The sequence below is a fragment of the Stegostoma tigrinum genome, unplaced genomic scaffold (assembly GCF_030684315.1).
Source record: "Stegostoma tigrinum isolate sSteTig4 unplaced genomic scaffold, sSteTig4.hap1 scaffold_53, whole genome shotgun sequence".
Lineage (NCBI taxonomy): Eukaryota > Metazoa > Chordata > Chondrichthyes > Orectolobiformes > Stegostomatidae > Stegostoma > Stegostoma tigrinum.
In genome coordinates this window covers 459,555-531,643 of record NW_026728461.1, presented here as the reverse complement: position 1 = coordinate 531,643, position 72,089 = coordinate 459,555, and the positions used below count along the sequence as shown (strand labels likewise).

The window sequence follows — 72,089 nt, the reverse complement described above, 5'->3', positions numbered from 1 at the left end:
CCTCCACACTTACTTCTTCAACCAGGAACCTAACCCTCCCTCCACTGACCCCTTCACACGCTTCCAACACAAGTCCTCCTCCTGGACACCACCCCCAGGCCTCCTACCCTCCCTCGACCTCTTCATCTCCAACTGCCGTCGAGACATTAACCGCCTCAAACTCTCCACCCCTCTCACCCACTCCAACCTCTCCCCCGCAGAACGGGCAGCCCTCCGCTCCCTCCGCTCCAACCCCAACCTCACCATCAAACCCGCAGACAAGGGTGGCACAGTGGTAGTATGGCGCACTGACCTCTACATGGCCGAGGCCAGACGCCAACTCTCTGACACCACCTCCTACCGCCCCCTTCATCATGACCCCACACCCGAGCACTAAACCATCATCTCCAACACCATTCACGACCTCATCACCTCAGGGGACCTCCCACCCACCGCCTCCAACCTCATTGTTCCCCAACCCCGCATGGCCCATTTCTATCTCCTTCCCAAAATCCACAAACCTGCCTGCCCTGGTCGACCCATCGTCTCAGCCTGTTCCTGCCCCATTGAACCCATCTCCACCTATCCGGATTCCATTTTCTCCCCATTGGTCCAGGACCTCCCTACCGATGTCCGTGACACCACCCACGCCCTCCACCTCCTCCAGAACTTCCAATTCCCTGGCCCCCAACACCTCATTTTCACTATGGACGTCCAGTCCCTATACACTTGTATTCCACATGCAGATGGCCTCAAGGCCCTCTGCTTCTTCCTGGCCTGCAGGCACGACCAGTCTCCCTCCACCGACAACCTCATCAACCAAGCCAAACTCGTCCTCACCCTCAACAACTTCTCTTTCGATACCTCCCACTTCATACAGACAAAGGTGGTGGCCATGGGCACCCGCATGGGTCCCAGGTATGCCTGCCTCTTTGTAGGTTATGTGGAACAGTCCTTCGTCCGCACCTACACAGATTTTAAACCGCACCTCTTCCTCCGTTACATTGATGACTGTAACGGCGTTACCTCTTGCTCCCCAGAGGAGCTCGAACAGTTCATCCACTTCACCTACACCTTCCACCCCAACCTTCAGTTCACCTGGGCCATCTCCATCAAATCCCTCACCTTCCTGGACCTCTCAGTCTCCATCTCAGCTTATAACTGATGTCCATTTCAAGCCCATCGACTCCCACAGCTACCTAGAATACACCTCATCCCACCCGCCCTCCTGCAAAAATTCCATCCCCTATTCCCAGTTCCTTCGCCTCCGCCGCATCTGGTCCCATGATGAGGCATTCCACTCCCGCACATCCCAGATGTCCAAGTTCTTCAAGGACCGCAACTTTCTCCGCACTGTGGTCGAGAACGCCCTTGACCGCATCTCCCGCATTTCCTGCAACACATCCCTCACACCCCGCCCCCACCACAACCGCCCACAGAGGATCCCCCTCGTTTTGACACACGTCCCCATCAACCTCCGGATACAACGCATCATCCTCTGACACTTCCACCATCTACAATCCGACCCCACCACCCAAGCCATTTTTCCATCCCCACCCTTGTCTGCTTTCTGGAGAGATCACTCTCTCCGTGAATCTCTTGTGCGCTCCAAACTGCCCTCCAACCCCACCACACCCAGCACCTTCCCCTGCAACCGCAGGAAATGCTACACTTGCCCCCACACCTCCTCCCTCACCCCTATCCCAGGCCCCAAGCTGACTTTCCATGTTATGCAGAGGTTCACTTGCACATCTGCCAATGTGGTATACTGCATCCATTGTACCCGGTGTGGCGTCCTCCACATTGGGGAAACAAAGCGGAGGCTTGGGGACCGCTTTGCAGAACAACCCTGCTCGGTTCGCAATAAACAACTGCGCCTCCCAGTCGCGAACCATTTCCACTCCCCCTCCCATTCTTTAGATGACACGTCCATCATGGGCCTCCTGCAGTGCCACAATGATGCCACCCAAAGGTTGCAGGAACAGCAACTCATATTCCACTTGGGAACCCTGCAGCCCAATGGCATCAATGTGGACTTCACAAGCTTCAAAATCTCCCCTTCCCCCACCGCATCCCAAAACCAGCCCAGTTCGTCCCCTCCCCACACTGCACCACACAACCAGCCCAGTTCGTCCACTCCCCCCACTGCATCACACAACCAGCCCAGCTCTTTCCCTCCCCCGACTGCATCCCAAAACCAGACCAACCTCTCTCTGCCTCCCTAACCTGTTCTTCCTCTCACCCATCCCTTCCTCCCACCCCAAGCTGTACCTCCTTTTCCTACCTACTAACCTTATCCCACCTCCTTGACCTGTCTGTCTTCCCTGGACTGACATATCCCTTCCCTTCCTCCCCACCTGTACTCTCCTCTCCACCTATCTTCTTTTCTCCATCTTCGGTCCTCCTCCCCCTCTCTCCCTATTTATTTCTAAACCCTCTACCCATCCCCATCTCTGATGAAGGGTCTGGGCCAGAAACGTCAGCTTTTGTGCTCCTGAGATGCTGCTTGTCCTGCTGTGTTCATCCAGCTCCACACTTTATTATCTTGGATTCTCCAGCATCTGCAGTTCCCATTATCTCAGAGACTGTCAGACCTGCCCCACACAGAGACACACAGAAACACACACATATACACAGATACTTACACAAATAAGGGGAGCCTATCAGAATTTCTCTGGCTCTGTGGTTTGTCAATATTTAATTCATTCCATCTGGTGTGCGCCAGGATTTCTGTTATTCTGTGGACAGCATTTCATTCTTTGAGCCACTCCATGAGAGTACATCAGTATTTGCTCTCTCCAGTGAGTGTGACAGTGTTTCAGTTGTTCCATGGGGACTGTGCCTCTGTGAGATTTTCAATGCTTGATTATTGAAGATGTAGGGACAAGTTGGGAGACGAGTAAATATTACAGGTTAGTTTCAGTATCTGAGCTGTCTGAAGGAGGAGGTGTAGGAGGGAGACTCCGTGCTCCCTTCCTGGGAGCTGGTGGAGACGATGTGTTGTGAGCCCACCCTCCTGCCCACCGAGACCGTGGGGATTCCACTTGTACCGGCTCGATATAAAAGGGAGATGGCATCAGGGGCACCGTTTCTAAGCTGTGCCGGGTGGGAATGGAACTGACAGTGGGTTTAAAGTGCGAATTACCCTTCACTGAACATTGCTCCTTACTTGGTCGGTGGGACGTGTATATTTTGGAATCTCCACACGGGTCGTCCTGGTTCTCTCCGGCTCATTCCAGGCCCCTCCCCATGCGGCGGAGGAAGGTGGGTGAGGGAACTGATGTAGGGAACACCACCGCCCTGCTTGGCCCTTTCTGTCCTATTCCAGGCTGTTCCTCCTGGAATGAGGGAAAGGGAGGGAGGGAATGAAGGTGAATGTGCATGGCCCTGCTGTTAGTGATGGTGTAGGTGAGGGGGAAGTGGTGAGGTGTCCGGATTGAATCAGTCGACAGTGTTGGATCCATGCAGTGTTTTCAGTGTCGGGGAGTATGTCTACATGTCAGCATTCTAATGTTGTGAACACATCCTTCCATGACACAGTCTCTCAATCTCCCCCTTTATGTGTATTTTCACAACCCATCCCATTTGTGTGTATTTTAACTGATTCCCCCCCCCCCATCTCTCTCTAACATTGATTGTCACACCCATGGCACCCCATGCCATTCCACATTGGAGATATGGAGCTGTAAATGGATGGGAGCTCCACATCCTGTCACTTCCAGCATGGGCTGCAAGTTTCCCCAGGCTGGGCAGCGACTTAACACAGCGTTGCCGAGCACTGCACTGGGGTGGTCTGTACAAATCTACACACTGGGAGGGTAACTGCTCCGGGTTCACAGATCAGTTCAGTGGTGTTCACTTCACAGCCCCCCGTGCTGGAGAGATACCTGGTCTGGGTTTATCGATCAATGCACTGGTGTGGTCTGCACAGCTCCCCGTGCTGGACTGATATGTATTTGACTGGTGTGGCCTGCACAGTGTCCCACTCTGGACAGATTGCCGGGTTGTATTGAGCAGGACACTAGCCTGGTCTGCACAGTGCTCCATGCTGAACAGATGTTTCATCTGGGTTTGTGGTGTCTGGGCTGGTTCTGTGAGGTGGATTGAGAATGTGAGATAACTGACCACTTCAGCTGATCTGGCAATGCCTTTAATTTGTGTTTGCCAGTTGTGTTGCGTTTGGGGAGAGATTTCCACCGCGAGGCTGAGTGGGTCTCACCAAAACTGATGGACTGAAGGGCCTTTGTGATGTGGATCTTCATGACTCCATCACATTCTGTTACCGACATTCCCCGGAACATTCTGTTACCGACATTCCCCGGAACATTCTGTATCCGACATTATTTGTGAATAGTTGGATGCCAGTTAATTGAACAAAAGACAAGATCCCGAGGGAAAAAATCCCATTCCAGAGAGAAGGAGACAGTGTTTCAAATTCCCCTCAGGTAGTTAAAGGGGTGAATACATTTTCCCTGCGTTCATGTTTCTTCACAACCGAAAATTCACCACAATGTGGACGAAAAGACTGAAATTTCCATCCTCCGTTTGTCTTCAGGGAACTGGGAGAGAATCCTTCAGGAGAGCAATGTCATCACCCTCTACATCAGGAACTGTAAGGAAATGACCTGTGCCTGCTCTCGAGCGATTGAGTCTGTGGGAATGTTCTGGAAGCCATCTGTCCTTATGAATGTGTGTTTGTGTCTTTCAGGAGGGAGAGTTTCTTGTATTTTATGTCAGTTTTTTTTGTAAAATAAAACAAATTGAGACATTACTACGGGTTAATTCAGCTTTTTTTTCCAGTAAATCAGCGATACATTTGAAAATGTCACAGGAGCCTCAATCAAACTGGTAACTTTGCCTCCAGACTGATGTATAATTTGTTTGTTTTCCTTCCTCACAGTTAACGTAGTGACGATCTATGTCCTGCTTTATAAAGATTGTGGATTGTCTCCATGTGTCAGACGTTACCTGGGGGCCATGGCAGTGGCAGATCTACTGGTCATTATCCTCGACCTGATATTGAGACAAATTCCCATTGTTTATCGGCATCAGTTTTATTTCCTGTTGTACATCCCTTTGTGTAATATCCATGCCGCCCTGCTCTTTGCAGCCACTGACTGTTCTGTCTGGTTCACCGTCACTTTCACCTTTGATCGATTTGTGGCCATTTGTTGCCAGAAGCTGAAAAGTAAATATTGCAGTGAGAAAACGGCGGCTGTGGTTCTGGGAACAGTGACTGTGCTGAGCTGTTTAAAGAACATTTTCTGGTATTTTATGCTCTCAGCTCGCTATTGGCTGCAGAACTTCCCCTGGTTTTGTGATGTAACAATCAATGCCCGTGACTCTCGTGCCTGGGTCACAATCGAGTTCCTCCACCACATTCTAACCCCGACTCTCCCATTTCCCCTGATTCTGCTGCTCAATGTTTTCACCGTCAGATACATTTTAGTGACCAGCAGAGCCCGCAGGAGACTCCGGGCTCACACCAATGGGGACGGTCAGTGTGACACAGAAATGCAAAATCGAAAAAAATCCATCATTTTACTGTTTGTGATCTCAGCCAATTTCATCCTGTTATGGTCAACACTAATGGTGTATTCTATATGGAACCGGATGTGGTGGTTTGGGTATGAATCTGTGTATCTAGATCCCTTTGTGCAGGAATTGGGCTTCATGCTGCAGCTCCTCAGTTGCTGCACAAACACCGCGATTTATGCCGTGACCCAGACTAAGTTCAGGCAGCAGCTGAAGAATGTGCTGAAATATCCCTTTACCCGAATTCATCAATCAATCAAATTCACTCATTAATCAATCCATCCAGGATTTTCTCATTTCAGTTCAATGTTTCAGCAATGAAGCAGCCTGTCGCTATGGTAACAGATCGAAGGTAGTGCTGGTTTATCCAACCTTATCCCACAGGGGGTTACAGGGAAACACGTCAATGTTTCTCTCAACTCACAGGCCAAAGAGAAAAGGCACCATTCCACTGACTGCATCCATAACTTCAATATGTAATTAACGTTCATTAAAAAGTGCCAAGCAGCACAGCAAACTATATTGTTGTTTGTCTCTGTGTTGAGAGAAACAGGCTCCCACCCTGTCCGTCCAACCTTGTCTACCTCCCTGACCCTCCCTTTCCCTCTCCCTGTTCCTTCATCCCTTTCCCTCCTTCCCTGTTCTTTGCTCCCTCCCTGCCCCTCCCCCTCCTTGTCCTTCCCTGTCTCTCACTCCCTGCCACTTCCCCTCCCTGTCCCTCCACACCCCTCGCTCCTTCCCTGTCCCTCGCTCCATGTCTCTCGCTCCTTCCCTGTCCCTCACTCCCTCCCCATCCTTCACTCCCTCCTCATCCCCGATCCCGTTGCGAGCTGTCTCCCCATGCTTCTCTCCTGTCCCTCTGTCCTTTGCTCCCGTCCCTTGCTCCAGTCCCTCCGTCACTCCCTCCCTGCCACTCGCTCCCTCTCTCACTCCCGTTATGTCACTCACTCCCTCCCAAGCTCACATCCCGTCCCTCGCTCCATCACTCCCTCTCTTTCTGTCCCTCACTCCTTTGCTCCCTTCCTTCCTGCCCTTTGCTCACTTGCTGACCCTCCCTCACCATCCCTCGCTCCGTCACTCATACCCTCCCCATCGCTTGCTTCCTCCCTCCCCATCTCTCGGTCCCTCCCTCCCGGTCCCTTGCTCCCTTGCTCTGACCCTCTCTCTTTTGCTCCATCCCTCTCTCCCTTGCTCAATTGCTTCCTCGCTCCCTTTCCATTCTCATTCCCTGTTTGCATCCCCATCCATAGCTCCCTCACTCCCTCCCCATACCTCACTCCCTCACCATCCTTAACTCCCTCGCTCCCACTCTGTACCTCACTCTCTCCACATCCCTCGCTCCCTTGCTCATTCCCTCCCTGTCCCTCGCTCCCTTGCTGTCCCTTCTCGCTTCCTCCCCATCCCTCGCTCAATCCCTCGATCAGTCACAGCTCCCCACTTGCTCCCTCCTTGCTCCCCCCTCTACCTCCTTGCTCCCTCCCTCACTCCCTCCCCATCCCTCGCTACCTCTCTGTCCCTCACTAACTCCCACCCTGACCCTCATTCCCTTTCTCTCACTCCGTCCCTTGCTCCCTCCCTACCCCCGTCCCATGCTCTCTTCCTACCCATGCCTCACTCCCTCGCTCACTGTCCCTTGCTCGCTTCTTTCCTCCCAGTCCCTCCGTGCTTCCCACCCTCCACCTGCGTCCCTCGCTCCCTACGCCCCTCCCTCTCTCCCTCCCCCGTCCCAGTCCTTCCCTCCCTCGATCCCTCACCGTCACTCCCTCACTCGTCCCTCACTCCCAGCCTCCCACACATCCCTCACTCCCCATCCATCGCTCCCGCCCTTCAGTCCCTGAACATTTGTCCCTTGCTCCCAGGCCCTTCTATCCCGTCCCTGGCTCCCTCCCTCCCTATGCCTCACTCTCTCCCTGTCCCTGACTGCCTCGCTCATTCCCTTCCCATCCCTCTCTCCCTTGTATCCCTTCTCCCTCCCTCCCTCTGCCTCTCAGTCACTCGCTTCATCCGACATTCACTCGCTTCCTCTCTGTCCCTCGCTCCCTGCCCGTCCCTCACTCCTTCCCCAACCCTCACTCCATCCCTCGCTCCCTCTCTGTCCCTCGCTCCCTCCCTTGCTTCATCCCCATCACTCGCTCCCTCCCTCCACGTTCTCCACTCCTTCCCACCCAATTCCTTGCTTCCTCCCTGTCCCTCCCTCGCTCACTCGCTCCCTCGCTGTCCCTCATTCCTGTTTCCTCGGTCCCTGTCACTCGTCTCCTTGTTTCACATCTCTCCATCTCTGTCTCTTGTTCCCTCACTCCCAGCCCGCCCTCACTCCCTCCCTATCCCTCGCTCGGTCCCTAAATCGGTCCGTTCCTCCCTCTTTGCTCCTTCCTTGCTCCCCGCTTGCTACCTCCTCGCTCCCTCCCTCACTCTGGCCCCGTCCCTAGTTCCTTCCTCGCTTCTGCCTTGCTTCCTCCCTCGCTCCGTTCTCACTCTTTCCCTCACTTGCTCATTCTCCCTCGCTCCCTCCCTCTGCCTCACCCCTCCCTTGCTCCTTCTCTGTTCCTCACTCCCTCCCCGTCCCAAGCTCCTTCCTCACTTCTGCCTTGCTTCCTCCCTCGCTCCATTCTCACTCTCTCCCTTTCCCTCTCTCCCTCCCCATGCCTCACTCCCTCCGTCGCTCCTTCTCTGTTCCTCGCTCCCTCCTTTTCTCCCACCCCGTCACTCGCTCCTTCCCTACCTGTCCATCCCTCCCTCACTCCCCCCTCCCCATCCCTCCCTCACTCCATTCCCCATTCCTTTCTCCCTACCTCCCCATGACACACCCACATCTCTTTCTCCCTCCGTCCCCATCCCGCGCTCCCTCGCTCGCTCCCTCCCTGTCCCTCATTCCCTCCTCGCCCAATGCTCAGTCCATCTATCGGCCCATCGCTCCCTGCTTGGCCCCTCCTTTCTCCCCTCTCCCTCCGTCCTCACTCCCTCCCTGCCCATCCCTCGGTCCTTCCTCGCTCCCTCCACATTCCTTCCATCCCCGTCCTTCAGTCCCACCCTCCCCGTCCCTTCCTCACTCCTTCCCCTCTCCCTCACTCACTGATCTTTCCCGTCCTTTCCTCCCAACCCCCTCCCTGTTCCTCCCTCACTCCCTCCACATCCTGTGCTCCCCACTCCCGTCCCTCCCCCCGTCTCTCCCTCCCCTTCTCCCTTCCCGTCCTCACTTGATCCCTTCCAGTAACTTCCTCATCCCTTGCTCACAGACACCCCGTTCTTCGCTCCCACCCTCGCTTCCCCATGTCCCCGTACCTCCCCTCCCTCACTCCCTCCCTAACCAGGTCCTTTGCTCCCTTCATCCCCATCCCTCACTGCCTCGCTGCCCGTCTCTCCCTCACTCCCACCCCGACCACTACCCTCCCTCTCACCCCCCTCCATCCCTCTCACCCTGTCCCCTCCCTCGCTCCCTCCCCATTCCTCCCTCGCTCCCACCCCGCTTCCTTGCTCCCTATTCACATCCCTTGCTCCCCTCCTCTCCATCCCTCACTCGATCACTCCCTATCCCTCGCTCCCCGTCTCTCCCTCCCCATCCTTCACTCCCTCCCTTGATCCCTCTCCATCCCTCACTCCCAACATTACCATGTCCCTTGCTTCCTGCCTCCTCACCGTCCCTCATTCCCTCCCCCTCCCCATCCCTTGCTCCCTCCCCATCAATGCCTTGTCCTTTGCTCCCTGACTCCAAATCCTTTGCTCCCTCCCTACCCACATCCCTCACTCCCCGTCCCTCGATTCCTGGCTCCCCGTCTCTCACTCCCCAGCTCTCACTCACTCCCTTGACCCCTCTCTGTCACTCACTCCCACCCTTACCATGCCTCTTGCTCCCTCCCTCCTCCCTGTCCCTCCCCATCACTCCCACATCCCTGTCCCTCCCTCCATCACTCCCTCCCCATCGGTCCCTCCCTCATCCCTCAAACTCTGCCTCCCCGTCCCTTGCTCCCACACTCTCTCCCTCCTCCACGTTCCTCACTCCCTCCATCCCTGTCCCTCACATCCTCCCTCACTCGCTCCCTCCCCCGGTCCCTCGGTGTCTCGCACCCGTCCTTGGATCTTCTCCCTCAGTCCCTCAATCCTGGTCCCTCACTCACTCGATCCTGGTCCCCCACTCCCTCGATCCCCGTCACTCCCTCCCCCACTCGTCATCCCTCCCCTGCTACCCTCACTCCTTCCCTCCCCGTCCTTTTGCTCCCTTTGCGTCCCTCGGTCCCACTCTCCAAATCCCTCACTCCGTTGCTCCCTCCCTTCCTGCCCATTGCTCACTCCCTGTCACATTCTCCCTCCATCCCTCCCCATCCCTCACTCCCTCCCTTCCCCGTCCCTTGCTCCCTTCTTCCCCACGCCTCGCTCCCTGTCCACTGGTCCCTGTCCTTTTCTCCCTCACTTGTTCCCTCCTTCCCAGTGATGCCCCCTCACTCCCGCTCTCCCCCTCACTCCTTCACCACTCCCTCCCCCTCACCTTCCTTCTCTTGCTCCTTCCTCTCCTGCCCCTGCCTCGCTCCCTGCCCATCCCTCCCTCACTCCCTCCCCATCACTCCCTCACTGATCTAAATATTGTATTTGCTTATGAGTCATTGGCATTACTGTAGGCCCAGATTTATTGTCCATCGCTAACCGCCCTGGAGAGGATGGAGCTAGCTATGGTCCATGTATTGTTGATAGATCCACAGTGCTATTGAGGGAGACTTCCAGGAATGTGACCAAGCAACACAGAAGGAACATAATATATTCCCAGGCCAAAGTCAGATGACACATAACACCAGGTTCAAGTCCAACAGGTTTATTTGAAATCATAACCTTTCGGGGTGTTCCAACTTTGACAGATCAAGCGCCACTTTATGACTTTATTACACATCATGAGAAAGTGACAAAGTTGGGTGCAGCGTTCAGAAAGCTTGTGATTTCAAATAAACCTGTTGATCTATAATCTGGTGTCATCTGACTCCTGACTTTGTCCACCCCAATCCCACACCAGGATCTCCACGTTATATTTCCAGGTCAGCACAGTATGTGGCCTAGAGGGGATCGAGCAGGTGGTAGCGTTCCCATGTGGCTGCTGCCCCTGTCCTTCTGGATGTTGAAGACTGCAGATTCAGAAGGTGCTGTTGGAGGGGCCCTACTGAGTCACTGCAGTGCATCTTGTAGACGGCTGCTGCCACTTTGCATCAGTGGTGATCTCCTTCTAAAGCGTACTCCAACTGCCCTTACACTCCTCTCAGGATTCACCCGATCCCTGTGTAAATCTCGACCCCCGGTGGGGTTTCTCAGTTCCCTGATCAGTCAATGAGCACTCACAATCGGTCTGGCTGTTTAAGACTTTACGCTTTATTTCATCATACGGCCGGGTACAGATCATCCGTAAAACGCAGAAGTTGAGGACTTCCGTATTCCCCGGAGGAGCTGCAACCCACAGGCTAATACAAAGACATTTCTATACTTTTCTTAAAGCAGGGTACATGGTGTGATCGCACAGTGTATTCAAACAATCAATACATGATATTGCTTCATTGACAGTTACATAATCCTATAACATTAACTGGTAAACAACTTACATCACAACACATAGGTTACTTTTTATCTCACCACATAGTGCCACAACATTTGCAACTGAAGGGCAGCTAGAATGGTTAGTACTGCGTTATCTTATCATTCCAGCATTATTTATGTTGCTCTCGCAGAACTCACAGTTCCTAGGCGAAAAGAGCAGCTCCAGCAGAATTTACAGTTCCCAGGCTAGAAGCCGTTTTGTTACTAACTTACACCAGAAGCATCTTGTGCCTGTGTCCAAATCTCATGTTCTCAGGAGTACAGGGATGTCGTTTGGGTGTAAATCAAGAGGGCTGTTTTGTGTTTGATTGGATTAAACCTGATGTGAGGCTTTTGAAATAAAAAAAATTGTCACAGGAAAATATCCACCAAGTGAAATATTTGTTTTTGACAATAAAGTGGGAAGCTGGATGAACACAGCAGGCCAAGCAGCATCTCAGGAGCACAAAAGCTGAAGTTTCGGGCACAGGCCCTTCATCGGTCTAGGCCCGAAACGTCAGATTTTGTGCTCCTGAGATGCTGCTTGGCCTGCTGTGTTCATCCAGCTTCACACTTTATTATCTGGGATTCTCCAGCATCTGCGGTTCCCATTATCATTCGTTTTTGACAGTTACTTCTGGATCAAACAAGTGGAAGGAAGGTAGTCAGGTTGGGAAATGAAATCAAAGTGGGAATAAAAGACATGTCCTGGAGACATCATAAAAACGTGATAAAGTCTCAGACAAGACTCCTTCCGAAAAAAACATCTTCCCACTGCCAGCACGAACCCCTCTTCATCCTTTCCTGAAAAATACATGCATGTTATGTGCAGTAATTGAAAATGAAAATTAACATTTTATCAACCCGCCCCATGTAATCATTGTTGGTGAAATATAATTTCTAACCCAGACCCTTCTCTCACTTCACCCTGGTGCATTCTGTGTGATTACAGCAGAGGCAGGGACAGGATGTTCATACCCCTGCTCCCACTGCTCTGGGTCTTAGTGCTGTACGGCTACGAAATACTGTTTTATCTTTACCAATGTAGAAGAAACCTAAACTTGAGCCTGAGGGTTCACTTCCAGTCAGGAACACATCATTGATTTACACTAATCTCTGATTTGAAGCACATTTCCGGCATTCACCGTTGTACTTCCCCTGACTCTAAACCAAGTTGGAAACGAGATTCTGTTCCGTGTCAAGGAGCTGTGAGCCATGGAAGACAGTAGCTGGGACACATTTCTTACACACAGCAGGATTAACCCACACTGTGGCTTGGCTGTCAATGAAGAGAGATGTGAAAGAGTAAAGTGCCATCTGACCCCCTCAGTCTGACCCTGAGGGATTTGCCCCGACTGAAGCTCTGTTGCTGTGCACGATTCCCCTACCTCCCACCCTGAGATTGTCCTTTCTGAGCTCCAGGTGCTGTTCAGCCCTCAGGACAAATACAACAAACTACAGCGATGTGCTTGAAGCAAAGCTGACTTATTTTACATTTCTCTCGGATACTAAACTCTAGTTCAATTTTAGGGTTATAGCCGTCATCAGAAACAAACTGCAAATGTCAGAACAAAAGTAACAGAAAATTACAGTGCTGAGCAAGGCCTTTTTTAATTCATTTGTGTGATGTGCATATTGTTGGCTGGCCAGCAGCATTCACCCTTGGCTCATCATGTGTGTGTTGGCTGGAATAGAACGAGCCAGGCTTTACAGCTTTCTGGTCTCATCATTGAGATCAACAATTTCAGACTGTGAACTCTGCCCCAATTTGTTTACATTTCTTGTTTCAATTTGTGTCTGGGTCCACTGCACACCTGGCTCCAGGCACATCTTTTGTTTATTTGTTTCTTTTCCAGTCCTAACTCCATTCCCTGCAGCCTTGAGGGACTAATAACATTTCTGCAATTGGATCTCTTCTGCCTTCCCCCCGTGACATGTGCCTTTTGCCCTTGTCTCACCCCTACCTTGCTCTGAATCTGTTACATTTCTGGTCCCAGGCATCTGTCAACCCCACCCCTGGGTCAGAGTTTTGAATTCTCTTCCTCCAGAGTGATTTCTAAAATCGTTGTGGCTGCAGTTTTCCCCAGATTTTAATTTTGGAAACAAAAAGCATGAATTTTCTATAGACTTGAGGTTTTTTTGAGCCTTAATCCACATTTTTTCTTGAGAGCTAAGCTGTGATTCTCCCACAGCCCAAAAATGCAAGTTAGGTGGATTGGCCGCACTAAATTGTCCCCGAGTGTGCAGCTTACGTGGTTGGGTTAGCTGCGGTAAATGTGGGGTTGTGGGGAGTAGGGTGGGATAGAGAGCTAGTGCAGACTGGATGCATTGAATGGCCTCTTTCTGCACTGTCGGGATCCTGTGATCTGAACCATTAGTGATCATGGTCACTTTTTCCTCATGACAGCCCACACACCCCCATGTTCATTCAGCTCAAGCTTTCATACTGCCTTTGTGTTTTGAGAAGCTCTGTTGTTGGAATGGGAGCTTTCTTTGATGTGGACTCTCCTCATACTTCCGCCCAATTCCCAGTTCCCTGCATTAATTCCAGCTCTCGTTTACCTCAATGGGGTTGTTGAAGAGCTCAAAAGGCGCATGGACTGAAATTGAGAAATTAAACTGTCAGAATGAAAGAGGAAGTGGAAATAATAAGCAGGTTTGGTAGATCCCAGGGGAGTGAGGAAGGGTCACAGATGCTTCCAGACCTGCTGAACTATTCCAGCAACTTTGTTTTTGTTCCAGGGGAATGAGACTCCAGGATCCTCCTCTTGTGACTGTTCACACAGTATTTTTTAAATTAATGTGTGGGATGTGGGTGTCCCTGGCTGCCCAGCATTTCCTGCCCATCAGTAGTTGCCCTTGGGAAGGTGGTGGTGAGCTGCCTTCCTGAATGACTGCAGTCCTCCTGATGTGTGGTGACCCACAATGCTATTAGGGAGGGAATTCCAGGATTTTGACCCAGCGACAGTGAAGGAACGGTGATATATTTCCAAGCCAGGATGGTGAGTGAATTGGAGGGGAACGTGGATGTGGTGATCTTCCCATATATCTGCTGCCCTTGTTCTTCCAGATGGAAGTGGTTATGTGTTTGGAAGGTGCTGCCTGAGGATCTTTGGTGAATTTCTGCAGGAGAGACAGCATTCTCTGATGAGAGTCAAACCCGGGCAGGCAAAGATGGGGCACTGAATAGTAACAGACTGAGTTCAAACACAGGAGATTTGTTCAGCCAGTTATAGCACATAGTGTAACAGTCAGGGATGTGAAGTGAAGAGTGGGGGGAAATATTGCCACAAGCTGCAAATGGAAAACTTTTATCGAAACAGGAGTAGGCCATTCGGCCCCTCAAGCCTGTTCTGTCATTCAATTAGATCATTGCCTGATCTGTGCCTTAACTTTCAATTTCCAAAACCGACCAAACCTATCAATGAGGCTCCTCTGAAACAGACAAAGAGGATATTGAAAAAAAACATTTACAAAAAAACTGCAAATGCAGGAAATCAGAAACAAAAACAGAAATTGCTGGAAAAATACAGCAGGCCCGGCAGCATCTATGAAAGAAATCCGAGTTACCCTTTCAGGTCCAGTGACCCTTTGAGTGACCAGATACAGTTGACCATTCCCTCCTTCCTGTAACACTCTCCGGAACAGATGATGGAGTGAGGGCCATGAGGTTGTCAATAACAACTGAGAAAACAGCAGGGCATGCTGAATCAGAGAGAAAAACAACATTTTAGTCTTTCACTTTTAAATCAATTGCACCAATTTATTCACTTTTGTTCCAGAAACGGGACAAGAGACCAGAAAATCAACTCAATGCCATCGGGTCTGGGAGCCATTGTTATTCTGACCTCCATGTGAATCCGCCCTATAACCATTAGTTTGATTCTGAACCATCCCCTGGGCAGTTAGAACGGATGATAAAAGCTTGCTGAGCTTCTGATGCCATGATCCCATGAACAAGCAAAATAAATATTCAATTACTGAAGTTACTTGTGAACCCACTGGTGTTTCTTCAAGCTATATGTCTGAGTGAATTTTCTCTCATATACCGAGTAGGTGAATGACCTCTCCCCAGTGTGTATTTGCTGATGTACAATGAGGGCTGATGATGCCCTGCACCCAGCCCCACAGTGACAGCACCTGTGAGCACGTTGGCAGTACAAAAGTCTACTTGAGCTTTTATTGCACTTCCGACAATCTGCACATTTCAAGGGTCTCTGTTCAGAGTTAACCTGTTGGGGTTTCAACAGGCTGGATGACCAGGAGAACTCCTTCCCACACTCGGAGCAGGTGAATGGTCTCTCCCCAGCGTGGACCCATTGGTGTGTCAGCAGGTGGGATGGCTGAATGAATTCCTTGCCACTCCCACAGCAGGGAAACAGCCCCTTTCCAGTGTGAAACCGCTGTGAATGCCTTCTCACACATCCAGCAAGTCAACAGTTTCTTCCGGATATGATTGCGCCGATGTGTTTGCAGCTTGGATGGGGAATTGTAACTCCTCTCACAGTCCCTATGGATCCACAGTTGGATGAAGGAAAATCCAAGGCATTCTATATTTATGTGAGGAACAAGAGCATGGTCAGAGTAATGGTGGTGCCTACCAGGGATAGTAGGAGAAACTTGCGCTCAGAGTCAGATATGGTAGGGGAGGGCCTTGATGAATACTTTGCTTCAGTATTCACCAGTGAGAGGGGCCATAACATTTGTGAGGATAGCATGAAAAAGACAGATACGGTCAAACAGGTTGATGTTCGGAAGGAGGATGAAGCAAGGGAAAGAATGCTTTGCCTTTGGTGATGACTTTTGCGTCCTCACTGCCTGCTGGAGTAATACCAAATGATTGGAGGGTGGCAAATGTTATTCCCTTGTTCAAGAAAGGCAATAGGGATAATCCTGTGAATTACAGAAGAGTGAGTCATTCTGTGGTGGGCAAATTAGTGGAGAGGATTCTGACAGACAGTATTTATGATTATTTGGACATGCACAATTTGATTAAAAATAGTCAGTTTGGCTTTTTGAGGGGCGGGTCATGCCTCAGAAGCCTGACTGAATTCTTTGAGGATGTGGCAAATGACATTGATGAAGATCAAGCAATGGAAGTGGTGCATATGGATTTTAGAGAAGCATTTGATTTAGTTCCCCAAGGTAGGTTCATTTAGAAAGCTAGGAGACATGGGATTCATGGAAATTTGGTTGTCTGGATACAGAATGGAAGCCGGAGGGTTGTAATAGATGGAAATTATTCAGCCTGAAGCTCGACGATCAGTGGTGTTCTGAAAGAATCTGTTCTGGGAACCCCACTGTTTGTGGTCTTTATAAATGACTTGGATGAGGAAGTGGAAAGATGGGTTAGTCAGTTTGATGATGACACGAAGTTTGGTGGCATGGTGGGTAGTGTGGAGGGCTGTTGGAGTTTGCAATGGGTGATTGACAAGATGAAAAGCTGGGCAAAGAAGTGGCAGATGGAATTCACCCTGGAAAAGTGTGAAGTCATTCATTTTGAAAGGTTGACTTTAAATACAGAATTTAGGGTTAACCTAATGTTCTTGCTAATGTAGAGAAACAGAGGGATCTTGGGGTCCGCATCGATAGACCCGTCAAAGTTGCTACCCAAATTAATAGTGCTGTTGAGAAGGTGTACGTTGTGTTGGCTTTCATTGGCAAGGAAATTGAGTTTAAAAGCCACAAGGATATACTGCAGTTGCTTAAAACACTCGTGAGACCACACTTGGAATATTGTGTTCAGTTCTGATCGCCTCATTATAGGAAGGATGCGAAAGCTTCCGTGTGGGTGCAGAGGAGATTTACCAGTATGCTGCCTGAACTGGAGGGCAGGTCTTATGAGGAAAGGTTGAGGGAGCTTGGGCTTTTCTCTTTGGAGAAAAGAAGGATGAGCTGTAACTTGATATAGGTAAATAAGTTGATGAGGGACATAGATAGCATGGATACTCAGAGACCTTTTCCCAGAGCAGAAGTGACTATTATGAGGGGGCATACTTTTAAGGTGATTGAATGAAGATATTGTGGCGATGTCAGAAGTAGGTTCTTTACACAGAGAGTGGTGGGTGCATGGAATGCTCAGTCGGCAGCGGTATTCAAGTCAGATACATTCGGGACATTTAACCGAGTCTTGGACAGTTGCGAGGATGATCGTAAAACATAGACTATGGAGGGTAGTTTGATCTTAGAGTAGGATGATATTTTGGCACAACATTGTGGGCTGAAGAGCCTGTGCTGTACTCTTCTGTGTTCTCTGTGTTCAATTCAGCGAGCCTGCATACGTTTAGACCATGGGGAGAAATTGAAGCACTCAGACGCAGACATGGTGAGAATGTGCAAACTCCATGCAGACATCAGCTGAAGCTGAAATCGAAGCTGGGTCCGTTTTGCTGAAAGGCCCCAAAAATGCTTGGGTTGGGTCCAGTAGGAAATTGAACCCTGGTTTCCCTCGTGAAAGGTGGGGATACTGACCACAATGCTAATGACGGCATCAGGTGCTACTGCCCCCTCAGCCCTTTACGTGTGCACCAATCACATACAATCGCTTTAGTATCCAAATTCTATTTCTATTGCTTCGCCCATAACCGTCAATGCCACAGCATCACAAATTCACATCTGAATGCTTATTAAAGTCAGAAGGATCTCTGCCTCTAGGACACTTGCAGGCAGTGGCTTCCAGATTCCAAACATCCACTGGCTAAAAGCAATTTTCTGTAAATATACTCAAAACTTCCTTCCTCTTAGGTTAAATCTATGGACCCCGGTGATTGAACCCTTCCTCGAGGGGAAGCGTTTACATAGTCTACCCTCACTATTTTGTACATCGCCTCTGCTCTGAGGAAAACGACCACAGTCTGTTCGATCTCACTTCATAACAGAAACTCTTCAGGTGAGACAATATCCTGGTAAATCTCTTCGGCACAGTTTCTGGTGCTATCACATCCCACAATAATGTGAATTAATGAACTGCGCACAATACTCTCGCTGTAGCGAAATGACCAAATACAATGAATGCTGCAGAAAGCCACTGAAACTGGTCTTTTCTGATGCAGTCCATTTTGCTCATTATTGCCATGGGTCATTTTCCTAGGCCTGATGTTCCAATAATCACTGGTCCATGTCAGTAAAAGCTGCTCCATGAGTCTTGATCTGACCGTCCCAGTATCTAAATATTTCATCTGGTTTAGAGTTCCTGGTGGTGAGACAGGCCACGTTCACTCAGCAACATAGACTGCAACAAGACAGAATGAACAATGTCAATGTGAAAATGGATGTTAGCTTGTGCAGTGTCTCAGTGAAGTGGAAGGAGGGACGTAAAGGAGAGTTAGTGATTGTGGGAGGGAGAAAATTCTCTAAGTGGTGGGTTTGAATTGTGACACATCAAATGCAGATATGTGAGAGAGCCGGGGTTGGGAGATGATTGTCACCACCTCAAAGAATATTTACACGTAAAAATGTTTGATACTTGCTGCATTTCTGTGGCCCATGGCACAAGGATTAAAACAAAATACAGCAAGCACCCACTGCCAGGTCTCAGATTCAAACCGAGGTTGCTGTGGCCACAACACAGAGTACTAACCAGAATACGATCACAGCACCGCATGAGTTTGCTGGTGTGCAACAAGCAATAACTACAGTGGCAGAGGATATGTTAGGAACAGCACCAGATCGACAACTGGAACACTGTAATGTGGAGATTCACAGAGGGCTGGAATCTGCAATTACAATGCTACCAGGGACTGTGGAGATTCCATCAATGATTATATTGAAGACTGAGATTGATAGATTTCTACGAAATATCAAAGACTCCGTGTACAGTGCTGGCTCTTGTTGAAATGTACCTTTCAATAGTAATCTAGTTTAACATTGGATATTTCATCAGCTCCCTCACACAAGGAAGTAACCATTGCTGCATACAACCATATAATCCCAGTTCCTGGGCCCAGAACCAGGGAAACTCAGTGATCCAGCCATGAAGATATAACCGGAAATGGGGGTGTCAATGAGCGTGCAGACATACGCTGTGATAATAGATGACGGGATAGTCTGTGCATTATGAGCCAAGGCAATGTGACAAAATTGAGATAGAGCCACGGGGATGATGTGCAGAAGGATGAAAGATGCAATGGTGAATCAGACAGTGACCATGGGGATACAGATAGAAGTGATGCAATCGGTGAGCACGAGGCCCTTCAATGGCCATAGAGGCGCGTGAAATGCCGAGTCTGTGAGCTCCAACCTCACCCGGAGCAGCTTCTGTTGACATGGAGCAGGGATAATTGGAACCTCAAGCTGTATGAAAAGATGCACAGCAATTTTAATCTGAGGCAAAATAGTTTTTGGAAGCACAGTTGTTTGTGGGTTGAGTGAGGATCTGTCCATGAAAATGTCACAATTATAATGAAAAATGCTGCAAATATTCAATTCATCAAGAGAGAAATCTGTGCTGGGAGAAATAGAGGTAACGTCTTTCCTCTCTTAGTTTTGTCATATGGCTGACCCTGCACTGGGTTGAATTGTGGGAAGGGCTTTTTTTCGCTCATTTCATATTATTCAATTTCATGCAAACATGCACAGGTCACTGAAGTCATCTAAACTTCCAGATGTTGTGATTAGGTTTGGGTTTACCTCAGGTTATGGAGGAAAAGCAGGAAAGCGGAGTTGACATTTATCAGATCAGCAGCGATCTCATTGAATAGCTGAGCAGACTCGATCGGGTGAATTGTAGCTTCCTGACGACAAATGGCAGTGAAACTCACTGCGTCACAAAGGGGAGACAATTGAATTGAAGTAGCGACTGTGATTATCTTTGCTGGTTGTTTATCTTGTGAATGTTCCCCTTACTGCTGATGTCCCTGCTAACAACACAACACAAAGGTGAGTAGCCTGACTGAGCAGTGACGGCTAAGGCACCTTTCCCCTCTTTAAGCGGCTGGAACATGGACCCTGATGTTCTCGGGGACAGGAACTGACATTGCAAGGATCGCAGACAGAGCTGCACTACCTTTGCGTTGTCACCATCAGGAAGAATAAAACTTGATTCTCTGACCGGGAATCGAACCCAGGTTGCAGTAGCGAAAGCGCTGAATCCTAACCACTAGACCACCAGGGATAGCGGCGGATATGTGTGCATCGTTTCTTAATGGCACAACTTCTGGCTTTTTTTTTCTTTCTACGACAGTTGTTTCTCCTGCAAAATGACTGAATCATCGTGTTTTTACAGCACACAAAGGGGCTCAACGACCCAGTTTTCAGCCTTGGCCCATAGCCTTGTGTGCTACGGGGCAATAGGCCGGCTGTTTGAGATGTTCACGTTCCCTTGGGGAAGTGGACCACATTTTCATGCTCAGAAGGTAACACACAGACACATTTCCCAGAAGGTGACAAAGGCCTCAGCAGGGACCAACGCCCAGAAAGTAGGATTTCACCCATTTGGGTTCTATAGTCCCATTTCACACTTCAAAACCAGAATCTGACTACAGCAAAGAAATAAAGCATTCGGCCGCTCCCCTCTCTGTGTTTGTCCCCCATTGTTTCCTTGTCAACCTGCAGTTTACAAAACCTCACCTCACCTGACTGCTCGCCTGCGGGGGAAATGACATTGGCATAATTTCAGACAATATTGAATGTCCTCTTTTAGATGATGGATGCCGCAGTTGTACAAACATTCTCATCTCCTCCAGTTTGAAGTAAACTCATGGCCGGTGGTTTACAAGAACATTGCTTTCAGTACTGCACTATAGAGCGAAGGCTGTGCCCTGTAAGGTAGGGCTTCATGCATTAGAAGCTGCAATGTAATAGATGGCAGGGTAGTCTGTGCATTATTAACCAAGACAATGCGACAACACCGTGATGGAGCCAAGGGGATCATGTACAGAAGGATGAGAGACACAATGCTGAATCAGGCAGTGACCAGGGTGATAGAGATATACGTCTTCCCTCACAGTCTGCTGATTAGGATTCAGTGCCGTCACTGCCATGGCGTGTTCATGGTTAAAATTTACAATAATAACTCTGAAATATTGACTGACCATTAGAAGTAGAATTTTGTCACAGGCCAGGCAGTATCGCTTCAATCTATATCCCAGTTCTACATCAGCAATGTCAGCTGCATTTGCCTGACGTTCAATTTGTTTCAGACAAGAACAAGGGGGAGGTTGGGAAAAGTGAAGGGCAACGGTGGTTTGTGAGAGGTGACTGTGGGCCTAATGGAGCCAGGCTCAGTGTGGGTGCTGAAGACTGGCTTTTCCTGTTTACTCTGGTATACAGATCACTCTGGAGCAGCAAAGGTGTGTCAGGATGGCCGAGTGGTCGAAGGCGCCAGACTCAAGGAATAGATTCCTTCCACTGTAAAGCTGGGTGTTCTGGTCTCCACCTGGAGGCGTGGGTTCGAATCCCACTTCTGACCATGACTACCCCTTTGTTTGCCGACCTTTGCAAACATCACTGAGCTTCACTGTCTCGATGGGTTCTATCTGTTCTTAAGCAAAATTTGCTCTGGTCAGTTTTGCAGCTTTGTATTAACATGATGCAGTTTTGGAGGAGAAGGAGACAGCTCAGCCCATGAAATCTGCTCTGCTATTAAATGAGCGGATAATCCTGAACTGCACTTTCTTGGATTTCCCGATAAACATTGATACACTTGCAGCTCAAAATCTTTCGAGCTGAGCCTTAAATGTACTTTGTGGCCCAGCTCTGACAATCCTCTTCTGTAAATGAATCCATTAATTCACAACCATCTGAGAGAATAAACTTCACCTCGACCCTGCCTTAAATGTGTGACCTCCATTCTGATATTAAACACCCCCTTCCCACACGGCCCCAGAAGGGAACGAACCTTTCTTCATCCAATCCGTTACATCGCCAATAACACCTGTATGTTTCAATAAAGAGCATTTTTGTAGTACTGTTTCTGAGCTAATGAAAGTGATGTATTTCAATGTTTCTTCCCATTTAATTCACCTCTGATGTGAAACTCTCACTAATTGAGATAGAGATTATCATTATCACTAAGGAGGCAGTGCTGGGCAAGGTAACGCGGCTAACAGTGGACATGGGGGTCTCTTGGCCCTGATTAACTGCATCCCAGGATACTAAAAGGGGTGATGGGGGACATAGCAAATGCACTATTAATTATTTACCAAAATTCACTGGACTCTGGGATGGATCCCGCAGATTGATAACAGCCAATGTGACGTCACTGTTTAAAAAAGGAAATAGGCAAAAAGCCGGTAACTTTGGTCCAGTTAGCTTAACTTCGGCACTGGGGAAAATGATTGAATCTATGCTCAAGGAAGAAATAGCATGACATCTGGATATAAATTTTCCCACTGGTGTTCATGAGTTCATGAAGGGCAGGTCTTGCTGAATTAATTTGGTGAAATTCTTTGAGGACATTACCTGCAATGTGGACAATGGGGGACCTGTGGATGTGGTGTATCTTGATTTCCAGAAGGCAAGTGACAAGGTGTCACATCAAAGGCTGCTACATCAGATAAAGTTGCACCATATTACAGGTAATGTATTGGCTTGGATAGAGGATTGGTTGACCAGTAGAAAACAAAGAGTAGGGGTAAATGGTGTTTTTCTCATTGGTGTTCAGTGGCTCGTGGCGTGCCTCAGGGATGAGTGCTGGGACCACAATTGTTTACAATTTACACAGATGATTTGGAATTGGGGACTAAGCGCGGTGTGTCGAAATTTGCAGATGGCACTAAGACGAGTAACGGGCAATGTGTGCAGAAGACACGAAACGTCTGCAGAGGAATAAAGATAGTCTAAGTGAGTGAGCGAAGGCATGGCGGATGGAGTTCAATGTTGATAAGTGTGAGGTCATCTACTTTCGTAGGAATAACGCAAAATGGACTATGTTTTAAATGATAAAAAATGCAGCACGCTGCTGTGCAGAGGGACTTTGGTGCCCTTGGGCATGAATCGCTAAAAGTAGGATTGCAGGTGCAGCAGGGAATTAAAAAGGCAAAGGGAATTTTGGTGAAAGGGAGAAACTGATCTGCAGCCAAAATGGTACAAAAGAAAAAGTCAGAAGCAGTGTCAGTGAGAAAAGATACAAGAGTCTGAAGTGCCCTTCCTGGTGGTGCAGTGGTTAGGATTTGGTGCTTTCACCGCCGCAGGCTGGGTTCCGTTTTCGGTCAGGGAATGGGAGTTCTATTCTGCTCGTTTATTGTGATGACTGATTTTCAGGAGCAGGAAAGAAGCTCTGGAGCTGGTAGATGGGCTGATTTGTCCAAGAAATTTTTCAAGTGAACAGAAGTCAATGAACTGCAGATGCTGAAAGTCTGAAAGAGAAACAGGAATTGACCGAGACGTTCAGCAGGCCTGGCAGCATCTGTGGAGCAGAAGAGAGGTAACCTTTCAGGTCCACAGATCGTTAATTGGAACTAGATTAGTTATGCATTTCAATCATGTCATCTTCGGCAAAGTTATCAGGTTTATCTGTCAAATCGGGGTATTTATCAAAATTTCTCTCTCTGAGTGGCTGACAATTGTTAATTGTTACAGTTCACAAAACAGCAACAAACAAAACCGCCAGTTGGGTTAGGCTCAGGTAACTGGAGTGGGAGCAGAGGAATAATAATGCATTGAGTTTAAACACAAGAAGCAAGCCATTTCAGCTTTCAGGAACAAGCAACTGGCACTATTTACAAGACGTTTGGACAAGATACTGTCAGTCTAAGCCATAGGCACCTGTAGGACTCAAACCACAGCTATGCTGATTGTCAGAAAGGCACATTAGCCAACTGAGCCACAGCACCACACAAGCTGCTTCAGCACCACACAAGCTGCTTCAGCTCCAATCCATATGTTCATGAACTTAAACACCCAAACACAGAAATGTTTTTTTCTATCTCACTGTTAATCAGTGAGAATTTAAGTCAAACACCATTTTTTTTTAAAGACAGATAGTTCAAAGCTGAACATTTCCAGTGAAAATGCACAGAAAGATACAGTCTCGTCTTACACTGCTTTAAAACCGATATTTTCACAATTTAAACTGGCGGGATAAAGCGGATGTGTTCATCCTCTCTGCACACATTAACCACGTTAATACACACAGACGAAACCCCGCAAGCTGCATTCAATCCTCTTCTCCCTGCTCAAAGAAAGATGAAAGTGTTTACAGAGAAGTTGCCAGGGTTGGAGCAGATGATCCGGAAGGAGAGGCTGAATAAAATCGGGCTCTTTCAACTGGAGTGTTGGAGGCTGAGGGGTGACCTTATCGAAGTTAATAAAATCATGAGGGGTAGTGATCAGGTCTTTTTCCCAGGGTAAGGGAGTCCAAACTTCAGGTTATAGGTTTACGGTTTGAGGGTAAAGATTTTAAAGGGACATAGGGTGTCATGTTTTGACACGCAGGATGGTGTGTGTATGGAATGAACTCACGCAGGAAATGGTGTAGGCTGGTATAAATACAACATATAAAAGACATCTGCATGGATACATGTACAGGAAGGGTCTAGTGGGATGTGGGCCAAATGTTGGCAATAAGGACGAGATAAATTTTGGAAATCTAGTCGGCATGGACGAGAATGACCAAAGATACTGTTTCTGTGCTGAATATCTCTTGGACTCAATAATTGCTTTAAGTTTAGAAATCGTTCACTCAAACATCCTCGAAAGATCACATTTTAAGTTGCTGTAGAGATTAATCTCGAGTTCTGACTTCTATCTTTCCCAGCAGCTCTCCTTCTTTCTGTCTGCCTCTGATAAATGTCATTTGATGAAAGTTCCAAATCACCTTTACAATTTGCTGGAGATGTCTGATTCCACCCCTTCTGCTCCTTCCTTCTTCCAGTGTTTGAGAGACAGCGACAAAGTGTATACCACCCCCTAGCACTGCCTGCCTGTGGCCAAATGGTTGAATGCATCTCCTGATGGCGAGAGCTCTGTCCCAGCAGAATGGTGACAGAATGAGAAGATGTTCATTGAAGCAATGAGGAAGAGATTTTTTTTTCAGCAACTTGTTCAGATATGTTATTACATACCTCTGGAGCAGATAAAACTTGAACTCTGTCTCCTACATCCGAGGTAGGGACACTGTCACTGCATGACTGACACCTCATTTATTGTTAAGTTGCCCGGCAATGGACAGCATCGTTGGTCTTCTGGTCTGCTTCTCACATCAGCTGGCTGTTAGAAATGAGAGAAGCTGCTGGCTTGAATCCTGCATCAGCCATTATTGCCTCTGATTTTTTTTAATGTTCGGGAGAGCCAGGGGGTGGTTCTTTATGAAATTGATTTCAGTCTATGTTCCCAAAATGTGTTTCCTGCAAATATATCATATGCATCCACTTCACTGATGAAGGTTTAGAATTAGTAATCATCGGAAATTACGTTTCATTGGATTGATTCATAAACTAGCGCAGTAACTGAATAAAATGATGGCAAGCCTTAATGGATAAATAGGTGACAGTGAAGCAGGCATCTGAGGATAAATTTGTTTCTTTTGCAAGTGAAATTTACCGTTTCCCAAAGTGGGGCCCATTGAAGTGAAGCAGTGACAGAGATTGCCTTTGCTGGTGCTCAACTCGTGTATCACATTTCCACCTTGGTCCCTGTAAACATCTCAACTCCACAAGAAGTCAGGTGCCCACTGTGGACCAGTGGCGTAATGGATAACACATCTGAAATCGGATCAGGTTGTAGGTTTGACTCCTGCCTGGCTCGAGCACAGTTGTTCTATTTTCAATACGAGTAAGGTGACACCTTCACCTGAAGTTGGAACGTACAGCAGGTGGTTTTGCAATCAGATTCCCAGAAGCTAAAGCATGAAATTGGAAGTTGCGCATGAGCAGTGTTGGCAACCTTTTTCAGCTCTCTGTTAGTTTCAATTCCGAGCTCACAACAACAGGTTTCATTGCCTGGAGAACTTGCTTGTGTTCCATGTAAATCTGCCTGTTGTCGGTGAAACATGTGTGGGGACAGAGAGTGAACGTGAAGCACCTGCAGTCAATGTCATCCTGAGGGGTGTGTCTGTGTATCTCCCTCTGTGGCTAAACACGAGGATGAGTTCCATAAGTCAGCTGTAACACAGTTTTACTGTCACAAAGCCTCAGTCCCGTTTGTAGATCACAGCATTAATCTCATTGATATTTGTCCCTGATACGTCAGAGGTACATGGGCCAAGTGCTGGAAACTGAGATTAGAATAGATAGATGCCTGATGACACGCACGGATACAATGGCCAGATAATCTCTTTCCACGTGATAAAAACTCGAAGACAGGGAGAAACTGACCTGTCACCAAAAGGATCAAAAATTGAAAGGGAAAAACTGTCGTTGAGAAATGATGCAAGCACCTTCAATGTATTCTCTGGTTGTCTAGTGGTTCGGATTTGGTGCTTTTGGAACCACAGCCCTGGTTTGAAATGTTGAGTAGAAGATCTTCCCTCCTAGCTTTTATTGATGACAGCTTTGCTGATTAATTGTACTTTTATTCATTAACTGACACCACTGCCTCGGCAGCATTAATTCAATCAACCACATTGCTGTGGGCCTGGAGTCACATGTAAGCCAGACCAGGTAAGGGTGGCAGTTTCCTTCCCAAAAGGACATTAGTGAACCAGATGAGTTCTTCCGACAATTGATTTTATGGATTGTATCGCCTCCCCAGTGAGGAGAAGGAAAGGGGCTGTGAGGTAACTAACTGTGTCCCAAACGATATTCAAGCTAACATGAAACAAAGAACTGCAGATGCTGGGAATTGACAGAAACAGGAATTGACAGAGAAACCCAGCAGGCCTGGCAGCATCTGTGGAGAGACACAGGGTTAACGTTTCAGATCCATTGAATGTACGTCAGAACCAAGTCAGTTATGCCCTTCTATATTATAATGCAGGGAAGTTACCACTTTTATTTGTCGAATCAGTATATTTATCAGAATATCGCATTAGTTTCCCGTCGTCAACTTTACAACTTTAACCGGTTGTAATGCTGCTTCCTTCACCCTCAGGTGGTAAAAGGCTCTGCTTAAATGGTTCTTTTTGCCTTTTCCTTTCAGTTAGTTAGCAGCGGTGTCGAATGGAGAATTGGCCCTTTCAGGCTCTACCTCAATATGTGTCTCTGTTTGTCTCTCTGTGTTTCTGGGTATTCACCTCACCCCCTTTTATTTTCTCCTACTCTCTGTCCGTCCGTATCCCTCATTTCCCATTGCTGCTCTTTGAAAAGTCTGAAAATCGGGGAGTGTTTGAGAGTGGAGCTGCTGAGAGGCTTCCTCACCACAAGCACCACTCCCACCCCGAGTGGAAAGCCTGGAACTGGGCTCACGTTCTCCAAATAGTGTTTCTGTCACTTAGGGACTGAGGCAAGGAGACATTTATTCCCTCAAAACATGATGAGTGTTTCGACTTTGAAATCGAATTCCTAATCCACCATAAAGAAACAAAATGCCACAATTATAAAATGACAGTGATGTTTTTACTGTTGGTGTAAAATGAATGAATGGTGACAGCAGAGAATGAGGGTGATCATTTCGTGGTGTCCGTCTCACTACCACAATATTCCGCAGTAAGTCTGTAGATTATTCTGCCTTACCTTGTTATTCCTACCAAACATCAGGATGAATTATTTGTTAGCAGGAAACCATTCCCTGGTGGGGAGAAAATAGGCGACAGGAATACCAGCACCGAATGTCAACTGTCTGCATTCAAGCAGAGGAACCATGCTCAGTTCTCTCCACCAACATGGGAACTAACGGCCCAGTGGTATTATCGCTGGACTGTTTATTCAGAAAGCCAGGTAGTGTCTGGAGACCTAGGTACAAATATCACCCTCAGAAGAGGATGGCATTTGAATTCAACAAATATCTGGAATTAAGAATGTAATGATGACCATAAATCCATCATCAGGGAAACCAAAACCCATTTGGTTCCCTTATGTCCTTTTCACATCTTTTATCCTTCCCTGATCGTGCCTACATCTGACTCCAGACCCACAGAAGTCATGGTGGGTAATTAGCAATGGCTGATTGGCTAATTGCCTGAGCCAGTGCCACCCTTATTCAATGAACGAATAAAGGGGCAAAAATAACTTTACGGTTTAGATGAACAGTATGGCATTTCAGAGAAGTTGAAATGAGGAATCTTCAGTGTAAAGCTCAGGCACCGCTGGGATTTTAACTCAAGTTCGCCTGTTTACTACACACTGTTTTTTACCCATCCATTCAGGCATTTCCTTAACCACGCAATCACAGTAACTTGGGGAACTTTCCTGTATCAGTGTTACTCAGTGAGAATTTCAATCTAGCTCACTTTTCAAACATGGAACATTCACAGCTGAATATTCTCCTGTGCAAATACACGGAAAGAGGCAATCTCCTCCTGCTTTGGTTTAAAACCGACATTTTCACCTGTTTAAGATGACTGGATAAAGAGCATGGGCTCATCCTCCCGGGGCCCATTAACAACGGTAACACATGCTGAGGGAAACTAACAAGAGGAATAAGTTCATTTTGGTTAATTGACCAGTTGGCAAGCCTGACCCATTGGAAGCAACATTGAGCCTTGCATCAATAGCTCCACACTCACTTCCTGCCTCATGCCCCCGCACCCCCAGCCATCACTGCCTTTCACTTTTGCATTACTCCCACACTTTGCTTCTGAGCGTGTTGCTGACCGAATACAGGTGCTCAGTTAGAAGCTGCAATTGGAACACGGATGCCTGGGATAGGACTTCATTCAATGGGATTGGATTTATTGCCCATCCCTAATTACCCCACAGATGGAGGTGACGAGTTACTTTCTTGAACACTCAAACTCCTTGGCATGTAGGTATAGCTTTGATTCCATGAAGAAGGGAGTTCCAGGGTTTAGAAGCAGTGACAGTAAGGGAACAGCGGCATATTTCAAACTCCGAACGGTGAGAAACTTGGAGGGGAGTTTGTGGTGGCCGTATTCCCATGCAACTGCTGCCATTATCCTTCAACGTGAGGGCAAACTCTCATTGCACTGACTCTGGTAGAGTCAGGGTGTGTGTTCTCTGCATAGCCAGGAATTCATTTTTATTCCGAGAGTTAACAGGAAGAGATATAAATCTTCATTTCCTGACTGGGAATTGCACCCACGCCTGAGTGATGCAAACCCTGAAAGCCAACCAGTTTACTGACACTAATCCGTGCGACCTGACTTGTACACACTCCGGCGCCTGTTCTTACACCAGTAGCACCTTCACCAGCGAAGTGTCTCTCTCCAAGTTTCGAAATGATTAATATTATCACCCTGGGTTTCAAAGTGGAGAACGCAGGGCTATGACAATCTGATGTTGTTCAGGAGATGTATTGCAGAAAAGTTGCTGTTGACAGGAGATAGCATGAACTGCAGATCCTTTATTCGTACACAGGATGAGGGCAATGTTTGGCGAGACCAGCAATTTTCACCCATTGCAAATTGCCAGAGAGGGCAGTAAAGAGTCAACCACATTGCTGTGGGTCCGGAGTCACATATAAGCCATGGATGGCTGTTTCCTTCTCTCAAAAATATTAGTGAACCAGGTAGGTTTTTCCCCACAGTTGACTTGACTCCTGAAATGACTAATGGCCTGTCTGTCTCAGCCTTGAATATCCCTCGCATTGACAGCCTCTGTTTTCATGAAATCCACAGATTTGCTTCTCCCTGAACATGAGAACATCCACTTTATCTCTGATTTAAATGGGCAACTCGTTTCCCTGAGATAACACACCCGGTATAAATCAGAGCAAAACAAGCCTCCAAAGTTTGGTGCAAGCTCACCGATGTCTCCAGTGTCAGCTGTAAGTGCTGAAAACATTTTGTTTTGAGACCTCGAGTTAAACCAACTGTCCGGATTTGCACGTTAGATTTGCCAAAGAGGAATCTTATCCAAATATAGGGCATTGGCTATGATTTAGGTGGTGAAAGGCGCGAGAAAAATTCAAGTACATAATTCTTTCTCGACGCGCTGCTCTGATAATTAAACTTTCTGCTCATGGAAGTTAATCATTTCCATTCACACTATCTTACAATGCGTTTAGTTCAATTCACTCCCCCAACAGCCCGTTCTGTTCTGATCAAGTGCAGGGTGATGTTAAATATTCGGGTAGTAGCACAGACATCTCAAATCGAGTACTCGCCTTTCCTGCCAGAACATTCCATAAGGCATGTAAAAGGTTGGGGTGTTGCCTGCAGTTGTGGTTGATTTGTTAAAGCAATAGATTTGAAATTCACTGGGGTTTCCCCGTGTAGTTTTGAATCCTGCCAAGTGCATTTCTGCAACTCATTTTAAATGACTTCTTGATGCCAACAATCTCACGTTTTCTCAGGTCTGCCAGTGTGTTGACATTCAGGAAAGACGTATTCTGAACAAGAATCTAACTGTACTCAAAACCTTAGCTCTGTTTCTCTTCCCACCGATACAGCTGGGCTTGTTGAGTTTCTGCAGTATTCTGTGCAATTATTCTGAATAACTGCTATTTTCATGAAATATCTTCAATCCCAGTCATCTGGCAAATAAATCTTGTCATTGACACAGTTTCTCCCGATGATCAACCGGCCCATCCCCACACCCACCCAAACACCTCATTACATACAGCCCCAGGAAATCTCCTGTTTTGCTCCAAAGGGAACATTCTCGGTCTTGGGATTCTGTCCCCCGAACGGGAATTCCTCATCTCTGAACATGGTGCAAGAGATTTTGGGAAAATATTGTCAGCTGGCGGGTTAAGCTATTCAGGAAGCAAAACCTGGTTACAGCGGCAGCAGCGTGAGCCAGAGCACCGACGGGAAGGTAAGGCCATTTTTTTGGTGGCCGTGCTATAAAAACGCACCTCATGCAGCAGCCACCCTCTTGTTTTCAGCAGCAGCAGCACGAACCAGAGCGCCAACAGGAAGCTAAGTGAGATAATATATTTGGGTGGTTGCTTTCCCCAAAACACTACTTCAGTAGTGTCTCCCACCCATCCTCCGCCTCACATCAAAAAAAGGACCTGAGCACTGATTTGGTAGGATTGCTTCTTTTTTTAACTTTTTCAATCATCTGTGTGTGAATTTGGAACCGAGGAATGGGTGACAGGGCAGTTGCATGCTCCTCCAGTAAGATGGGAGAGGTAAGAGTCACGACTAGTGACCCCACTGACTTCATCTGCAGGCAGTGCATCCAACTCCCGTCCTCAGGAACTGCATTAGGGAACTGGAGCTGGAGCTGGATGAACTTCGAAGCGTTTGGGAGGCTGAAGGGGTAATTGAGAATTACAGGGAGGTAGTTACACCGCAGGTACAGGACAAAGGTAGATGGGTTACAGTCAGGGGACAGAAAGGGAACAGGCAGACAGTGCAGGGATCCCCCTTGGCCATCCCCCTCAATAACAAGTATACTGTTTTGGATACTGTTGGGGGGGATGACTGACCAGGAGTAAGCCATAGGGTACAGGTCTCTGGTGCAGAGTCTGCCCCTGGTGCTCAGAATGGAAGAAGGGAGAAGAGGAAAGCAATAGTCATTGGGGACTCCGTAGTTAGGGGAGAAGACAGGAGATGCTGTGGGGACGAGAGGTACTCGCGTTTGGTGTGTTGCCTCCCAGGTGCCAGGGTCCATGATGACTCGGATTCTATTTTCGGGATCCTTAAGGGGTGGTGGGGGGGAGAATCCCCAAGTCGTGGTCCACAGAGGTACCTATGTCATGGGTAGGAAAGGGGATGGGGATGTGAGGCAGAAATTCAGGGAGTTAGAGTGGAAACTTAGAGCTAAAACAAACAGAGCACTTATCTCTGATTTGATATCCATGCCACGTGGTAGCGAGGTGAGGAATAGGGAGCAAGAGCAGTTAGAACATAGAACATAGAACATAGAACAGTACAGCACAGAACAGGCCCTTCAGCCCACAATGTTGTGCCGAACATTGATCCTCATGTATGCACCCTCAAATTTCTGTGACCATATACATGTCCAGCAGTCTCTTAAATGACCCCAATGACCTTGCTTCCACAACTGCTGCTGGCAACGCATTCCATGCTCTCACAACTCTCTGCGTAAAGAACCTGCCTCTGACATCCCCTCTATACTTTCCACCAACCAGCTTAAAACTATAACCCCTCGTGCTAGCCATTTCTGCCCTGGGAAATAGTCTCTGGCTATCAACTCTATCTATGCCTCTCATTATCTTGTATACCTCAATTAGGTCCCCTCTCCTCCTCCTTTTCTCCAATGAAAAGAGACCGAGCTCAGTCAACCTCTCTTCATAAGATAAGCCCTCCAGTCCAGGCAGCATCCTGGTAAACCTCCTCTGAACCCTCTCCAAAGCATCCACATCTTTCCTATAATAGGGCGCCCAGAACTGGACGCAGTATTCCAAGTGCGGTCTAACCAAAGTTTTATAGAGCTGCAACAAGATCTCACGACTCTTAAACTCAATCCCCCTGTTAATGAAAGCCAAAACACCATATGCTTTCTTAACAACCCTGTCCACTTGGGTGGCCATTTTAAGGGATCTATGTATCTGCACACCAAGATCCCTCTGTTCCTCCACGCTGCCAAGAATCCTACCCTTAATCCTGTACTCAGCTTTCAAATTCGACCTTCCAAAATGCATCACCTCGCATTTATCCAGGTTGAACTCCATCTGCCACCTCTCAGCCCATCTCTGCATCCTGTCAATGTCCCGCTGCAGCCTACCCGTGGCTGCAGGAATGGTGCAGGAGGGAGGGATTAAGATACCTGGATAATTGGGACTCATTCTGGAGTAGACAGGACCGCTACAAACAGGATGGTCTACACCTGAACCAGAGGGGTACCAATGCCCTGGGGAGGAAATTTACTGTTGCTCTTCGGGAGGGTTTAAACTAATCCAACAGCGGGGTGGGAACCTGAATTATAGACCCAGTGTACAGGAGGTTGGGAGCAGCGAAGTCATAAGTAAGGTTTCAAGGTCACTGGAGTGTGCTGGCAGGCAGGAAGCTGGCTTGAAGTGTGTCTACTTCGACGCCAGGACCACCCGGAATAAGGTGGGTGAACTTGCAACATGGCTTGGTACCTGGGACTTTGATATTGTGGCCAATTCAGTGACTTGGATCGAGCAAGGACGGGAATGGTTGTCGCAAGTCTGTGGTTTAGATGTTTCAGTAAGATCAGGGAAGGTGGGAAATGAGGGGGAGGTGTGGCATTGTTAGTCAAGGGCAGTATTAGGGTGGCAGGAAGGATGTTTGGTGAGGACTCATCTACTGAGGTAGTATGGGCTGAGGTTAGAAACAGGGAAGGAGCGGTCACCCTGTTGGGAGTTTTCTATAGGCTTCAGAAGTTGCAGAGGTGTAGAGGAAAGGATTGCCAAGGTAATTCTGGATAGGAGCAATGGTAACAGGTTTGTTGATAGGGGGACTTTAACTTTCCAAATATTTACTGGAAACACAACAGGTAAAATACTTTAGATGGGTCAGTTTTTGTCCAACCTGTGCAGGATGGATACACCAACAAGAGGTGAGGCCACTTCGGATTTGGTTCTGGTTAATGAACCAGGCCAGGTGGTAGATTTGGAGGTAGATGAGCACTTTGGTGATAGTGACCAGTTTGGTTACGTTTACTTCAGCAATGGAAAGAAATAGGTATATACCGCAGGGCAAGAGTTATCGCTGGGGAAAGGGAATAATGAGGTGATGGGGCAAGATTTTGGATGCATGGGATGGAGAAGGCAACTGAAGAGGTTGGGCACAATTGAAATGTGGAGCTTTTTCAAAGAACAGCTACTGCGTGTCCTTGATCAGCATGTACCTTTCAGGCAGAGAAGTTGAATCTCTTGTCAAGTGGAAGAGGGAGGTTTACGTAAAGGTGAGGCATGAAGGCTCAGTTCGGGCACTTGAGAATTACAAGTTAGCCAGGAAGGGCCTGAAGAGAGAGCTAAGAAGAGCCAGGAGGGGACATGTGAAGTCTTTGGCAGGTAGGATCAAGGAAAACCCTAAAGCTTTCTATCGGTGTTTCAGGAATAAAAGAATGACTGGAGTAAGATTAGGGCCAGTCAAGGACAGCAGTGGGATGTTGTGCGTGGAGTGCGAAGAGAAAGGAGAGGGGCTAAGTAAATATTTTTCATCAGTATTCACACAGGAAAAGGACAATGTTGTCGGGAGAATACTGAGATACAGGCTAATAGACGAGACAGCATTGAGGTTCACAAGGAGATGTTAGCAACTCTGGAAGGTGTGAAAATAGATAAGTCCCCTGGGACAGATGGGATGTATCCTAGGATTCTCTGGGAAGCTAGGGAGGAGATTGCAGAACCTTTGGCTTTGATTTTCATGTCGTAATTATCTTCAGAAATAGTGCCAGAAGACTGGAGGATAGCAAATGTTGTTCAAGAAGGGGAGTAGAGACAACCCTGGTAATTATAGACCAGTGAGCCTTACTTTGGTTGTGGGTAAAGTGTTGGAAAGGATTGTCAGAGATAGGGTTTATAATCATCCAGAAAGGAATAATTTGATTAGGGGTAGTCAAAATCGTTGTGTGAAGGGTCGGTCGTGCCTCAAAACCTTATTGAGTTCCTTGAGAAGGTGACCAAACAGGTGGATGAGGATAAAGCAGTTGATACGGCGTATATGGGTTTCGGTGAAGCGTTTGATCAGGTTACCCATGGTAGGCTGTTGCAGAAAATACTGAGGCACGGGATTGAGGGTGATTTATTGGTTTAGATCAGAAATTGGATAGCTTTAAGAAGACAGAGGGTGGTGGTTGATGGGAAATGTACATCCTGGAGTTCAGCTACTAGTGGAGTGCTGCGAGCATCTGTTTTAGGGCCAATGATGTTTGTCATTTTTATAAATGAGCTGGATGAGGGCATAGACAGATGGGGTAAATTTGCGGTTAACACTAAAGTCAGTGGAGTTGTGGATAGTGCAGAAAGATGTTGCAGGTTACAGAGGGACATAGACAAGCTGCAAAGATGGGCTGAGAGGTGGCAAATCTAGTTCAATGCAGAGAAGTGTGACATGATTCACTTTGGAAGGAGTAACAGGAATACAGAGTACTGGGCTAATGGTAAGATTCTTGGCAGTGTGAATGAGCAGAGAGATCTCGGTGTCCATGTACATAGATCGCAGGAAGTTGCCACCCAGCTTGATAGGGTTGTGAAGTACCGGGTGTTAGGTTTTATTGGTAGTAGTTTGAGTTTTGGAGCCATGAGGTCATGCCGCAGCTGTACAAAGCTCTGGTGTGGCCGCTCTTGGAGTATTGTACACAATTCTGGTTGCCACATTATAGGAAGGATGTGGAAGCATTGGAAAGTGTGCAGAGGAGATTTACCGGGGTGTTGCCTGGTATGGAGGGAAGGCCTTACGACAAAAGGCTGAGGGACTTGAGGCTGTTTGCATGAGAGAAAAGAAGGTTAAGAGGTGACCTAATAGAGACATACAAGATAATCAGGGTATTAGATAGGGTGGACAGTGAGAGCCTTTTTCCTCGCATGGAGATGGTTAGCATGAGGGGACATAGTTTTAAACTGAGGGGTGATAGATAGACGACAGATGTCAGAGGTAGGTTCTTTACTCAGAGAGTAATAAGGAGGTGGAATTTTCGGCCTGCAACAGCAGGAGACTCGCCAAGTTTAAGGACATTGAAATCGTAATTGGATAAACATATGGATGATAATGCAATAGTACAGGTTAGATGGGCTTCAGTTTGGTTTTACAGGTCGGCACAACATCGAGGGCCAAAGGACCTGTGCTGCACTATAGTGTTGTATGATCTATGTTCTAGAGCACCAGGATAAATGGGATCTTCTCTGCATGGTGCTCTGAAGCGAGCAAGATGCTGCAATTTTCAGTTCTTGGGAACCAGAAACAGAATGTAATATAGCAAAATTCCCAAATGACATTTAAACAGTTGGTAATGCAGGCTGTGATGGGGAGCTACAGAGTGTCCAGATGAATATTAAGTAAAAAGAAGCAAAAGAACTGTGGATGCTGTAAATCAGGAGACAAAACAAAGTTGCTGGAAAAACTCAGGGGGCCTGGCAGCACCTATGGAGGAGAAAACAGAGTTCACCTTTCGGTTCCGGTGACTCTTCCTCAGAATGGCTCCGAGGAAGGGTCAGCAGACACAAAATGTTAACTGTGTTTTCTCCTCCCTTGATGCTGCCAGACCTGCTTAGCTTTTCCAGCAGCTTTGTTTTTGTTACAGATGGATATTGAGAGTTTAGGAGAATGGGCCAGAATTTGGCAGATGGAGTTTAATGTGGATAAGTGCAAGGTGTTCTATTTTGGACAGAAAATTAAAGGATAAATTCCTCTTTATTTGGAAGCAGATTCAAAGTGTGTGAATGATGAAGAATTTAGGTGTCTCTGTGTATGAAAATCAAAGGAGGTGTGCAGGTGCAGGATACAGTAAGAAAGGCAAATGAATCCCTTGCATTTATTGCAAAAGAACTGCATTATAAAACAAAAAAAAGGTTGTTACAATCAGGCTTTGTCGAGGCCACGCCTGGAGTATTGTGTCCTGTTTTGGTCTCCTTACTTATGAAGGATGTGGTTGGCACTGGGGTCTGTTCAGAAGAGGTTTAGCACTTTGATTCCAGGGATGAAAGGATTGTCATATGATGAGAGGTTGAATAGCTTGGGCTTCTACATCGCTGGAGTACAAAAGAATAAGGGAGGATCTGATTAAGGTGTATGAAATGCTGAAGGATGTTGATAATGTGGAGATTGGCAACATGTCCTCTTATGGGACCAACTCGCCTTGAACAATTTGTCAGAGATACAGAATTAGAAGAGGCAGGTTCAAAATTGACATAAGATGAAACTACTTCTCTCAGAGTGTTGTGAATGTGGAACTTACTGCCCCAGAGTGCAGTGGAGGCAAAGTCAATCAACAGTTTCAACAAATAAAGAAATGGGTTTCTAACGAAAAGTGGGACAAAGGGCTGTGGGGAACAGGCAGGAAAGTTAAATTGAGGCAGGATAAGATTAGCTATGATCATATTAAGAATCACAGTGGATTCCAAGGGTTGAATTGCTACTTCTGCTCTTAACTCCTGTGTTCCAATGTTGTTCCATCTGAAGTTCTTTGGCATTCAGACTTCAGTGAAGGTTGGGGTGGCGGGAGTCGAGGGGTTCAGTTAATGCAGGCTTGTTGGTGTGTGTGGAGCAAGACAGTAATGTGAATACAAAAACGGAATCAGGTCTTGCTGATTGCCAGAGCAGGTCTGTGAACCAGGCGGCCTATTCTCGTTCCTCATTCCTGATGTCTAATTGCCTTGAGTAAACAAAATCGAAATGCCACAGTCAGACAGAAAAGTCCTTAATTAATATGCCAATTTCATAATAAAAAGGCAAATAACCATTTACATCAGAAGTAAAGAGAGGGGACCATTGTTTTGAGTTTTAAAAATTATTTTCTGCACTGTAGAGGGGGAATTGGGTGATGGGACTGCACAACACGTCAACATTGTCACAAATTGGCAGTGTGGATATGGAGTAATAGTATTATATTGTCAATTCCAAAGGAGCTTTGTTTTATTTTTGTTCATTCAAAGGATGACAGTGTTACTTGTTAGGCCGTGATTTATTGCACATTCCTAATTGCCCAGAGGGCAGTTGAGAGTTGGTCTGGAGTCACACGTAGGCAGAACAAGTAAGAATGGCAGTTTCTTACCCAAAAGGGGATTAGTAAAAAAAATGGGCTTTCCCAGCAATCGGTAATGGGTTTGTGGTCATCATTAGACTCTTAATTCCAGATATTTGTTGTATTCAAATTCAACTACCTGCCATAGTGGGATTCTTACACAGGTCTCTAGAACATTACCTGGATCCCTGCACTAACAATCCAGTGATAATACCAAGAGGCCATTGTCACCCCCGAAAGCAGGCAATTTATATATTCTGATTGTATTATGGAAGAAGGTAAACATTGAAAATCTTAGAAGGGGGAAATACGAAGAACACATGAGTTGAGAAAGAGATGTTGCTGTGTCAAGTGAACATTAAAAAATTGGTGTATGAAGCACAGTAGGAAAAATGTGTCTGTGTTCAAACATGTTGAAGGTTTGAATGGAAAATCTGTGTATTATTTCAAATGAGAGATTGCAAACATGAGGTAGAGAGGAACCAGAAACCTGTGTGAGAAAATAAAACTTTGCATGTACATCAGGTTTTTAGGGAGGCAATGCAAATGCTGAAACATTCCAAAACAGAATGCTTTCAGAAATAGGGCAGTTTTTGGACAGTTTTCCGGAGTAATGGTGAAACTGCATTGAGAGAGCTGTGGGTATGATGAAATCGGAAGCCACACAGAGATGATTGATTGAATTGATTCCTGTGAGAAGTATTTGTCTTCGGAGGAAATCATGACCAGACTGGCTCTGGATTTATTGGACTTTAGACAAATGACACAAGGTCTTGTTTAATCCCAAAATATTCCGAGCAGTCTTTTCAAGTTGAATGCTGAAACAATATTTCAATTTGTGCAAGACATTACTACCAGTGGATGGAATGTAAAACTGGAGAATATCTCAGACATTGGTGATTTATTTTCTTGACTGTTTCAAAGGATTGTGTGTTTACAGAAGTCTTTCCAGAGGGAGATGGAAAACGTTGAATATTCTTAAGGGAGAGGCAGACAGATTCTTGACTAAGAATGGCACACTAATGTTATAAGGGGTGGAGAGGAATGTTTATTTGAGGCCATAACCAGATCATTCAAGAGCACATCACACGGAGGATTTGGTTTGACTTTTTTAATCACTTACTCCTGTTCGAAGTTTCTACATTTCTCTTGTCTTTAGATACCGGAAAATAGTGAGAAAATTCACATGGCCACGAAGGCTCTCTCTTTCAGAATGATGGGTACAACTTCCAAATACAATTTTTAAATGGCACTATGAAAATACTCAGGAAAGTTTCATGGTTTTGCAGAAAGGTCAGAGATATAGAACAAAGTTAAAATCTCATTAAAACTACTTTATTAACCAGATTGGGCTGAATATATGTCTTTAATAGCACACATTACTTTTATTTGTTCTGGTGAGATGAGTTTCATTGGCAAAACCAGCATTTATTGCTTCTGTCTAATTTCCATTCAGAATATGATGATGAAACCCAGGAACACTAACAGATACGTTTTGTGGAGTGGTTCAGGATTTTGAGCAAGTGATAGCGAAAGGAAAATGATATATATCCAAGTCAGGATGCTGTGTGGTCTTGGAGATTGTAATGCTCAACACTTGATGCTCACATTCTGTGAAAATTGTGCGACTGCATTTTCTGTTTACAAAACTTAAGGTCAGAGAGTCATTCAGCATGAAAACGGGACCTTCAGCTCAACATGTGTATTCCGGTCAAAAAACAAAACTACATTAATCACACTTACCTTGAAGTCCACAGCCACTAGGCCCTGGCATTTTGAGTGCTCTTCCAGATGCTTCTTAAATGCTGCGTTATCTTTTATTATCTGTGACCTATGCTGTGATTTGGCTTTTTCTTTCAATTTATGCATGAACAGGTTCGCAAATATATCCCACAATATCAAAGACAGTGATTAGTTTAATCGATCAATAGAAAATCAGACGTACATTTTCATTCATATGGGATTTTAACGTTGCTAGACCGGCATTAATTGACCTTGAAAACTTCCAGCTAGAAGTTCACCAAATTGGAAATGTAGGGGACACTACTTCAGAGTACAATGGGATCTTGATCAGATGGGCCAGTGGGCCAAGGAGTGGCAGACAGAGTTTAATTTGAATAAATGTGGGGTGCTGCATTTTGGAAATCAAATTAGGGCAGGGCTTATACTCTAAATGTTAAGGCCCTGGGGATTATTGCTGAACAATTGGTCCTAGCATGGAGTTGCATTGTTCCTTGAAAGTGGAGTCAGAGATAGACAGGACAGTAAAGAAAGCGTTTGGTAAACTTGTTTTTATTGGTCAGTGCATTGTATGTAGTAGTTGGGAGGTCATGTTGCGGCTGTACACTGGTTAAGCCACTTTAGGAATATTGTAGGCAATTCTCATCTCCCTGTTATTGAGAGGGTTCAGTAAAGATTTATAAGAATGCTGCCAGGGTTGGAAGGTTTGAGCTTTAGGGAGAAACTGATTAGGCTTTTGCCTGGAGATTTGAAGGCTGAGGGATGACCTTACTGAGGTTTATAAAGCCAGGAGGGAAATAGATGGGGTAACTAGAAAAGGTGTTTTCATCAGGGTGGGGGAGCCCAAAATTAGATGGTGTGGGTTTAAGGTGAGCTAGAAAAGATTTAGAAGGGACGTCGGGGTAAACCTTTTCACCCAGATGGTGGTGTGTGTGTGTGGAATGAGCTGCATGGGTAAGTGATAGAGTTTGGTACAATTACAATATATGAAAGGATGGGTCTGTGATTAGGAAGAGTTTAGAGGGATATGGGTCAGATATTGGCAAATGGTGCTAGATTTATTTGAGATATGTAGTTGGCATGGGCGAGGTGAAATGAAGGGTCTGTTTCCATTCTTCACAACTTTATGACTCAATGATTTGGTGAATTTCTGATGAATAGTTACATACAGGATATTTGTCACTGGAAGTTGATTATCCCATTGAATATCAAGGTGGGCCTTTTGGATTGCCTCCTGTTGGAGATAATTCCTGCCCCCGCAATATTGAAGGACTGTTATTGTTTGCCATTCATCGGTTAAACCTGAGTGGTGCCCACATATTTCGAAATAAAAACACAGATGACTGCAGTAACTGAGGACTGTGAAACTCTGCTGAGGAATCAGTTTCAGTACAGTTGGGTCACTGATGTTTTCATTCCCTGTCAATATGGCCTGTTTTTGAGCATTGCAATCTTGGGTCAAACAGAAACATTCTTTTCGGAAATGCACATTCGAGTGGCACGAACATGGAACCAGATCAAGGAAACAGCAGTGGAGGGGAGTGGGGATTAAGAACTGGCAGGAAACAAATGCATTCTCAAAATGTGTACATGGGAAGGAGTTGATTCTTCTTTTGAGGAATGACACTGTCACAGCGAAAATACTTTATTCTAATGAAGGAAAAACTGTATTCAGGTTATTGGTTTCATTAAAATAATGGCGACAAACTGCTGGAATAATCTGGCACTGACCATTGAAAAATCCTGGATGTTTTCAGAGATGGCTGGACTTTCCTCGGCTGAGAAAGTGCTGATACTTTGAGAGACGTGGTTTTGAAAAGAACTTTCTGAGCACAGTTGATCAAACAGATAAACAAGAGCCATTGGCTACTACTTCGGAATATATCAGACCTTTCATGGTTGCTACCACATGGAATCATACAACTGATGAAAGGCCCATTGAGGCTGCACCACCAGGTGCTGATACAAGTGCTTTCTAAAGTTTGGGATGTTGCCTGCCTCAGCCTCCCTCCTGAGCAGAGCATTCCAGACACCAAATAGTCTCATCATAAATAGGACAAACGTCTCCTGACAGAATCCGAAGCCCATACCGAAAATTTCTTTGGGATATTATGTGTTCTGTACTTTCACTCTTTATTGTTTCAGCCAATGTTCCAACATCATTTGAAGTGAGATCAGAGTAACTTCCCATGCCACCCGTGTTGCTTCTGTCATTGCGGCATCAAGGACTCTGAACAAAAATGTGCCCGATGCGAATTGGGGAGAATCCTGCACGAGTAATGTCCTCGATTGAACAAAGGGAAAATCAATCTCTGAAAGTTGTCATTCAAGACACATGTCATCCTGGATAGGCATTAAATTGCTGCTCCTTGACTATGAGGTATTGAAAAAAAAAATCACTGAACCCCTTATAAACAACTTTGTGTCTACTTCTGCAGCACTTGGATTAGAAGTGTTTCACGAAGGCAGCTCTATGTTACTTTCTCCAGAGATATTGGTGATGTCAAATAAACTTAGCCTTTGCTCATGCCCACTAAAACCCATGGAGAAGTGTGTCCTATTAGAAAGATCAAGATATTTGATATTTTCACAGTTTAGTCTAAAGTCTCAGAAAGGTAACACTTTGCTAGATGAGTGTAACCCCAACAACATCATAAGTGCATCATGACATTGAGGTAAGGGGCTGCATCGTTTTCAATGAGAGGACTGGTCGTGCAATATCAGTGCCACTGAGTTCAAACTTTTCATGGCTATTTATCTCAATGCAACACGCCATCAATTTTACGGGTGTTTATGAAAAAAATGCCTCAATTAATGGCCATTCACAAATACTTGAGGGTCAACTCAAATGGCAGTTTCACTGTTCTGGTTCAGATCAGACAGTCCAATTGTGGCAGTGCAAAAGAAAGAAAAGAAATGCTGGAATAAAAAAAAATCAAGTCTAGCAGCATCTGCAATGTGATTTTTTCAGAACAGGTTCATAACAGACTAGAAATGTTAACTCAAAACCTGTCTCCAGATGTTGCCTCATCTATTGCATTTCTCCACCAATTTCTGTTCCCATTTCAGATTTCCGTAATCTCCAGTATTTTGCATTTCTTGATGCGCCCAGATGCTTGACATGGTTATATTTGGACATATCATCCATTCCTGTTTCCGTTAGAGCTATTGTGCGGATTACACTTGTATTACATCAGGGTCTGTCTCTTATTTAAGTTCCAAAACAAAATTGCGAATACCCTCCTAAATGCATGAATTTCAGGAAATCGATTTTGATTAAAAATAAATTTTAGAGGCAGCTGCACTCCATGAGACAACAGAAATGGGTTACTCATGGTGGCACAACTTGTGCCTTTCCTGAAAGTGTTTCCCCTCAGGCTCTGAAAACTTTTCATACATATCTCAGAATAATTACAGTGGTCACTCAGCCCATCATCTCTGCACCAGCTGGGGGTGAATGATATCCTGACTATTATGATCCTGTAATCTCCCTATACACCTCACATTCTGAAATCTTTGTCTGCTTCTAATTCTGAATATACTGTGCACATATGAACAATTTTATCATTCTGCACACCGCACGATTAAACAGTGTTTACCTGATATTTCATCTCCTGCATCACATTTAAAATTATCATGGTGTGTTCACATCATTCATTGGCATTCCATCTCCCAAATATAACCTGTTTTCTTACTCTGCATGACATTTCATTCTGTCTGTTAGCATAAGTGTGAGTCATATACTGGCGACATTGGGATCTCACTGTCCTCTTCAGTCTCTACTGCCACTGCCCCCATTCCTCTCTGTCTCCGAACCAATGTCACATTCATTCTGTCCCTGGCTGTCAGTTTAGATTGTGCTCTGAGCTGCTGCCCTCCCACTCTCCCTCACAGACTGAAAGAATCCCTTTTCACCTTCAGTTGCCCTTGGCGCATTTTGGTGTCGAGGCCAGCATAGGGAAACATTGCGTCACATTACACACCGCAGAGTCTGCCAGCCCCACCGCCCCCACAGACACACTCTCACACACACACACACACGGAAATACACGCACAGCCAAAGACACACAGGCACTAAAAGAGAAACACAGATATACAAACTAATGCACTGACATTTATACGGATAAGGGGTGTCTGCTACCATTTATTTTGTTCTGTGATGATTTTCTCAATATTTCACTCAATCTGTCCGGTGTGTGTCAATATGTCTGTTGCTCTGAGGGGACTGTGTTACAAATTCAATGCCTGAAGACACCAAACCTAGAAGGATTGTAAAGTGTGTGAAGGACAGTGCGGAAAACCAACAGGACAGAGACAAGTTGCTATCGTGTTCAAGTGTGTGGTAGATGAGGACCAATATAGAACAGAGTGATGTGATGCAGTTGGTGGAAAGACAATATAAAATAGGCTGTACTGTTACAAAGTGGGTTCAGGAGCAGAGGGTCCTCGATGTATATGAGCGCAGGTTGTTGAAAAGTTGAAAACAAGTCACCTTGAAGAGGGCAGCAGAGTGATGACGCTGATTGGCCGATGTGGGAAGATCTGCATCAGCGCATTCACTTCTTCCAGAAGATGGTTTGTGGAGGGGCTGTCGTAAAGTGATAGCAAAGGCAAAGAGGGGGATGGGGTTTGCAGCCTGGGAAGGTGAGTGAGGGAAGACCTACCTTGGATGTTTGCAGCAATGAGTAAGGTTAAGTGTTAAATAAACTTTCTGGTTTGGGAATAGAAGTATCATTCAGTGGGGTTAAGTACTGCACTTTTGAGATGTGGGAGATTGGTGATGCTTACATCTGCAGGAAGTGCACCCAATTGCAGCTCCATGCGGACTGTATTGAAAGGTTGGAGCATTAATCGGATGCACTTAGGAGCACAAGGATGGCAGAAAGTGCCATAGACCATAGTTTGAGAGATGTGTTGACCCAAGGTGCAGGCAGAGGGATGGGTGTCTGCCAGAAGGAGGTGGCAGCCAGTACAGGAATCCCCTTTGTAACAAGCACACTGTTTTGGATACTGTTGGGGGGAATGACCTATCAGAGGGTAACAGCAGCAGCAGGCACACATGGCTGGCTCTGTTCTCAAGAAGGGAAGGACAAAGAGCACTAGAGCAGTAGTTATAGGGGAATTTATACTAAGGGGTACAGATAGGCCCTTCTGTGGATGTAAAAGAGACTCCAGGATGGTATGTTGCCCACCTGGTGCCAGGGTCCAGGATGTCTTTGAAAGGTCAGAAAGTATTCTGAAGGGAGAGGGTGAACAGGCAGAGATTGTGATACATATTGGTACTAACAGCACAGGTAGGCTGAGTGACGAGGTCCTGCAGCAGCAGTTCAGGGAGTTAGGTAGACAGTTAAAAAAGCAGCACCTCCAAGGTTGTAATCTCGGGATTACTCCCTGTGCCACGTGCCAGTGAGGCTGGAAATAGGAAGATAGTACAGCTCAACATGTCTCTAATCAGATGGTGTGGGAGGGAGTGTTTCAGATATCTGGACCATTAGGATCTCTTCCAGGGCAGGTGGACCTGTACAAGGAGGACGGGTTACATCTAAACTGGAAGGGCACACATATTCTGGCTGGGAGGTTTGCTGGTGTCACTCGGGAGGATTTAAATTAGCTTAGCAGGGGTGTGGAAATCAATGCAAAGTGAATGGACTGAAAGGGAACTGGAGAATAGGGCCAGTAAGGCTCAGAGAAAGAACAGACTGGGTGTAGTTGCTGTTCCAAGCAGATCTAGTAGACTGAAGTTCACCCATTTCAATGCAAGAAGTGTAACAGGTAGGGCAAAAAAAACTTGGAGCTTGGATTAGTACATAGAACTATGATGTTGTTGCTATTACAGAGATGTGGTTAATGGAGGGACAGGATTGATAGCTTAACGTTCCAGGAAACAAATGTTTCAGGCGGGATTGAGGGAGTAGAGAAGTTGTGGGGACGTTGAACTAATTGCAAAAGGGAATATCACAGCTGTACTGCGGGGGAGCACCTCGGATGGCTCATACAGTGACGGAATATGGGTAAAGCTCAGGAACAGGAAGGGTGCAATCACAATGTTTGGGGTTTACTATAACCCTCCCAACAGCCAGCAGGAGATAGAAGAACAGACATGTAGCCAGAACTTGGCAAGCTCTGAAAGTAACAGGGTTGTTGTTGTGGATGACTTTAACTTCCCGTATATTGACTGGGATTCACTTAGGGCTTGGGGCTCAGATGGGGTGGAGTTTGTAAGGAGCATCCAGGACGGCTTCTTCAAAAACAATGTAGATAGTCCAACTAGGAAAGGGGCCGTACTGGACCTAGTATTGGGGAATGAACTTGGCCAAGTGGTCGATGTCTCGCGAGGGGAATAGCTCAGAAACAGAAATAACAACTCAGTAAGCTAAAGGGTACTGATGGATACTGACAGTTGTATTTATCAAGTAAAAGTGTTAAATTGGGGAAAGGCTAATTATAACAATATTAGGCAGGAACTGAAGAATGTAGATTGGGACAGATGTTTGAGGGAAAATTAACATTTGGTATTGAGAGGCTTTCAATTGTAAGCTGCTGGGAATTCCAGGCAAGCACATTACTGAAAGGATGAAGGAAAAGTACGGCAAGTTTAGGGAACCTTGGATAACGAGAGATATTGTCAGCCTAATCAAAAAGAAAAAGGAAGCATTTATTAATGCCAGGAGGTTGGGAAGTTATGAAGCGAGTGTGGAATACAAGGAAAGATTAACGAAATTTAAGCGATGAGTCAGGAAGGCTAAAAAGGGGTCATGAAAAGTCATTGACCAACAAGATGAAGGAAAATCCCATATATGCATATAAAGAGCAAGAGGGTAGCAAGGGAGGGGGTTGGCCCAAACAAGGACAGGGAAGGGAGTTTATGTGTGGAGCCAGAGGAATATGGCGAGGTATTAACTGAGTACTTTGCATCAGTATGCTCCAAAGAGAAGGACTTGGCAGATGATGAGTCTGGGGAAGGGTGTACAGATCGTTTGGCTCATTTTGAGATCAAAAAGGAGGAGGGATTGGGGACCTTGAGAAACATTAATGTAGACAAGTCCCCAAGGCCTGATGGGATAGACCCCAGAATACTGAGAGAGGCAAGGGAGGAAATTTCTCTGGCCTTGAGACAAATCTTCATATCCTCCCTGGCTACAGGGGAGGTCCCAGAGGAATGGACAATAGCCAATGTTGCTCCTTTGTCTAAGCAGGGTGGCAAGGATAATCCAGCTATTTACAGGCTGATGAACCTTATGTCAGTGGGAGGGAAATTCTTGGAGAGGATTCTTTGAGACAGGATTTACTTCCACCTGGAAATCAATGGGCGTATTAGCGAGAGGCAACATGGTTTTGTGAAGGGGAGGTTGTGTCTCACTAACTTCGTTGAGTTTTTTGAGGAAGCGACTAAGATAATCGATGAGGGTAGAGCAGTGGATGTTGTTTACATGGACTTCAGTAAAGCCATTAACACGGTCCCTGATGGCAGACTGATAGAGATGGTAAAGTTGCACCGGGTTAGATGTGAGCTTGAAAAATGGATAGAAAAAGAAAACAAACTGGATCAGTCATAGAAGACAGAGGGTAGCAGTGGAAGGCTGTGTTTCTGAGTGGAGGGCAGTGACTCGTGGTGTTTCTCAAGAATCAGTGTTGGGACCATTGCTATTTGTAATGTATGTAAATGATTTGGAGGAGAATATGACTGGTCTGATCAGTAAGTTTGCCGATGACACAAGGGTTGGTGGAATTGCGGACAGCGATGAGGGCCGTCAAAGGATACAGCTGAATATAGATTAGATGGTGACTTGGACAGAGAGATGGCAGATGGAGTTCATTCCAGAAACATGTGAGGTAATGCATTTTGGAAGTTCTAATCCGGATGGAAAATACACAGTAAATGGCAGAACCCTAAAGATTTCTGATAGGCAGTGGGATCTGTGTGTCCAGGTACACAGGTCACTGCAAGTGGCTACACAGATGGAAAAGGTAGTCAGCAAGGTAGATGGCATGCTTGCCTATCTCAGCCTAGGCATTGAGGGTGAAAATTGGCAGGGAATGCCGCAGCTTCATAGAACCTTAGTTAGGCCGCATTTGGAATATTGTGTTCAGTTCTGGTTGCCACACTACCAGAAGGGTGTGGTGGCTTTGGAAAGAGTAGAGAAAAAGATTTACCAGGATGTTTCCTGGTATAGAGGGCATTATCTACGAGGAGAGGTTGGAGAAACTTGGGTTTATCTCACAGGCAGATCACAGAAAGCAAAGGATGGACAGATCAAATAGACTTAGACAGAGGCAGACAGGTTGCAATGCACCGGTGTGTATTTGGCAAGACCAACATTTGCAAGAACAGCATCATTTGAGATGAAAAAATACATTCATCAGTCCAACGATGGTCAGGATAAAGCTGCTCCTGAGCCTACACGTGCGTGCGCGTGTTCAGGCTTCATTATCTACTGCCTGATGGAAGAGGTTGTTGAAGATCATCACCGGGGTGCAATTGGTCTTTGATGATATTGGCAGCCTTTCCACGGCAGCGAGCTTTCCATTGCATTTTTTTTTCCATTGCCCCTGCCCAGCCAGGCTGCAGCAAACTGAGTATGGCAGCACTGAAATGAGAAAGCTCAACCATGTACCCATTGGCATTTTAAAGATGGCACCTGTGCCAGGGATAATTGAATATCCAGCAGCACCCGGCAATAGGAAGTAGCTTCAGCCGTGATGGGTGGGAGAATGGGGCTGGCATTGACTGAAATGGATGTCATGGTGTGAGGTAGGTATATCATGAAGGGAGGTCAATAAGATAGCACCAGAAAACCAGCCTGGCCTCGCAGAGAGAAACCCTCCGTCAAACACAATGAAAATGACACCACCATATTAATGTAAGATTTAGCCAAAAGGAGTCAAATGCTCTGATTCCACTCCCAGTTACAACGCCACAGAAGAAAACCTCATTCAATAATTTCTATCATCCGAACACAGACTAAATCTTAGATAACACGGTGTGAGGCGAGATGAACACAGCAGGCTCCTCTGATGCTGCTTGGCCTGCTGTGTTCATCCAGCTCGACACCTTATCTCAGATCTCCACCATCGGCAGCTCCTGCTATCTCTGTAACACACTAAATCTTGTTCATCAATCATCCTTGGATTCGAGAGGCTGAATGGCCACCTCAGGTTCACCTGTAAAAGGCTCAAGATGCTCAATGGCCTATTACACTGTGACAGGTTTGGGAGGTCTAACGAACTCTTCCTGTTCATGTGTAACAGGCTCAAGAGGCTGAGTGGCTTCTTGTTGCTCTGTAAGAGTCTCGAAAGGCTGAATGGCCTCCTCTTATTTCTGTGTCACATGTCAATTTTGTTTTCGGAGACCCTCACAGACTTGCTGCAATAACAAGACAGTGACCTGTTTAGAAAAAAACACAAATCCCTTTGTTACCAAGCAAGTACAAGCTGTGGAGAATCACTGTAGTTACCCAGCACAGAGTGCAGAGTCTCGCAAGCAATTCTCCCCGAGCAGCGGACAGTCCCCGCTTTTTATACTTTACAAAAGACATGATACAGAAAACGATTTCACAATTTACCATGACACGATACATAAAACAATTACTACAAACAGACAAAAACAGGATACCAAGCAATTATTACATCAACAACATAAAAGACCAGGATACAGTAGCGATTGCTTGTGAAGTAGCTGCTAATGGCAAGAGGCGATTTCAAGTTGCTGTCCGGAACAGATTCTGATTTCAAGTTGCCAGTGTGTCTGGCTAGAACCAAATCAGTGCCCTGGCCCCGTTGCCAGCGACAGGAGTTACATGCTTCAGAGGTTTCATACCTTTACAAATTTTCCCCACCTAACCCTATTTGAAACAGTTTGGTTCTAATTTTAATTCAGTCAGGAAGCTTAAGACAGTGTCTGCATACCGATGTGTGAGAAGAAAAGGAGTTACAAAAGCTTTACACTGAATTCCTAGCTGGGCAGGAAGCTTCAGGGCAGTGCATGCATACCTATGTTTCGGTAGATAAGAGTTTACTTCTATAGATTAAAGTCTCTTATCTGCATTTGATTCCTATACAAAGACTTTAATTTATAGAAGTATAGAAATCAATGAGATGTTATCACATTAACAGCTCATTCCCTCCTTCTATCATTTCATGATAACTTATAACAGGGCCGAGAGGAGAGCTGCTAACCTGTCAAACACAAATCTGCAGCAAGGGCTCATGCATGCCATAAATGTACAGCAGGCAGCTATGTCAACCACTAGAACAACTGACCCATGCAGCAAATATGAACCCCAAGAACCACCCAGAAGCCATCCCAACAAACCCTGTCCAGGCTGGACTCCCTCACTGTACTGTTCCAACTGCCCCTGTATGGCTTGGATAGCCTGGGTAATGTTATAGGACTCGTTGGTGACGTGGGTAATGCACTTGTCCCCATTAATAGTGCATACACCTCCTTGCTGAGCCAGCTGATAGTCCACTGCATATTGGGTTTGCTGATCATAGAGCCAAAGTTCGGCTAATTCTTGGTTGACTGCCTCCAATGCCGTCATTGTGCTGTTTCCCAGGGCGGTGAGTCAACATACAAGGTAATTTCGAATTTTCCTTTGTGGCCACCACCCCAGGAGAGCATCCCAAGCCGACAGTCCCAGGAAACCATATCCTAAGGAAGAGCCCAACACAACTGGATTCTGCCATGCAGCGCAAAACCCCCAGCTCAGGAATCGTGTGACAATTCGCCATTGAATTTGTACTTGTTGGGGACAAGGGACAGTGAGGGGCTCAATGGTCCCAACAGCAAACAGCACTGGCAGAGTTGGAGTGGTAGCAGTGAAGGTCTCGTTAAGAAGGCAAACAGACTCACGTATTTCTTGATAGCTGTGCCAGGAGGACTGATCCTTACGTGGATGGAAACTTGCGGAGTTAAATGGAAATGACCCATAGTCTGTTTCTACATGAGTGCCATTGCAATCCCCACAACTCTACTGTATGCCCGGGGTCACAGATATGGGCTTAGATTCTAAGCAGGGGCAATTCAACAATTCTCCTATAGTGGTGCAATTTCTCTTTATGCACCGATGGGGCCAGGAAGTATTTTGGGGGTGATGAGTAACGAGAGCAGGCACGCAACAAGTTCCAGTTCCATTAAAGCAAAACAGATAGCTGTAGGGATTTGTACAGCTAGCCCCTTCCTTCCCATGCCCAGGTCGAGTGTCCACACAACCAGAGAGACCACTAACTACCAGTTTCACACATGTACCCTGCACACCTGTGTCCAAGATCCCCTCTCCCTTCAGCAAGGCTTACCGGAATACTCTATTTCATAAAGCTGACTAGGGTTCCAGGCAGATGTTGCCACAAATAATGCTTCTACAGATCGTGCCAACGGGTAACATGCTGTCCGATTCCCGTGCAGCCGTATGTGTGTTTTATAAAACAAAATTGTCCTGCTGGCCATGCATGGTCAGACTAATACTCAGTCCAATGGTTAACTGCATGCCGATGAGGAAATCCATCATTTAGAGTCACTTAAGTGGATCCAGCGATTCTGTCCTTTAACTTTAAGAGCTGTCGGAGTCTGAAGAAACACTTGGTACGGTCCTTTCCACCTTGGGGCGACCCCAGTCCCGGACAAGTACAAAATCTCCAATCTGCGGCCATGATGATCGATCCTGAATCTCGAGGCCTTGTTCCGGTGTCTGCGGAGGTGGTCCGAAGGCGCACTTCACCGGCAAATGGAGAAACTTTCAAGATGATGTTAGTTGTCAGAAGTGTCTTCGCATTTCTTCTCCCATCACATTTAGGTCTGTTTTGCTGGGTGGGCTGGTATTGGCATCCCATGTTGTTCTGCTGGGTCAGTCATAGACTATTCCCGCTGCTGAGAGCCCAGTAGTAGAGTGGGGTGTTATTCGCATGTGATACAAGGCTCGTGGCAAAACCTTTAACCAATTAAGGCCGGTTTCGGGTGTCAACTTGGTGAGTTTGGTTTTAAGTGTTGCATTAGCTCTCTCTACTATCCCTGCTGCCCGAGGGTGGTAGGCACAGTGGAATCGTTGTTGGATGTGTAATGTACCACACAGTTCCTTATTAATTTTCCCCACAATGTGAGAGCCGTCTTCCGAACTAATTTGTCGCGGTACTCCAAACCTTGGTACTATTTCAGTTAATAACAGTTTTACTAGTGTTGAGGCTTTGTTGTTTGTCTTTGGGAAAGCCTCTATCCACCTACTGAATACATCTACGATGACAAGACAATATTCGTCACAGTTTACGCGTGGCAGTTCAATAAAATCTAGCTGAATGCATTCAAACGGCCCACCTGGCAAGGGTGCTTTTCCTGGTGAGCGTCTCACCCCCTGACCCACATTGTTTTGCTGGCATGTGGGACAAGATGCTATACGAGACTGGGCTGCCTCAGTCATTCAGGGTTGCCACCAGGTACGTAGCATAATACCACTCATTCCCTCCTTGTCAATGTGGGTGTCAGAAGCACACAGTCACCAAGCATAGGTAATAAAGTATCAGGTACGCACACTTGGCCGATTGGTGTAACCCAAAGGCCTGAGGACGCAGAATGAAAACATCCATGCGTCTTCCAAATATTCTTTTCAGAAGCAGGGGCGTCCCCCTGTAAGTGCCGAACAGTGACCATGTCTGGCATGCCCGTCTTGTCTGAAGGCGTGCGATTTACCGCCTGCTTGTTCATAGAGGGTATCATAAAAATTTGGTCTGCAGCAGCCTGTTTAGCAGCCAGAGCAGCCCAAGCGCTGCCCCGAGTAACTACTGAATCAACAGAGGCATGGGCAGCGCATTTGAGAATAGCCAATTGTTTAGATTTAAGTGTGAAATTGTTTAGGGAGGAGGAATGCCTGGAGGTTTTCAACAGACAGGGAATCCTGGGTGGGTGTACCTGAGGACGTTAAAAATCCACACCGGATCCGGAGAAGGAAGTGGGGCATCAGTAAGGGCCAGGCAGGGAGAGGTTAGAAATTGGTTCCTCAGCAGGCAGTCATGCGGGGGTTCGCTCAGAAATGTGGCTGGGTCAATACTGGAGCAGGAAGAGATAAGGAACAAATCGCAGGGAGAACCTGGGAACAAGGGGGTAATCCCTGAGATACAGTGTCCAGATGAGTGGAGTAGGAGGCAACTGGTCGTTATAATTCAAGTTTAAAGGGCCTATTGTAAACCTGTCAGTTTTGGTATGATGTCTGTGCGTGTGTAAGTGATGTAGTACCACACGGGGTAGGGCAGTTTCAATACCCACTCCGCATGACGATTGCTATCAGTCAGGAGGAAGGGCAACAGGGTGAGCACACAGGAGGAATCTCTGCCCCGTGTCATGTCTCATTTGCACAGTGTCACCATATCCCATTTACCAAACTGAACCAGGGAGGCAGTGTGGGCACTAACATTACAATGGTGTCCTGAACTTAGAGAGTGGCAGGAGGGGAAGGAAACTAAAGTTCGTTCAAAAATTTTCAAGCTAGAGTTGGATTTATACATGCTAAAAAAAACCCCAAAAATTTACCAGACACAAAAATCAGAAATTCTTGGGAAAAAAAGAATTAATGTTGCAGGTGGGCCCTCAGACCCAGCGGAGCCACAGCTATGGGAGAAACTGCAAGTTTCAAGAGGTATCCATTACCTGGAGAAATGGGCGTGAGTTTCAAAACAGTGGCGTGTGCCATTGATGGAAAGGCGCTCTCCTGCCTTAAAGCGACGGGGTGGGGTGGAATTTCACAGTGCTGGATATCTCGAATGGTTTCTGGTCTATCCCGGTTCAGCAGGACCAGTGCAAATTTGCATTTACTTTTACAGGACAACAGTACACGTGGAGCTGTCTGCCACAGGGTTTCCATTATAGCCCCAGCATTCTCCACCAGTGTATGGCAGACTGTTTAAAAGATTTCAGTGAGCCACACAGGCTTGTACAGTACGTGGATGACATCCTGTTGTTCACAGACAAGAGTGAGGAACATGGCCCCCTACTGAGGGAGTTGCTACATTTCCTGCGCAACAGCGAGTTGAAGGTAAACCCGAAGGCGGCACAGATAGGGTTGAGGGAGGTCAAGTTCCTGGGACTGACCCCTCGGGCTGGAGAGCGCAGCATAGATGCAGCACAGGCTCGATCAGGAGCCCTTGACATAATTAAACACATCTTTTGTGGCTTCCAAGGCGCATCGATTTGCATTGCATTTTGACCCCCTTGTTCTGGGCTCGGGTGAGAGTCTGAGATTAGGGAATTGCCGGGTTTATTTTCTGACAGGGGTCCTTCTTTAGGCGAGGGCTATTCGAGGATCTCTTCCAAACTCTGTCCTCACATTCACTATCCTCTGCATGTGAGTTGGGACGATCATATTCTTCGCTACTTGTGGAATCCCCAGGAAACAGTAAACAGTCGTTAGAGGGTCAAGGAGGCTGCACCCAGGACTTATGTCTTCCTGGGCTTCTCATGGGTTTTAAAAGGATCCTGTCGTCCCTCCTTTTGCTCACTGACCGTCTGGCCTGCGCCCTGTTTCCTGTTTCCCTGTTTTGTTTTAGATCTGGTATGACAGGAGGTTTGGGTCTGTACAAGCCGTGGGCTTGCCAGGGGATTCATGTGGGCTGCCTACTGAAGCGCTTGGAGATTCTATGGGAGGTTTAGTTTGGGCAGCGTACGGTGGCGGTTGCTGGGACTGATGGCGGTGTTGGGCTGCCTGCAGATGTAGATTGGCCAAGGACGGGTAGGGTTCTGGAGGGGGAAGCAGTCCCGATGAGGCACAGGGATGCCTTCCCCAGTCCTCCTCGGTCTTGCTTATCCATGTCATTAATTTGGAACATCGGCATGCCAGATACGTTAGGAGGTACCTTCGATTTTTTTTTGTTTTCTGTCAATGCGGCCTGCCGCTCTAGCCCCCATTCCTTGTCTCGTTGTTCTCTCTCCTGTCTTTCTTGGTTAACTCTTTCCCTTTCATCGTCTCATGATCCTCACACTGCAGTTTTAAAACTTCCCAAGTTTTTGGTTTCCCCTCGTTATCACAGGCACTGATCCCTCTGCTACGTGCATTATCCACCCAACTGGCCAGTTTTGATTTTTCAGTCAGCTCCTCAGCTCTCTTTCTCTAGAATGACATTAACCCTTTCCAGTGCCTCTCCTGCTTTAGTGCATAGATCGATATCCCGCGTTCTCCCCAATGGCCAATTCTCATTTCCCAATCTTTTGTTTAAGCATGCTGACAGGCGTCTGTACTGTACTTCATTTTCGGGATTATCCCAGCATAATCGATGTAAAGGAGTGCCAACACCTCATTTATCCAGTGTTTGTCCCATTTTTTCCTTTGCTTTTTTTTTATTAGCGCTTTCACTTTTTACTATCCCTGTATACTACCGCAGTGCACTTAGTCTCAACACCCACTTCAGGGTCCTGACCTTCGCGTGGGGGATTTCCCCTCTTAACAACCGGTCGAACGCAGGGTGGTGGAAACAGACAGACACGGTAACTACACTGTACCTAGGTCTTACAAGAAACGCCCTACCTTTTCCCTATTGCCCGACACAGGATTTCACCCCCCGGTCACCGGGTGAAATCTATCCTCCTGGATTTATAAAATTACCCGTTATCTGACCTGGGGACTCCAACCCCGGCCACCAGGGGACTCGAACCTCCAGGCATCAGGATTTAGCAGTGTTCAAGGCCGTGAGTTATCCTGGGTTCCGTCAGTACAGAGACACGCAGGGATGAGGGGGTCGCACAGATGGCAGGTTAGTAAGAGAGACCAAGGTGAATCGTACCTTGCGGGCCCATCTGTCTGACTCCACTGACACTCGAACGATCACTTATTCAGCCCTCCAGGTGAGACTGCTGTACATGTTGGAACCCTGCTCTTGCGCCAAATGTCAAGTTCGTTTTTGGAGACCCTCACGGACTTGCTGCAATAACAACAAGACACTGACCTGTTTAAAAAACACAAATCCCTTTATTACCAAGCAAGCACAAGCTGCGGAGAATCACTGTACTCAGAGTGCGGAGTCTCGCAAGTAATTTTCCCCGAGCAGCGGACAGTCCCCGCTTTTTATACTTACAAAAGACATGATACATAAAACGATTTCACAACTTACAATGACATGATACAGAAAACGATTACTACAACAGACAAAATCAGGATACCAAACAATTATTACATCAACAACATAAAAGACCAGGATACAGTATCGATTGCTAGTAAAGTGGCTGCTAATGGCAGGAGGCAATTTCGAGTTGTTGACTGTGACAGATTGAGATTTCAAGTGGCCAGTTTGTCTGGCTAGAACCAAATCAGTGCCCTGGCCCCTTTGCCAGTGACAGAAGTTACATGCTTCAGAGGTTTCACACCTTTACAAAATTTCCCCACCGAACCCTATTTGAAACAGTTTGATTCTAGTTTTAATTTAGTCAGGAAGCTTAAGACAGTGTCTGCATACCGATGTGTGAGAAGATAAGGAGTTACAAAAGCATTACACTGAATTCCTAGCTGGGCAGGAAGTTTCAGGGCAGTGTCTGCATACCGATGTGTCGGTAGATAAGAGTTTACTTCTATAAATTAAAGCCTCTGCGTAGGAATCAAATGAAGACAAAAGACTTTAATTTATAGAAGTATGTAAATGAATGAGATGATTTCACATTAACATCTCTCAGACAGTTTAACTGCAGGTCCATAACAGCGAAACATCAACAGTTACTTAGGGCTCTGAAACTATCTGTATAGCTTCTGATAGTCATGTAAGTATTACTCACCCAGCTGTGAGCTGACGGTGGGGTAGAGAAGCTCTGAAGATAGTATGGAAGTGGCAGTCCTGTTGAAATTCGAGGACTCAGAACGTTGACAGAAACTGAACAGCATCCTGTTTTGTAGTAAGTAACTGACATTGAAATTTATTTTATATCAATGTTACATGCAACCATTCTGATGTGAAAATGCCTTAATATGCCGTTTCCGAGTAGCTGGAAATGGAAGAGTGTCTCCGAGCTAGGCTTATAGACCTCTTCCGCATGCATGCGGCACAAGTTTGAATAAATTCACCTTATAAAATACAATACACCCTATATCCTGGCTCACGTCAGCTTCCTGTTTTAATCAGCAGCTCCTGACAAACACTTTTCCCTCTTTCCTGCCCAATCCATCTTCCTCAGACAACCCACTGATTCCAGGTTTCAATCTTGTAAACCTCCTCTGAGCCACTTTGAATAAAACAACAGAAGACCAAAACCTGCATATGGTATTCGAGATTTGGTCTGACCCCTTCCTTGTACAAATGAAGGAGAACATCATTTCACTGATTATTATTTGTTGTCAAAGTAAGGGAGATGGCCTCGTAGCTTTCTGGGTTTCAGAGAGATCTTGATCAATTGGGGCAATGGGCTGAGGAATGGCAGATTGAATTTTGTTTGGATAAATGTTTGTTTTACCACAACGCAATACTTCAAAAGGCAGGACTGACACAATTAATGGTTGGGCTCTGGGTAGTGTTGCAGATCAGAAAAAACCGAGGGTTTCAGGCACATAATTATTTGAAATTTGCATCACAGGTAGACACGGTATGTGGAAGGCATTTAGCACACTTATCTTCATTGCTCAGGCCTGAGTACAGGAGCTGGGAAGTGATGATGGAGAGTCCTCTTCTGGAGAACTGTGTGCTGCTCTGGTTGTCCTGTTCTGGGAAGAATATTGTTAAACTGGAGTGGGTTTGGAAAAACACTTACCAGGATATTGCCGGGAATGGAGGCGTTGAGTTATAAAAATACGCTGGATTGGTGGGAACTTCTTTCACGGGAAGGTAAGAGGTTGAGGGATGACCTTATGTAGGTTAATAAAATAATGAGACACAGATAAGGAATAACAAAGGTTTTATCCCTCAGGTGGGGGATTTCAAAACCAGGGGCATATTTTTAAAATGAGAGGAGAAAGATTTTAAAAAAGACATGACGGGCATCTTTTTGTTTTATATAGAGTGCTCAGTGTGTGGAATGAACTGCCAGAGGAAGTGAAGGATGTGGGTGGTTACGATGTTTGAAAAACATTCAGGTAAGTACATGAATTTGAATGGTTTGGAGCGAATATGGGCTAATTGCAGGAATTTTTTTTAAATAAGGAAAACATTGCTGCTATCACTAGAAGAGATGTTTCTGAAAAATCATCCCATGAAAACATATGCTGAAATTAGAAATAAGAAATAAGAAATAAGAAAGGAACAATCATCTGATGGGATTGTACCATAGGCTTCCTCATAGTCAGAGGGAAACTGAGGAACAAATATGCAGAGGGATCTCAGATATGTGTAAGAATAACAAGGTCATAATCGGTGATTTTCAGTTTCCAAACATTTAATGGGACTGCCATAGTGTTAAAGGTTTAGATGGGGAGTATTTTCTGAAATGTGTTCAAGAATTTTTTCTTTATCAATAAATCGATGCTCCTATGGAAAAAAAAAATAAGGCGTAGCAAGTGACTGAAGTGACAGTACAGGGAAACTTTGAGTCTTGTGACAGAATTACTGTCAGTTTTAAAACAATTATGGAACAGGATATGCCTTCCAGAAAAAGAAAAAGCTTTAACTGGAGTAAGGCAAATTTTAATGCTGTAAGAAAAGAACTTTCAACACTTCTGAGGAAGGATTAACAGACCCACAACATTAACTCTGATTTGTCCTTCACAGATGCTGCCAGACCTGCTAAGCTTTTCCAGCAGCTTCTGTTTTGATAACTTTCAAACGTTGACATGAGTAGACGGCAGGGATAAGGATGTCTGATAAGTGTGGGGGGGCTTTCAAAAATGTGACAATTCAGAGTCATTATGTCCCCGTAAGAGTGAAAGGTAAGGCTGGTACGATTAGAGAACAATGGGTGAAAAAAGATACTCAGGTTTTAGTCAAGAATAAAAAAAAATAAATTAGTAGATATAAATAAAAACTCGGCTCAAATAAATCTCTTGAAAGTGTAAACAGTGTTAGGGGCATTCTTAAACAGGAGATCAGGATGGCAAAAAGGTAACATGAAACTGCCTTGGTTGATAAGCTTAAGAATAATTCCAAGAGTTTCTGCAAGTGCACTAAGAGCAAGAGAGCACCGAGAGAGCAAGCAGGGCTCCATAAAGATGAAAGAGATCAACTCTGTGTTGAGCATCTGGAGAGGAGAGAGATTTGAAAGGAATATATTGCATCAAGTTTTACTGTTGAGAAAGAAATGGAGGGGGGACAAGTCAGGGGTCGAAATATTTTGGTTTGAAAACAGCTCACGGAGATGGGGGAGATTTTTAACGAGTATTTCTCCTCAGTGTTTACTAAGCAGAGAATCATGGATGCTAAGGAAACAAGGGAAGCAAGTGGGGATGTTTCGGACCATCAAGGTGGCGTTTGCAACCTTAAAGCACATTAAGGTTGTTAATTCCACTGGACCTGATGAAGTCCATCTTTGGACACTGTGGGAGGCAGGGGAAGAAACTGCAGAGGCCCTTGCAGAGATTTTTCCCTTCATCTTTTCTCACTACTGAAATTCCAGAAGACTGGAGGTTGGCTAATGTTGTCCCATTGGTTAAGAAAGGTAGCAAAGACCAGCCAGGGAACTACAGGCCAGTGAACCAGTGGTAGACAAGGTATTGAAGATGATATTTAGGGAGTCGATCAACCAAAGCTGGGATATTCAAGATACGATGAGGGATTGTCAGCATGATTTTGTGCACAGGAATCATGTCTGACAATCTATTCAAGTTTTTTGAGGAGGTAAGCAAGAGAATTGATGAGATTAGGGCAGCGAATGCTGTCTATATGGACTTTAGTAAGGCCTTTAACAAGGTCCCATACAGCAGCCTGGTCATGAAGGTTCGGTTGTGTGGGATCCAGGACAGCTAGCTTATGGGATTCGAAATTGGGTCGACGGTAGGAAGCATAGCGTGATGGCTGAATGTTGGTTCTCGGACTGGAGGCCTGTGGCTAATGGTGTGCCACGGGGGCCGATACTGGGACCTTTGTTATTTGTCCCTTACATAAATAATCTGGATGTGAATGTATATGGCACGATTAGTAATTTTGTATCATCTGCAAACTTAAGAGGTATCGCTGAGGTATCAAAAATTACAGGGGGATTGTGATCAGATGGGGAAGTGGGCTGAGGATTGCCAAATTAAATTCAACACAGCTAAGCGTGAGGTGTTGGCCTTTGGAAAGTTCAGCCAAGGTAGGAGTTATACAGTGAATGGTAAGGTTCTGAGGAATATTGTGGAGCAGAGAGACCAAGAAGCACAAGCGCATAGTTGGTGGAAAGCAGCATCACAGGTAGACAGGGTGGTGAAGAAAGCATTTAGCATGCTGGCCTTTTTCGGTTGATGCATTGCATTTAAGAGTTGGGACGTTATGTTAAAGATATACAAGTCATTGGTGAGGCCACACCTGCAGTGTGGTGTACAGTTTTGGTCACCCTGTTACAGGAAAGGCACAGTTAAACTGGAAAACGTGCAAAGAAGAGTTACAAGGATGTTGCTAGGAATAGTAGGCCTGAGTTCTGAGGAGAGGTTGTCCAGAATTGGGCTTTATTCCTTGGAATGTAAGAGAACGAGCGGTGACCTTACTGAGGTGGATAAAATCATGAGGGGCTTAGACAGGAAGAATGCACGGCGTCTTTTTCCCAGGGATGGGGAATGGAAAAGAGTGTACAGATTTAAAGTGAGAGGGGGCAGATTTAAGAAGGATGTGCGGATGTCCAAGATTACAAAGAGATCTTGATTTATAGGGTTAAGAGGCTGAGGAATGGCAGGTGGTGTTTAATTTGGATAAAGGCGAGGTATTTCATTTTGGTAAAACAAACAAGATCAGTATTTGTACAATTAAATGTAGGGCCTTGGGGTTAGTGTTGTCGAAAAGAGAGACCTCAAGGTTCAGGCCCTGAATTCTGTGAGGTTGGCGTCACATGTAGAAAGGGTGGTTAGGTCGGAGTTTAGCCTACTTGCCTTCACTGCTCAGGCCTTTAGAGTATAGGAGGTGGGACGTTATGTTGAAATTGTGCAGAACATCAGTGAGGCCTCTTCTGGAGTAATGTGTCCACTTCAGATCTCCTGTTCTTCGAAGGATATCATCAACCTGGGGAGGATTCAGCAAAGACTTAGCAGGAAGTTGCCAGGAATGGAGGTTGAGAATCACAAGGAGAGGCTTGATCGGTTGAGGCATTTTTCCACTGCAGTCTAAGAATGGAGGGGTGATTTATATGTATATAAAATCATGAAGAGTACAGATAAGGTGAATGGAAGATCCCTTTTCATTTGGGAGGGGAATTTCAAGACTCGGGGGCTGCAGAAAGCAAGCTGAAATGTTCCCTGTTCATGCCTGAATCTGGACAGTGCTTATTGCCATACTATTTGACGAAGGGCCAAAGAGATGGAGGTTAGGTGATGCTTCTCGTGGCTGGATTAACTTTCTACTCCTGGTGGCTTCATGCTACACTTACAGTCTATAGGTTACCAGTACTGGAGGGTATGAGTTATGAGGAGAGACTGGGACTTCACTGGAAAATAGGAGGTTGAGCATTGACTTGAGAGGTTTATAAAATCGTGAGGGGTATAATGTGAACAGCAAGGGTCTTCTCCCTTGGATCGGGGAGTCTAAACAACAGCGTAATTTTTAACGGAAGAGGAGAAAGATTTGAAGGGCAGCCATGAGGAGCTGTTTCAAACAGAGGGTTGTTTCTATGTGGAATGAACTGCCAAAGGAAGTGGCAGATGCAGGTACACTTCCAATATTTAAAAGACATTTGGACAGCTGCATGAACAGGAAAGATTGAGAGGGATATGGACTCAACTCAAGCAAGTGGGACTCGTTCAGTTTGGGAAGCCTGGTCGGCATGGACAAGTTGTAACGAAGGAGGCTAGAGAACTCAAATAATTTTTGATATTTTGAAAATAGTTCACATTACAGGAGACAAAGTGCTAAATGTCTTCGAAAATACAAAGGTGGATAAATCATCAGGACCTGATCGAGTGTATTCCAGGACATTGTGGGAAGTAAGGGAGGAAATTGCAGGAATTTTTATCAGCTGTAAATATTTGGTGGGTGCCAGATGACTGGAGAGTGGCTGATATTAATCCTTTGGTTTAGAAGGGATGTGGGAGAAGCCTGAGAACTATAAACCTTAAACTTAACACTGGAAAACAGTGACAGAATTAAAGTCAGTATGGATTTATGAAAGGGAAATCATGCTGGACAAATCTGCTGGAATGTTTCAAGAGTGCAACATTTAGAGTTGAAAAGGCAGTGGACATAGCTTACGTGGGCTTTGTGAAAGTGTTCAAAAGGTCCCACAGAAGAGATAAGCACGTAAATTTAAAGCATGGGAGATTGAGTATTCACAGGGATACAGAACTGTTTCGCACACAGAAACAGTCAGAATAAACAGTCATTTCTTGTGTGCCAGTCAGTAACCAGTGTTGTACGGTGGTCAGTGGTGGATCCCAGGTATTCATACAATCAATTAGTTATTTAAATGAGAAATGCGTCTCAGTTCGAGATTATCCAGTTGGATTACAAAACTAGGAAAACACAAGTCACTGACAGTAAGCATGCAGGTGTAGCAGGGGGTGAAGAAGGCAAATGGTATTTTGACCTGCAGAGTTAGAGCGTTTGAGTACAGGAGCAGGGATGTCTTACTGAAATTCTACAGGATCTTAGTGAGACCACACCTGGGATGGTATGTGTAAATTTGGAATTTTTATCTGATGAAGGAGCTTCTGGCTATGGAGGCTATTCGCAACAGTTGATCAGACTGATTCCTGGGATGGCAAGACTTACATATAAGAATAGGATGGATTGGTTAGGATGAAATTCACTGGAGTTTAGAAGAACGAGGAAAGATTTCACAGAAACCAATAAAATTCTAGGTAAATACAGGAAGGATGTTGTCAATGACCAGGGAGTCGGAGCTTCGGGGCATGGGCTCCGCTGTTCAGGATTAAAATGAGGAAATTTTTAAAAATACAGAGACTGGTGACCCTGTGAAATTTGCTGCCACAGAAAGCAGTCAAGGGCGAACACTGGATGTTAACAAGAATAAGATGATATGTATAGTTGTCGGGGCTTAAGGGATCAAAGGGTCTGGCACTAAAGTGGGAAGAAGCTGAGTAGAATGATCAGCCATGATCAAAAGTGACCAGCAGAGAAGGATCGAAAGCTACAATGGCCTGCGCCTGCTCCTATTTTCTATGTTTCTATTCTGTTGAAGGTGGAACATAAGAACAAAATGACAACAACTGACACAAAAAAACAGCACGACCTTATCACCACTGGATGAAAATCCTACAACTCCTTACCAATTTGCAACATGGGAGCTACATCACCACGTGGATTGCAGCAGTTCAAGAAAGTGCAGAGTGATTTTGGAAGCTTCTGCAGTGGCTGCTCTGTCTCTCATTTTCAATCCAGTTTTCAAGTTGTTGAATGTTCTGAGAAAAGTAACAGAGTATGTCAGAAATATCTTTGGAAGTTTGCTGATACTGGGGGAAGCAAGGGGTGGGATAGGGGCTGGAGGTACAGAAGTGGGTAGTGTTGGGGAAGAGGGACAATGAGAGAAACAACTGGCTGGATTTTGTGGTGGGGTGATGGGCAAAGAATAACCCCAATATCCAAACCACACAGCCCGACCCTGTTCAGCTCTCTCCCTCCATTATGTGGTCTTTCTCTGAGGCTCTGTCACACCAGCAGCCAGCTCAGCATCAAAGATGTGAATTTGGCCCAGTTTTGAAGTCCTTCTGTTTGACCACATTGTCTCCCAGACTTGCTGGCACCAGTTCTCAGATGCTGAAATTATTAATGGCCAAAAGCGTCTACACAGTTTTCAAATAAGAAACAACCTGCAATTAACTTCCAGGCCTGGCCTCAGAAACCAATAATTGATTTTGTATTTTTTTGGAGCACAACTGCTGCTCACAGCCCAGACGTCGCCGTTCAACTCTCAGATTCAAGCCAAACATTATTTAAAAACTCAGTGAGGGTGCTGACACAGGACACAGTGGAAAGACCTCTAACCAGTGAGTGCACATTGGAGTTCTGCTTTACTGAGAACACCTCTCATTGCTGTAATCACATTCTGAAGTGGCTTGACAGGGTAAAAGCTGACAGGACCTTCCCTCTCACAGGACAGTCTAGGCCTGTTTCAGGGAGGAAGCCTGAGGCTCTCTGCAAACTAAAAGCGGCATCGGAAGACCCCTGTTTGGGACCTGAGACCTAAACTGAGCAATCACGCAGCCCTCTTGCTGGAATACAGCACCGAAGCTGCCCTCCCCTTTAACCTGTCCTCACCGCTTGTGGCTCTCATGGAGAACCATTTCATTCCGGATATCCCTCTCAGTACGCATGCTCACAGTCACAATGAGCTGTGCGCATGCACCATAGCTGAATACGCCGGTTTGATATCGAACGACCAATAGCAAGCAAGAGGCTGGACAGAAAAGGCAGCGGAAATGCTTCTCCTCCAACCAATCAGAGGACAAGGGCAGGGCCCAGTTCTAAGTAGGGGTTACCAGACCGGAAACGTAAACTCTGTTCTGAGCAAGGATCACCAGACCCGAAACGTCAACTGTGTTTACTCCGTCACAGAAGCTGCCGGACCCGCGGGGCTTTGTTTTTGTTCACGTCATTCGCGCAGCGGGTGGGCGGGGTTATTCTTCCACCAACCAGGGGGAGACAATGGGAACTGCGGAAGCTGGAGAGTGTGAGATAACAAGCTGTGGAGCTGGATGGACACAGCAGGACAAGCAGCATCTCAGGGGCACAAAAGCTGGTGTTTCGGGCCTAGACCATCCTTCAGAAAAGGGGGATGGGGAGAGGGTTCTGGAATAAATAGGGAGAGAGGGGGAGGCGGACCGAAGATGGATAGAGGAGAAGATAGTTGGCTGTTGGTTTGTTCCCCGAGTTTGGCAAATGAATTACAAACGTTTCGTCTCCAGTCGAGAAGCCATCATCAGTGCGTAGCTGCTGCTGCGGAGGAGAAGATAGGTGGAGAGGAGGCAGGCAGGTCAAAGAGGCAGGGATGGAGCCAGTAAAGGTGAGTGTAGTTGGGGAGGTAGGTAGGGGATCGGTCAGTCCGGGAAGGACGAACTGGTCAAGGGGTCGGGATGAGGTTTGTTGGTATGAGATGGAGGTGTGGCTTGAGGTAGAAGGAGGGGGCAGGTGAGAGGAAGAACAGGTTAGGGAGGCGGGGACGAGCTGGGCTGGTTTTGGGGTGCAGTGGGGGAGGGGAGATTTTGAAGCTTGTGAAATCCACATTGATACCATTGGGCTGCAGGGTTCCCAAGCGGAATATGAGTTGCTGTTCCTGCAACCTTCAGGTGGCATCGTTGTGGCACTGCAGGAGGCCCAGGATGGACATGTCATTTGCAGAATGGAAGGGGGAGGTGTTTAGTGCGAACCGAGCATGGGTGATCTGCAAAGTTGTCCCCAAGCCTCCGCTTGGTTTCTCCGATGTAGCGGAGCCACAATGGGAACATCGGATGCAGTCTACCACATTAGCAGATGTGCGGCCTGGGATCGAGGTGAGGGGCGAGGGTTAGGGGCAGCTGGCCACGAAGGCTCTCCCTTTCAGAATGATGGGTATAACTTCCAAATACGATTTTGAAACGACACTCTGAAAATACTCAAGAAAGCCTCATGGATTTTCAGAAAGATCAGAGACATAGAACAAAGTTAAAATCTCAATAAAACCGCTTTAATAAACAGATTGGGCTGAATATATGTCTTTAATAGTACAGATTACTTTTATTTGTTCTGGTGAGATGACTTTTGTTGGCAAGACCAGCATTTATTGCCTCTGTCTAATTTCCGTTCAGAATATGATGGTGAAACCCCGGGACACTAACATATGTTTCATGCAGATGTTCAGGATTTTGAAGAAGTGTCAATGAATGGACAATGATATAGACTCAAGCCAGGATGCTGTGTGGTCTTGGAGATTGCAATCCTCATCACTTGATGCTCGCAACATATGGAAATTGTGATCAGAGATAATGGGAACTGCAGATGCTGGAGAATCCACGATAAGAAAGTGTGAAGCTGGATGAACACAGCTGGCCAAACAGCATCTCAGGAGCACAAAAGCTGACATATTATGGAAATTGTGAGACTGCTTTTTCTGTTTTCAAAAATTAAGGTCAGAGATCCATTCAGCATAAAAACAGGACCTTCAGCTCAACATGTCTATTCCAATCAAAAAAACAAAACTACATTAATCACACTTATCTTGAAGTCGACACCCACTCGGCATGGCATTTTGAGTGCTCCTCCAGCTGCTTCAAAAATGCTGCATTATCTTTAATTATCTGTGACCTGAGCTGTGATTTATCTTTTTCCTTCACATTATGCATGAACTGCATTTTGCAAATATGTCCCACAACATTTTAGCAATTAGCTCTATAGATCAATATTTTTTCTGGAAAATCAAACTTTCTTTTTAATTCATTTGGGATTTTAGTGGAGCTAGACCAGCATCAATTGACCTTGAAAACTTCCAGCTGGAAGTTCACCAAATTGGAAATGTAGTGGACACTGAAAAAGGTTACTTCAGCGTACAATGGGATCTTGATCAGATGGGACAATGGACCAAGGAATGGTAGGTAGATTTAATTTGAATAAATCTGACATGTTGCGTTTTGGAAATCAACTTAGGTCAGAACTTGTACTCTAAATGGTAAGGCCCTGGGGAGTATTGCTGAGCAATGAGTCCTGGTGTGCAGGCGCTTGGTTCCTTGAAAGTGGATTCAGAGATAGATAGGATAGTAAAGAAAGCATTTAACATATAACAGAATATTACAGTGCAGTGCCGGCCCTTCGGCCCTCGATTTTGTGCCGAAATGTGAACAATCTGAAGTCCATCTAAACTACACTATTCCATTATCATCCATATGTTTATCCAATGACCATTTAAATGCCCTTAAAGTTGGGAGTCTACTCCTGTTGCATTTGGTACAACTTGCCTTTATTGGTCAGTGCATTGCGTGTAGTTGTTGGGAGGTCGTGTTGCGACTGTACACTGGTTAGGCCACTTTTGGAATATTGCATGCAATTCTCGTCTCCCTGCTATCGGAAGGATGTTGTAAAAATTGAAAAGGTTCAGAAAAGATTCATAAGAATTTGCCCGGTTTGGAAGGTTTGAGCTGCAGGGAGAAACCGAATAGCTTTTGCCTGGAGATTCGGAAGCTGAGGGGTGACCTTACTGAGATTTATAAAGTCAGGAGGGGAATAGATAGGGTATCTAGACAAGGTGTTTTCAGCGGGGTGGGGGAGTCCAAAATTGGAGGGTGCGAGTTTAAGGTGAGCTGGAAAAGATTCAGAAGGAACCTCAGGGGTAACTTTTTCACACAGAGAGGGAGGTGAGTGTGTGGAATGAGCTGCAAGGGGAAGTAATGGAGTTTGGTACAATTACAACATTTGAAAAGATGGGTATGTGACTTGGAAAGGTTTAGAAGGATATGGGTCAAAAGCTAGCAAATGGGACAAGATTTACTGGGTAGATGTAATTGGTATGGATGAAGTGAACTGAAGCCTCTGTTTCCATTCTTCACAACTTTCTGACTCTATGATTTGCTGAATTTCTGATGAATAGTTACACACTGGATATTTGTCACTAGAAGTTGATTATATCATTGAATATCAAGGTGGTGCTTTTGGATTGCCTCCTGTTGGAGATAATTCCTGCCCAGCAACACTGAAGAACTGTTCTTGTTAGCCATTCATCAGTTAAACCTGAATGATGCCACATAATTTGGAATAACGACATAGACTGCTGCAAGAACTGAGGACTGTGAAACGGTGCTGAGGAATATGATCTGTTAGTTTGTGAGCATTCACGATCTTGGCTCAAACAGAAACATTCTCTTTGGAAATGCATATTTGTGTGGCATGAACATGGAACCAAATCATGGAAACAGCACTGGAGGGGAGTGGGGATTAAGAACCGGCAGGAAAACAAATACATTCTCAAAGTGTGTGCATGGGAAGAAGGAGTCTGTTCTTCTTTTGAGGAATGACGCCATAACAGATAAAATATTTTATTCTAATGAAGGGAAAGCTGTATCCATTTTATTGGTTTCGTTAAAATAATGGTGATAAATAGCTGGAATAACCTTGCACTGACCATTTGAAAAATCCTGCATGTCTTCAGAGATAGCTGGGCTGTCCTCGGCTGAGTAAGTGCTGATACTGTCTGAGTGATGCTGTTTTGAAAAACTTTCTGAACAGAGTTGATGGAACAGACAAACAAGTGCCATTGGCCAGTACTTCAGAATACATCAGACCTTTCATGGCTGCTCCCACACAGAACCATACAATTGAGAAAAGGCCCATTGAGACTACACCAAAAGGTGCTGATCCAAATGCTTTTAAAGTTTGGGATGTTCCCTGCCTCAACCACCCTCCTAAGCAGTGCAATCCAGACACCAACTAGCCTCATCACAAATAGGACAAACATCTGCTGACAGAATCGGAAGTCCGTACCGAAAAAAAGCTTTGGAATATTGTGAGAACAATGAGCACGGTGTTCTGTACTTTCACTCTTTAGTGTTTTAGCTCATGTTCCAACATCATTTGAAGTGAGATCAGAGTAACTTCCCATGCCACCCATGTTACTTCACTCATTGTGGCATTATGGGCCCTGAACAAAAATGTGATCAATGCAAATTGGAGACACTCCTGCACTGGTAATGTCCTCGACTGGACAATGGGGAAATCAATCTCTGAAAGTAGTCATTCAAGTCACTTGTCATCCTGGATAGGCACTAAATTGCTGTTCCTTGACTATAATGTATTGAAAAAAAATCCTGGAATCCCTAACAAACAGCTCTGTGTGCATGTCTGCAGCATTTGGATTGGAAGTGTTTCAGGAAGGTAGCTCGCTGTTACTTTCTCCAGAGCTATTGGTGATGACAAATAAACTCAGCCATTGCGAGAGCCTGCTAAAACCCATGGTTGAGTGCATCCTATTAAAAATATCAAGATATTTTCTGTTTTCAAAGTTGAGCCCAAAGTCTCAGAAAGGTAAGACTTTGCTGGATGAGTGTAACCCCAGCGACATCAGGAGCATGGTATGACATTGAGGTAAGGACCCACATCATTTTCAATAAGAGGACTGATCGTGCGATATCAGTGCCACTGAGTTCAAACTTTTCATGGCAGTTTATCTCAATGTAACATGCCATCGATACTTGGGATCTTTATTAAAGAAACTTTGCAATGTCTCCTTTAATGACCATTCACAAATACTTGAAGGTCAACTCAAATGGCAGCTTCACTGTACTGATTCAGATCAGACAAATTGTGACAGTCCAAAAGAAAGAAAAGAAATGCTGGAATAAAAATGATCATGTCTAGCAGCATCTGCAACATGACTTTTTCAGAACAGATTCATAACAGACCAGATCTGTTAACTTTAAATCTGTCTCTGGATGTTGCCTCATATTTTGCATTTCTCCACTAACTTCTATTTCAGGTTTCGTTAATCTCCAGAATTTTGCTTTTCTTGATAGGTCCAGATGTTGAACTTGGTTATATTTGGACAATATCGTCCATTCCTGATTCTGTGAGAGCCATTGGGCTGGTTACACGTGTATTACACCAGCGTCTGCTTCTTTATTAAAAACATTTTGCGAATATCTTCCTCAATGCAGGAATTTCAGGAAATCGATTTTGATTGAAGATAAATTTCCAAGGCAGCTGCACTTCATGAGACAACAGAAATAGATTACTCATGACGGCACAATCTGTGCCCTTCTCTGAAACATTTTCATACAAATCTCAGAATAATTACAGCAAAGATGGAGGTCACTCAGCCCATCATCTCTGCAGCAGCAGGGGGTGAACTATATCCCTACTATTATTATCCTGTAAAGTCCCTATACACCTAACATTTTGAAATCCCGTGCTCCGAAGATGCTGCTTGGCCTGTTGTGTTCATCCAGCTCTAAACCTTGTTATTTTGAAATCTTTGTCTGCTTTTATTTCTGAATACCCTGTGCGTATATGAACAATTTTATCATTCTGCATACCCCATGATTAAACAGTGTTTACATAAAATATAATTTCCTATTACATTTTAAATTATCATGGTGTGTTCATATTGTTGTTTGGTATTCCATCTCCCAAATATAACCTGTTTCCTTGCTCTGCATTACATTTCATTCCATCTGTTAGAATAAGTGCTTGCTAAATACTGGTGACATTGGGATATCACTGCGCTCCTCTCCAGTCTCTACAGACATTGCCCCCATTCCTCTCTGTCTCCGAACCAATGTCACATTCATTCTGTCCCAGGCTCTTTAGTCCCATGGGCTTTAATGAACAACATCCTTGTATACACCACATTTGATTTTAGTTTTGGTCAGTTGAATCAAGAAATGTAAATGTTACTGCTTTAAAGTTCATAAACTGCAATGAAGAACTTTGTATCTTCAACATACAATGTTGTTTTATTACAGCAGTGAGAAATCCACACTTTCTCTGCAAGGCCAACCCAATTTTGGTCAGCATATTTTTTTGTGTAGGAGCAATCAACACAGTAATGACATTTAGCTTGTCTTTTTTTGGGGGGGGTGGGTAGTGTATTGATGCAGGTGGTTACAGCATTGCATGTGGACAACAAGGCTGAGCCTCTTAACCTGCAGAATGAAAACATCCATCATTGTCCCTCACCACATACAACTTTAGAGTAATTGGTGATGGAATATATGACAAATAGCCAACGATGTTAACATCCAATCCAGCCCAGTTTCAATTGTGAACCGAAGGTTCACTGTAGGTGTATTGAAAGGGGTTAAATGGAACTGTTTGTTCAGTGACTGTGATTGATGTCAGTCTCTATGGATTCTAACTGCGTCACAGGAAGCTTTGCCTCTCCTATAACTAAGGCGCTCTGTTCAATCTCTTATCCCATAGTATAAGCGGGAGCATCAGCGACAGCCCTGACAGGGTTCGGCAGCTGCAGAGAGAGGGGGTGGAGAGATCAGAATCTGAGAACAATAGACTGGAATGTGACAACAATGGATCAGAATCTGAGAACAATAGACTGGAATGTGACAACAACGGATCAGAATCTGACAACAATAGACTGGAATGTTACAACAATGGATCAGAATCTGACAACAATAGACTGGAATGTTACAACAATGGATCAGAATCTGCGAACAATAGACTGGAATGTTACAACAATGGGCAGGAGTTTATCCTCGGGTCTTTATTTTCTTACCGCATCTTGGCCAACGTTGCCACTTCGAATAGAAGGTGTACTGATGATTATTCAGGCTGGTTACTATCCCTTTCTCGCTGTTGTTGGTGTTCCTGGTAAGCCTTTCTATCTCTGTCCAGTCACTACTTCCGCAAGGCATATACAACTTTGTTGCCGTTTCTGTGACCTGTATTTGGAAAAGATGGAAACAATTACCTTCAGTTTCAATTAAAACCTCGCTTTATTGTCCATGCATTTCAGACTCATCCTTCACAAGCATCTGAAAACAAGGCTTGTTCACAACATTGAGGACCTTTTTTGATTTATGTCTTATGATTGTCTCCATCACCAAATTTGTCCAACACCAGCTCCATAATATCTGCACTCTCCCCCTCTGCCTCTGTGCTGTGGCTGGATAAACCATTGTCTATGCCTTGGTAAAATTAAGACTTTATGGTTCCAGCTGTCTTCTGACCATTCTTCCAAGTTACACATAATTTGATCACACCCTTGTTCTTGTTTTCAAAGTAACTAGCGATAGGGACACCATATTAGAGTAGTTAAGTCACTCAGCAGGTAATACAGAGACACTGGTTATTACATGATAGATACTGTTTCAAATCTTACCACAATTGGTGGTAGGACTTTCATTCAAATGATAAAAATTGTAACCAAGGCCAATTTCACCAATAGCAACCATAAAACCAGCAGCAATTTGGCAAAAAACCTGTCTCATTTCACTGATCTCCTCTGGTAAAGAAATCTGAAGTTATTACCCGGGCTGGATTAAGTGTGAATTCAGACCCACAAAATATGTTTGGCTTCAAACTGCCTTGTAGAATGGTCACAGCTAAAGGCAATTAATGAAGGTCATCAAATGCTTCTTTTGCCAATGATTTCATCATCCCGTGAAATTTATTTTAAAGAAACGGTAAAACCAAAGAAATATGTCAGAGATCTGAAACAAAAATAAAACAAAGTGCTGAGGAAAGTAAACAGCTTGGCAGGCTCTGATGAAATAAAAGCGGAGTTAATATTTCAAGTCGACTGAACAAACATCAGAACTGAAATCTGCTGGCAAATATTGTGATTTATGCTGGTGACAGGGATGTCTGTTTTGAAGGGGGAAGGAATGAGTTGAATAAATTGACAAAGAGACAGCGAGCGAAAAATATAAGCAAAGGGATTGTTGATGATCAGGTGAGACGGAAATAAAATGTGAAATTAATTACATTTTTTTGCCTTTTCCCATATTCCTGAATATCATGCCCATGTAGATATACTTCTAAGTCCCTGCTTAAAGTAAGCTGTGTCACCTCAGCCTGTCTTTCCTGAATGTGGTCATCTTCTTTATGGATTAATGGTTTGTGGGTGTGACTGGCTGGGCCAGCATTTATTTCCCTTTCCTCGTTGCCCTTGAGAAGGTGTTTATGAGCTTTTTTCTTGCATCTCTACCATACACATGCTGTGTATTGCTGGTAAATAGGTCTGTGTTGTGTCATTTCTGTGAGACTTTGTGGTGATTGATATAA

The 72,089-nt window shown here is 45.6% G+C and overlaps 2 long non-coding RNA genes and 1 other non-coding gene across 3 annotated transcripts; 2 read left to right on the top strand and 1 right to left on the bottom strand.

Annotated features, from left to right (window-relative positions):
* The first annotated feature begins 21,357 nt into the window (after positions 1–21,357).
* On the top strand, positions 21,358–21,472 carry trnal-caa (transfer RNA leucine (anticodon CAA)). The gene is made up of 2 exons: positions 21,358–21,395; positions 21,427–21,472. It is a non-coding gene; the product is annotated as a tRNA-Leu (tRNA).
* Positions 21,473–50,543: 29,071 nt separating this feature from the next.
* On the bottom strand, positions 50,544–63,704 carry LOC132208755 (uncharacterized). Its single transcript, XR_009444887.1, has 5 exons — positions 63,648–63,704; positions 62,660–62,791; positions 56,107–56,213; positions 55,125–55,286; positions 50,544–51,591 (listed from the first exon to the last, which is right to left on the bottom strand). It is a non-coding gene; the product is annotated as an uncharacterized LOC132208755 (long non-coding RNA).
* On the top strand, positions 55,893–70,867 carry LOC132208756 (uncharacterized). Its single transcript, XR_009444888.1, has 3 exons — positions 55,893–56,223; positions 57,320–57,394; positions 70,269–70,867. It is a non-coding gene; the product is annotated as an uncharacterized LOC132208756 (long non-coding RNA).
* Positions 70,868–72,089: the final 1,222 nt, after the last annotated feature.